This window comes from Pinus tabuliformis, chromosome J (assembly GCF_031772625.1).
Source record: "Pinus tabuliformis cultivar Carrire ecotype Pingquan chromosome J, CPIR1, whole genome shotgun sequence".
NCBI lineage: Eukaryota > Viridiplantae > Streptophyta > Pinopsida > Pinales > Pinaceae > Pinus > Pinus tabuliformis.
Window position 1 is genome coordinate 96,069,782 of NC_142295.1, and position 72,089 is coordinate 96,141,870.

General features: G+C 37.6%; 1 protein-coding gene across 1 annotated transcript; it reads right to left on the reverse strand.

Annotated features, from left to right (window-relative positions):
• Positions 1-11,651: 11,651 nt before the first annotated feature.
• On the reverse strand, positions 11,652-40,809 carry LOC149225686 (myosin-9-like). The gene is given in 40 exon segments (XM_089377277.1): positions 11,652-12,210; positions 12,326-12,408; positions 12,526-12,606; positions 12,699-12,755; positions 13,020-13,076; positions 13,169-13,268; positions 13,638-13,708; positions 13,805-13,945; positions 14,494-14,697; positions 14,869-15,021; positions 17,460-17,630; positions 17,767-17,788; positions 17,790-17,848; positions 17,939-17,986; positions 18,082-18,196; positions 18,349-18,488; positions 18,689-18,910; positions 19,475-19,573; positions 21,771-21,890; positions 22,221-22,426; positions 22,578-22,755; positions 30,553-30,613; positions 30,709-30,818; positions 30,983-31,114; positions 31,969-32,139; positions 32,246-32,372; positions 34,875-34,912; positions 35,298-35,399; positions 35,522-35,579; positions 35,728-35,829; positions 35,981-36,127; positions 36,248-36,384; positions 36,483-36,632; positions 36,791-36,882; positions 36,885-36,940; positions 37,084-37,148; positions 37,304-37,460; positions 37,550-37,695; positions 39,903-40,038; positions 40,670-40,809. Coding segments are annotated over 40 exon segments (4,578 nt in total). The 3' UTR covers positions 11,652-12,086.
• Positions 40,810-72,089: the final 31,280 nt, after the last annotated feature.

The following is a 72,089-nucleotide window of genomic DNA, read 5'->3' on the forward strand; positions in this document are numbered from 1 at the left end:
TCAACACGCATATTAAGATCAACCACCATATTCGACCAAGGGATTGACCATCACTTGAATTTGAATTTAATAAGTCAGGCCAGGACAATAAATTCGCAGGCCACTTTAAAAAATGAGGCCAGCAAAACGGATATGCGAAGCGAGGGCGTCCCTTACGCTTTCTGCAACTTCATTGCGCTAATGAGCCAGAGGAAAATCATTCTCAGTAACCTCCTGCACGCCCACCTTGATTCTTCCCCGCACTCGTCTCTATGCCCGCGTGGAGTCCACTGGCGAGCTCCTCCAAGGGCACGCGGCGGAGCTCCTGAACGGCACTCGGATTCCTCGGATTAATCTTTGCGCTATGATAGTCTTGAGCCTCGAAACCGCTCAACAAAGAATCGATCAATGTTATGCGAAAGTGTTAAATTTCAAAGAAGAAATAAATCATGCAAACGTTCGAAGGTGGCCTGTACTGATGGACAGAAGGGTAGCAATGGTATACAACGTTTCAGTGGAATGAAAAGAGCAACGTTCACGTTTGAGACACAGTGTTTCAGTGGAATGAAAAGAGCAGCGTTCACGTTTGAGACACAGCGTTTACGTTTGTCAAAACAGCGTTCAATAATGGTGTGACTGACGGACAGGCGGGGGCAGCGCGTTATGGACAGAAACGTTTATGCACAGTCATAGTTGTCAGGCCGGCACTCAACGCATTCAAACGGATGGTCAGTGGTCAGAGAATATGAAACGTTTATGGAGTCTGAGCGTATTCAACTGAAGAGGGCGCAGAATCATAAATAGAATATGTCAGGGCAGCGCAGGTGTGGCAGACAGAACGCAGGTATGGCAGACAGAATTATAGGGAGAGCAATGGAGCATATCAGGAGTTACAAAGACATAAAGACTAAACAGGGAGCTGGCTCTGATACCATGTCAGGCCAGGAGTAACTCCAGTTTGGCAAAAAAATGATTCGATTTATTTCATTAGGTAGCTATTGTTATATACAAAGGATATGACTGCTCAATTCATCTCCTGATGACTGTTCACATTCCTAATTTAACTATTTACACAAATTCACCCAATCGCAGAGGATTAGGTGTCAACAATATCCTCAAAAAAAATCATCATCTTCAATGGCTACACCACCAATACCAAGACCCTTTAATGTTCAAATGGAAAAAAAGACTAAGGATCATGATTTCTATGACCAATATGATGATGTTCGAGATCTTATCTCAACCACTTATGACATGAGAAAATCCATACAACTAGTATACAATAACCATAATTCAATATGGGATCACAATAACCTATTTGAATCAAACATGGTCTTATCAATACTCTTGCAATTCTACCATTTCTTGTAGATGGTAACATGGTGTGTCAACATATATCTACCAGATTAGAGAGTCGTCATTTCTTCCCAAGAATCTAAGTCAATTATCAAGGTCACACCAGAGGCTATTGCATATATGTTATCATTTCCAGACAGGGAAAGCATGGAAGTTGGACATAGAAGTACTAAAATATTAGTGGAATGACATCTCCCTAGAGGTCAAGTTACAAATGATCCATGGAAATGTTAAAGGAGTAGTCACCCCTTCCGAGCCTCCTCTCTATCTTGTCATGGTATTTGATTCTATGCCCTAAATATTTTTTTCCATGATTGCTAAAGTCCTTGGTCTTTACATCAATGTCCAAGTAGGTGAGTTGGTCCTAGGTTTCCTAGTTACTTTATGTCATCCAGTCACCAAGGCTTGCATAAAATATGATTTTCCCCAGTTCCTATCTGATGAAATCCATGCCCAATTGATAGAGTTTGAAGAAGATAGGTCTTTATGATATCAAGCATATATGTTCTATCTTTTTATTCACCAAAACTATTCTTAACTTGAGAACCTGGAGACCAAAATGGTCAATGAACAAAATACCATGTTGCTCATCTTTGAGTGGTTTCCCATGGTGAGGAAACTAGAAAACAACAAAGGCTTTTTCAAGTATGTGTCATCATTCATGTCTATTGTATATACTTTGTTGCATGGTGAACCTCTACCTAGAGCCCCTAAGTTTCTTAGGGAAATATTGTAGTTCAGTCCTAACACCAAAGTTGTGGACTAGTTCCTCTTTGATGAGTACAGAATCATAAGAATATATTGGTTTGAAGAAAGACCATACTATTTTCTTGTATTTTTGACTCTGCACATCTTCTTGTTGGAGTAAGCAGTGACAAATACAAGGAGAGTATTGAATATAGTGGGGAATATCATGAAAGGATTATATGAAATAATTAAGGACACAGAAAAAGGACATAAGCTTGACCCCAGCCCCATAGTAGAAGAATGTGAAAATACATCCACATGAGAGGAGGTCAAGGCCATTCTACACCCTATAGAATCAAGCACATCCTGCCTCTTGGGAAAGAAAATAAGCACAACAAATCCAATGGATATAGAGCAAGGAGAGGAGCATAACTCCAAGAGGGCCAAAGAAAAAGAAGCAAAGAGATATGATGAAGATACAGAATCCAAAGATTCGGTATTGTACAATAGCCAATTGGCAAGCTAGGAAAAGCCAACTTTCACTATTGAGCACATGACTTTTGTTATGTCAACATCTGAGACAACAAAGTTAGGTGAGGTCTCCAAGCCTGGACAAATTTCAATCATGAAATAATTTCAAGCAAAGGCCAAGAAATTAGCCAAGGAATGAAATAGGGATATAAGAATAGCTAAGAATCATCCACTCCCAAGAATGCAAGTAAAAAAAAAATGGATCATGAAAAGGGGATTTTCAAACCGACAGTTTTGTAGACTAAGCAGATAAAGTGAGGTCCATGGAGGATTATGAGGTCTACCATATGTCCCTACTAGTCGATCATGTTCCATCCACAAATTTCATGGAACTGGACATGCAGGTGGCACACATGATGTGTAGGATAAATTCCACAACAAGGCAAGTAGTCAATTGAAGTACGAGAGAATGGTGTACAGATCTAGAAAGACCAAGATAAGGACTCTTAAGGATAAGATCACTCATTTGGCTATATGCCCTCATGACTTAAAACAACACAAAAATATGATGGATTATAAGGAGAGGGAGATAGTGGGCCTAAAGAAGCAACTAAAGATCATGGATGCACACCCTGTGAAAAATGATGATCTAGCAAAGGAAGAAAAGGAGAATCAAGAGCTAAAGGAAACAATCTATGAGATGGGAACCAAGGATAAAGAGTACAAAAACCAAATTGTTTTATTGGAGGCACAAGTTCAGGGAATGAAAGAAAAGTCAGGTGAGACATCTTAGTCCCACCAAACTCATGATACTCTAGCAGGACAAGTTGAATCAATGGCGGTGTCAGATAATGCCAAGAAATTGCAGTCTCTACTCTCTAGCCAGGGGAAAGAATTAAAATTAAAGAAGAAGAATTGGAGAGTACAAAAAAAGAACTGTACCAAAGGAAATAAGATTACCATCAGATCGAAGCATAACTAGATGTGTTGAAAAGGAAACACCCGTGTAAATCCTCATTTAAAGCTGCAAAAGCTATAATCTGGGATATAATAATAAAGACAGTTAACAAGATCTGGGACCACATGGAGCTACTTCAAGAGAAGATAGATACCGTCAAAAGGGATAACAGAGAAATGAATACAATAAAAAATATTATTGGAGACTTAACCACCAAAGATGAAATAATAATAGAGTTGGCAATGGCAAGAGAAAACTAGATGAAGAGGAAGCAAAAACCTATGACAATCGTAGACAAGAAGGCATAAGCAATTGCAAAGGAGATACAAAGCTTCAAGGACAAATGTCGGATTTTATACAAAAATAAATTCCCGCCATTTTTTGATGGAAATGGAGACTTGTACCCCAAGGACTCTCTCATGAAGAGCCTATTAGAAATCAAAAGTGATTAGAAAGGCTTTGGAGAAGAAGACTATTCTTTACAAGGAAGAGACATTATCAACCTTTATGTAGATTTTTTTTTAAATTGTTCATTTTAACAAGCATTTTCATGGAACAAGACCAAGTGGATTATGATGTAGTCATTAATTTGGATGGAGCCATTTTGGATGAAAAAATGTGTGACATCCCATTTGGAAAAGAATGGAAATTACTAATGGACTTCTATAAACTAGTCACTCAATGGGCACCTGTACAACCCCAAGTTGGAGGAACATTACCATAGGCATCTCAAATGGAGGCAGGCTCAAACTTTAGGCCACCCCAACAACAACAAACACAACCACAACCACAACTGTCATATTAGCCAAGGCATCCCCCAGCAGCACCCCAATCAAAGTAACGTGCTCTCATACTAGTCAATGTATGTGCATAAGAGAGAGAGGGGCAATCAAGGTTGATCCAAGGGATCAAAAATATGCTCAAAAATCAAAGTGCTCAAAGTTTCTCAAAGTTTCCAGTTTGACTTGATCCTCCAAGTTCAAGGATCATTTGTTGAGGAAAGTTCTATTGCTAAGAAGGTTGTGTTCAGGAAGCCAAGTGCATGTGTGGACATATTAGCAGTTGCCAAAAGGGAAAACTTTCTTTGACTACTATTGACTTTAGGGCAAACTTTCTTTGACTAATATTGACTTTTGCACAAGCTTTGGTGCTAATAAACCAGAGAGGTGGTGCTTCCTTTCAGTTCAGTTGGAACTAATAAATTAAGGAGTTGGTGCTTCCTTTCAATTGTTACTGATAAATTTGAATGTACTCTTTATAGATATTAAAAAAAAATTATAGCTTTCATATAAAAAAATGTGTTATATATATTTATAAGTTTTACTTTATACTCGTGAAAGCATTTATAAATTTTTGAAATTAAAAACTATTAATATTAATTCACCCCTTCTTAATATTATTAAATATTCCAACAAATATAAGTATTAGAAACCACATTTAAAATATACATATCAGTAAATACAATTACAATCCCAAAAAAAAATTATCAATCACATTGTACAAACTAACATAAATCACATTTAATTTTCCCGTAGAATGATTTGCTTCGTATGGTTTACAGTTCATATTGATAACCTAATTCCATGTTATTAAAAAATCAGAGAATTAGAAAATGAGAACAATAAAGGAGGTTTGGTGTACAACTCGTAAGAAATGCACCAAACCGACGTAATGAATGGTTGGGACAGAGACGAAATAAATTGTTTTATAAATAAAGAGCATGGACAAAAATCAAAACTAACCATAGATGCTCAATAAATTTATTAAGAAAATGGACTATCAACTAACAAATATTTACACAAATCACTCTACATGAAGTTATAATAAATTGTTTTATAAATAAAGAGCATGGACAAAAATCAAAACTAACAATAGATGCTCAATAAATTTATTAAGAAAATGGACTATCAACTAACAAATATTTACACTTGTCCATGTCTATTTAACAATGGGCACTTGGAATATCTTGATAAGTCTGATAGAGTTTAATTAAGTTCATTATAGCTACCATGGAGTTCAATATTTTTGGATTTAAAGCATTTCATTGTTAAAAATAATATTGAAATATGGAAGATTATATTTGAAGAGTCATATTATTTTTTGTATATTTTTGCGATCCATAATGAATTACGCAAAGACTTTCAGTAGAAATCACATAAGAGAATTTTTTGGCCGACGCATTTCAAACCAACAAGTGGTTCATCATCAGGACCAGATGAAGAGGCAGACCATGGCAAAGGCTTGAATAGAGAGCAATGTAGAGACATAATTTCACGTAACGGCTATATTTGAACAATAATATTTAAATTACGATATTAATTTATTAATATATTAATTGAGTCATATTATGTTATGGTTATATTTATATCTTCATGTGTATCCTAATTCCAAGTTGTGGTATTTTCCCATTGTAAATTGATTTGGATTATTGGAGTAGGTGCAATAGTTTTCGTGCTAAAGACCACATTCTATATATAGTGAATATGTAACTATAATCACAAAGTGAATTTATTTCATAGTAAATGTTTTCTTAGGCATGTTACATGCATGCAATTCCAGCGTAGGTTGATTATACAATTTGATTTAGAAGATAATTCTAGGTATGGTATTTGAAAACAATTCTTGCATGCTACATATTGTTATTTTTCGTATGTTGATTACACAGTTTGATTTAGAAGATAATTCTAGGTATGGTATTTGAAAACAATTCTTGTGTGAATGGCTCAAGAAAGGTAGGGGATTTTTATTAAAAATTTGGAAATTTGCTAGTCATGGGGCTCTAACGATTAATGGTGGAAATATGGTGGGCTTATCATTATAGGTCTCGGAATTGAAACTTGGAACTATGCTACATTCTCACTAGAATAAGGTCTTTAAAAAGATTTTTAGTGATGCATTTATGGTACAATGGCTCCATTGCTTCATAAAGAAATGGTATCTCAATCAATTAAGGGTCATTATCAACTAGTTCAATGACAAAAATAAATGACAACCTATTAATATTAATGGGATTTTAAAATGGTAACCTAGTACTAATGACGCAATTTGAAAAAGGAATTTAATGATTTTGTAAAAGTACACATAAGATGAGGTCAAAACTATAAACAATGTGTATATACCTTAAGATAGTATGTAACTACCCCTAGGAGAATTGTAAACATATTGTTAGAATGAGATAACAAGTATAAAAAGTCAAGGGCTTTAAGAAATGGAAAGTTTTTAGGGGCTTTAAGAAATGATGGAAAGTTTTTAAGTTTGATCCCCATTGTATATATTTAATAACCCATGCATGAATAGCCACAAGGAAAATGATTGTGCAATCAAAAAATATTTTTATATAAAAACATGATAAGAATCACTCTATCAAGAAGAAAATATTAGCAATTAACCAATGAAGCTAAATTATTGTGATAATGATGAAGGTCTTTAAGGAATTGTATAAAGTATGATGACATTAGATTGAATGGGTAATAAACGCATAAGTGCATGACGTAATAAAGTATTCTCATGGCTAGTCAAAGATTAGTTATAGTTAGGTAAGGTGTTCGGTTTGATTTGCAATAATATGGAATTCTTAGGATTACAGTAGTTAATTAAAACTCAACTAAACCCTAGGGTTTATACCTAATGAATAACATTTAAGTGCTAGGAGGAATTATGAAAATGTTATAAAGTTTGGGACCAATTTATGTGATGTTATCAAAACGGTGTGTCTCTCAAGTGGAGATCTCTCTTAAGGATATTGACATGTGGATTGAGCAACATGAACGATGATTAAAGATGACTACTAAGGGTCATAATGATGACCCCTATAATTCTAAGGTGTTGAGATAGGAAATTGTAAACTAAAAACACTCACAATTGGCTAAGAATAACAAGTGATAGAGCATGAAAAGCTTTAAAAGTTTGAATATTCAAGAATAATAATTGACCACTCTTTTTGCAAAGAAATTAAACCATGTGATATATTTATTTTTAGACACTTATGAGAAAACACCTAGTATGAAGGGAAAAAAATTTGTATGCCAATAATGAATCATGTATTTGGATTAGAAAATCTAATCTAAGTTAAATATTAATAATTACCTTAGAAGTGTAGATCGCTAGAGGATAACTAGTACTTCACACAAGTGGATTAACCACAATGGAAATTTTAAATAATGTTGACCTAGTCTTACATGCTATTTACCATAGTGATCTTTGAATGGATAAGCAAAAGCCATAAAGTAATACAAGAACCTTAGGTAACGATCAAAGATATGAGTCCAAGAAATTAAATTTTTGATATTGATGATTGAAAGCATGCCACTAAAAAGCTAGTAATAGTTTATTGTTGAATTTCACCAAATTCCACTATGCAAGAAATGATGCATGCTTAGAGATTGTGGCATTGATAGTTAGACCTTTCGTGAAAGTTTAATGGTCAAATCAAATTAAGAAAATATATGAAAACTTTAGCGCACTGATAGGGTGATTATACCTATCCAATATATTATCAACTTCCTTGTTGAAAGAAAACGAAATAATTATTGTCAAGCAATTGATATATTGATTAGAACATGGCATTCATAGTATTGATGATCTAGCCCAAAACCTAGATGGATGTTAAATGATATTATTGCATTATATGTGATGGGTGGTATTCATTTTTTATGTAAGCTAATGAATTTGATTTTGTTGATAAATTGTGATAAGAAGGTTTATGATGTTTGGTGTCTATATGTATAACATGTGTTAAAATGATTATCATATTTATGATGTTATGTTAACATGTGGTTTTTATTGTGCTGATAGGTATTCTAGAGCCTAGTATGAGGGAGATGTTGTCAGGACATTTTAAAATAATAAAATAATGTTTACATTAAAAATAAAATTAAAATTTATATATATATATATATATAGTTTTATGACCTCGCTTGAGCAATCTTGAAAGTTTGAAAAAAACTAGAAGCATATATATTTATGAGCACCACAAATGAAACAAAATTTAAATATACCATTATCTAGTTAACAACTGGCACATAAAATACTATGGATTAAGTCTTAAGTAAATCCAATTGGATATATTATAAGCCTTTAAGAGGTCTATTATCTAATCATTTGGTCCCTCTATGTTAGATAAGGGACAAATTAGGGACAACATAGGAACATGCACCTTTGTTGGGGAACAGTCTAGTATACAACATAATTTTTGTTCTCTAGATAGAGAGGACAAATTGCTAGACAGTATATATGCACAGTATCTTTTAATATGTTTGTTTATTTGATCGAATACCCCCTACCATAAATAGAGGCCTATTTTTTACTCTTCAAGGAAAGATTGGCAATTGCCATATTCTCTTAAACTTAGAAGAGTGCTTTGAAAGGTGACTCCATAAAGTGCAACTCCACATGGGAAAGTGTGTCCAAAGGATGTCTCGTTGATTCATTGTCAAAACTAGAACATATCTAGTGAAGATAAAGGCCTTCAAGCCCACCCGTAGGTAAGTAATCAAACTATACTATACTATTATCCAATTTTGTATATGGGTGTATTAATATTCTTGTGTTAAATTCTCATACTTAAAAGAGATATGAGATACAAATCTCTAAGGCTTGTCTTAGTCCACCCCTAATAGATCTATCAGGGGGGACTTGTCTCTTTTGAACAATATAGGAAGTTGCATACCCCTTTATCTCATGAAGTCCCACTTGAGAAGAAGAATATTGCAAATCCTATCTAGTTGTGTACTGACCCTACATCATCCCCACAAGTTTGGGTCATTCCTTCCCTCCAATTCTTTACACCCTTGAGACTCTTCATTGATTGGGACTCCTATTCGTTCTTAGATACACAACCCAACCCATCATATTTTTGGTCAACCCCCCCATCCCTAGCTAGCAACCAAGATTAAATTATTGGTCCAACCCCCTCCAAACTACCTTGGAGATAGACCCTTGGAAAACAACATTACTACTAAAGACCCCCTCAATGATTTCCAAGATTACATTGACAACTTTTATGCGGATGATGATGATGTTTCGAGAATGTTTGTCCACTCTTTAAAAGAAGTTAGGAAGTGGTCTAGGAACCTGTTAAAATAGTTCTATGAAATATTGAGCCTAGTCCCATGATAAATTTCTAAAAAAGAGGGCGGCCAAAAAGCAAACCACTAACTTCCTTTATTTTGTTCTCTCCAAAAATTTCCTCCCCCAATGCTCAAAAGCCTCGTTGTTTACCCTTGAAACTCAAACTACATTTGACAACCAAATATTCATAGAGATGGCAACATGCACATTAAAACAATATACCCAAGTAATTTAATAACTACACATAAAACATGTCTCCAGCAACTAATACTATCTCCTCTACCAAGCATCCTGATATGTCCAAATCTACCAACACCATTGCCATAGTCCTTGAGGTGTTGGTTAAAAACATCTTACACGTCCAAGAAAGAGTTTATTATGTTCCCTATAGCTCTAAACATCTCGACGATGGTCGGCCCAAATGCCACAATGTTTTATGGGATTGTCTACATCTTCTTCGTATCTTAGATAACCAACTAGACATAAAAGTATGGTATCATGGATAATAACCCAATTATGACTTCCAAAAACTTTCCAACCACACCACCAATTTTTTGTCAAAGACACCTACCAAACCCTACTAGTGTCTTGCTAGTCACGTTGAGCTATTGACCCATGGTAAGAACCTTTCCAAGAACCAATTTGACCTTTTTATACATGTTTTCCCATGATATCTTTGAGTCTCCACGCCCCTAATATATATTTTATTCTCAACAAACACTTCTCAACCTTCTAGGACTCTTATGAAGCAAAATACTTCTAAATCTGCTTTTAGCTCCATTATCATAAAATCATATATTGTACGTCTATTTGTCTTCCTTACTAGACACCTCCACAAATTACTTTGTTGGTGAATAAAACCCTAGTCACCTTCACCTATTGTGGTGAATAAAACCCTAGTCACCTTCACCTGTTCCCAAAGCTTGTTCACCCACAATTCCACGCAAAAACTCTCCCTTGGTAAAGTTGGTAACGTCCTCCACTAGTTCTAATAAGCATTGAAACCTAGGTTCTAAAGAACCCTAAACCTCCATTAGAAACCTAGGTTCGAAAGAACCCTAAACCTCCATTAAACTTGCGCTGTCCTCCTAGGATTTCTCCTTCCAACCATGAAATATTTATTTGCATGCTAAATGACAATTGATTGCACATATATATCCAATTTATATTCAAAATGGTTTAAATGCCAAGCTTCAAATAAGAAATTGGAAAGGAAGCATTTGATTTTATTCTTCGAAATTTCCATTCTCAATGTTGTGCACTTTCACAAACAGGGAATCAATCAAATTTGACTCTTTCTTATTAATTTAAAGTGGTTCACAGAATTAAACTCGGTATAATTGTTATTCGTTATTTCGAACATTTATAAAGTATTTAGTTATCAATTTCCTTGCAATGTCATTTGCAAATTAGCTATAATGTGACCATATACAAGATCTATTTGATTCGATTCTACTGGGAGCTTTAGTAATCAGCATTGGGAAGTTGAGTGGCAAGGACTTTGAGTGATTTTAAAACATGCAAACCAGATTCATGCTCATGTTCTGTTACTTTTAAATGATGGCATGGTGGATGTACAGTATTTGTCAAGCCTAAATAGCAGAGTTTTCCAGGAACTGGCTGGAACCAAAAGTTCCTTGAACCAGATTAGTTTACAGCAGCATTCATTGCCAAACTTTAATTGCCGCGAGAGAAATGGATCATAGCTCATTTAGCCTGTCTTCAGAGTAGGTTTTTTGGGACTGGAGAAAAATATTGTGATCCTTCCAACAACAAACTTGCTGGAGACAAAAGGGATAGTATAGAATTTGTAATCTGTAAATCGGATGTTATAGCCATATAGCCTAGAATGCAACCCATAAGAGCACCTTACATGCTGTTTAAATAAATCTGGATGCTTTGGCAGAGTCATGGTGGACCAAATATGAACTCATTTGTTTTTTACTACAATGAACATCTGTACTACTATAGAAACATATTACATTCTGGGGAGTTCAATGGTAACTCCCGGCAGTTTTACATGAAAAGTATACATATCTGCAACTAAAAAGAATGCTAAGATTGAATCTAACTACATGCCCAATCCTTAGATGGCAGCACACCACAACAAAGGATTTTCCTTTGTGATCACTTCATCATCTTGAATGTAGCACAGATTAAGCTGCATCTCAATAGAAGCAACCCTAAGCTTATCAAATGAGTAGAAATCTCCACAGATAAGCAATGTTGACCTCAGAAGAATAATCTTCTGTAATGACAGCTTCTTGGCAATTTGCCCTTAGGGACTACACAATAAATAAGTCCTTCAAGGGAGAAGCTACAATCCGAAACCAAAAAATCACCGAAAAATGGTATTCTCTACAATAATAAAATTACAAAACAAATTGGGTGGGGGGGAAGAGGGGAGGCGGATTAGGTGCAACTATTCTCCTCAGTCATGTACTCTACTGCTCTGAGACAAGATCTGGATAAAAATCCAATTGTATGTTGCAAGGGAATAGCTGCTCATGAGCTGATAACGCCATCGATCGAGAGATGAAAATAATAGAAAATGTAGCCTTCTGTATTACAGAGTACATGGCAACAAGAAATGAAAAGCTGAATTCTCAAGAAGCTGAGACGGTGGATTGATATCTGACAAATCTGTTTCTTGCATAGACTTTGAGATGTCATCCACAGAGAATGGTATACTGCACACAAATCAATATTTGACAACTTGCATTAGATAATTGGAAGCCCTATTATAGTGAACTATTCAAAAATGCTTACAGTTAAAGAGAGCTGGAAACAAAAGAGTATAACTACCTCAAGTCGTCATCCAACAAGAACGAATTTCCATGAGCATCGTTTGAATCTTCTGCCATCAACATTTTCATGCTTGCAATAACCTACAAAGATGATTGTTAGGAAGGACAGCCAAATTAATTCCCAAGGAAATAAGACCTATAATAGTGACAATAATTTCTGGCTTATCCTCTCTGATTTTCTATCTCTACATGACTTACATCTGGAGACACACTGTGTGTGCCATATTTATCGTCCCAGTACATGGTACTGATTCTATACAATTGTTGTATGCTTAAAACCTGAAAAACAATCAGAATAATTGAACAAGTCAGGAGAATAATAAACTTCATAGATTATTAAGTAGCAGATCAAAATATAAATATTCACTGACCGGACAGAGATCGTGGGCAATTTCATCCAAATATTTCTTTGGCTTTTGATGTATAACCTGTAATGCTCAGACAGTGAGTTTGATGTGACAAACAAAAACCTTCTGTAACAATAATTCTCTAACTTTTAAGCATTTACTTTTCCTTATGAAGAATAGGCCATTGCATAATTTCTGTAGTTAACTAAGATTCGTTTGGTTGGAGGAGAATTATTTCATAAATATGGAACTTGGAAGGAATTTTATCAATATCTCCATTGTCTGTTGTCATAAACAAATATCTTCTGAGAAAAGCATACGACAATGATACTCTTGTTTGCTTACCAAAAATCCCACTGCTTGTCTAATATGCTTGAGTGCATCCCAGGATGAGCCTGCATACTGCACCATTTCCAAGTTCCAACTTTAATATTTCGCAAGAAATAGTGGGATAAACAACAACAAAAACATCCATGGCAACATAGTTGACAAACCTCTTCTTTTGCTTCACAGCACCAAAGTTCTAGTTCAGCCAACCCTGCTTTTACATATTCTCCATTGCTAAATGAGCAGCATTCACGCCGTAAAAGGAGGCTGTAAAGAATATAATAAATCAATCTAACTGCTGGACTTATGTAAATTCCACTTATGTTACAAGCTTGTGTTTGGAGTCTGGACACTAGGAATCTGCAGCCTGATGACCATTTCTTTGCATTTATGATGAATTTGTGGACTACATGCTTTCTATTGGTGCCATATCTTCTGACTCTTTTAATGGCAATGACAGCTGGCAGCGTGCCTTAGGTAGCCTTCTTTTTATAGTTAAATACCCTTGTCGTTATTGCTCATATTTTTGCCAATCGAAAAATCTTATCTAAAATGCAATTCTACTAATAGCAATCTTCAAAATGCATAGAATGAAGTTAGAGCACAAAAAATATGTTTGCATCCATAGACACTAACCTGTTGAAAAGCTGTACATTGATGTACGCAAATGTCTGGGTAAATACCTTACGAACAAGAATAGATGGGACCTGCAATAAAACAAATTCTAAGCAGGCAACTCAAAAAAAACTTAAGATCCTACAAACAATTCAATGTTTCACAGAAATGAAGAGAGATAAACTTACATAATTTCCACGCATAGTCTGGAGAAGATTGGTTAGGCTCTTGATAATGCTTTGCCAATGATTGTTAGATGCTTGCTGTGTGTTTGCATTTGCTTGGGATCGAGATATCTTAACTGCGCTTGCTCTTGGTGTTCTTGGGGCCTGCATAAAAATTGCAGAGTGATCTATTAGTGATTTGAATAAAAGCAATACTTAGGGTTTCTAAGCCTTCTAAAGATGATTAAGTAGAAATTTGACTCTGATTTAAAGTCATCATTTAACGATACTTGAATAAGTAAAAAATAGCTATTTGTGGAAGTAAATCGAAGAGTCCATTTATTGTGTAGCATTTAGAAAAATGTCTGACTTTCAACTTAACATGGAGAATAAGAAGAAATCAGGAATCGATAAGTCACAGCTGTCATCTAGCTAATTTAAATAAATGAAATAAAATACCTATGAGAAGAGTCTAAACTATTTGCCAAGCATTCAGACAAATGGCAGCTGGTCAACTCGGCAACAGCAAGTTTTACGGTACAGTAGTTTAATTAGCTTATACACCCAACTTTAGATTTTGGTTCATTAATTATGCATATTTTTATCTAGTCAATGTATAACAGTATAACTGCTCTTACATTTTTCAAAACTAAATTCAACTGATTTAACTTTTATAGATACACCATTTTCTATTATAATGAATATATTTATACCTGGATACATAGGCCAAGCAACACAGATATTTCCTTCTTAAGATTGTCACGGATAATCCCATATATTTTTTCAACATAAGCTGTAAGTTGCTGTTTGAATAACAAAGCTGGATACTTCGCTTCCACTTGGCGTACAGAATCCAACCCAGCAATCATCCCACCAGTTCCAAATGGAAGGCCCACGGAAGATGGTGATCGAAAACCCTGCAAGAGATTGTTCAATAAGTAAAAGAACAAAGAAGTCAAACAGATAATTTAAGCACCCAAAAATCAGTATCATCACAGCTTTCATTGAGACAGTTTACCACAGGAATGAGGAATGTTCATGTCTATCACAAAGTTTATTTGAACATTAACAAAAAGAACCCTCCTTACTTGTGTCATCCTTCCAAATAAAGTTGAAGATGATCTTCGACGTTGGGGAGTTATTCCAGCTGCACCTGTTGCTTTCAACGTACGCTGCAAGAAGAATAATAAGGTAGATGTATTTGACAACCAATAAGCCAGCACATCGTTGTTCTCCTGATTCTGCATTATAATCAGGGAAGTCGTTTGAAAATTAGCATTGAAGCATATGATATTTAACCAACATGAGGTACCAATGACATGAAAAACTGAAATTCTGACATGTCAACTACAACACTTAAGGGAAATATGCTACTATGTATTCATTTTGAAATTTCAATCTATATAATGTATTGAATTACTATAATCTTTCATATGGCATGCAACATACAACTAGAAAAAATAACACCAACATAAGTTTAAACTTGAGATAATATTCATTCAAAATAAGATTCAACGAGATACAAAAGCTTTCATTTGCGATTTTTACCAATAACCTAAGCAAATTATTGACCAAAATACAAAATTAAGAAACAAAACAGAATCTCTCACAACACCATACAATAAATAAGACAAGTCGATAACAATGATACAAGCTAAGTTGCACAAAACATAATCAGGGGACAACATAACCAGGATCTGATGCGCAAGGTAGGAAAGCTACCCATCCCCTCTTTTGATGGATCATCTAAATGCTCAGAAAGGGCTTGGGTACAAAGGTTGGCACTTATTTCTGACTTAATACCATTTAGGAGACAAACACTATCCGATTTAACACATTAAATTTGGAAGGGGAGGCGCATGAATGGTGGTACCCTGGACTGATCACAGTGGGGCACTCCAGCATAACCTTGTACGTGGAATTCACTCAAAGATTGGTAGAGCATTTTGACCAGAAGGATCCTTATATACACTTCAAAGAGCTAGCACAGTTCAAGTTGACTGGGTCTCTGGAGTCCATCTCAGAACTCCAGCAGCTAGCAATTATGGTGACAGATATTTCTGAACAGAGGTTGGTTATGCTCTTCGTAGAAGGTCTAGCTGAACCATTGCACGGGTGGGTCAAGGCTTTCAAACCTGCCACACTGCTGAAGGCCATCACCAAGACTCAAGATATGGGAGGTGCAACACCAAAAGTGAAGACTCCACCCATACCACAAATCCCTCCAAAGGACAAGGACAAGAAGATATCTCAGAAGGACAAAACCAAGAAGGATCAGTTGGATGAAGAAACTCGAAACAAGCTTAGAAAAAAGAACCTATGTTTCACTTGCAAAGAGCCATGGGAACCTGGTCATTGACATTTGGGAAAGGGAAAGATTCACTTCATTGAGGTAGTATTTGATAGCTACAATGAAAATGATATGACACCGGCACAAAGCAAGGAGCCTAGCATTTCCGAAGAAGCACCATCCTTGGAAGAGGCTAATGGAGACAAGAAGTCACGTCCAAAAATTGGAGGTATTATCGCCACCCTCTCAAGATTCCCTAAATATCGTAGAAGGTCTAGCTGAACCATTGCACGGGTGGGTCAAGGCTTTCAAACCTGCCACACTGCTGAAGGCCATCACCAAGACTCAAGATATGGGAGGTGCGACACCAAAAGTGAAGACTCCGCCCATACCACAAATCCCTCCAAAGGACAAGGACAAGAAGATATCTCAGAAGGACAAAACCAAGAAGGATCAGTTGGATGAAGAAACTCGAAACAAGCTTAGAAAAAAGAACCTATGTTTCACTTGCAAAGAGCCATGGGAACCTGGTCATTGACATTTGGGAAAGGGAAAGATTCACTTCATTGAGGTAGTATTTGATAGCTACAATGAAAATGATATGACACCGGCACAAAGCAAGGAGCCTAGCATTTCCGAAGAAGCACCATCCTTGGAAGAGGCTAATGGAGACAAGAAGTCACGTCCAAAAATTGGAGGTATTATCACCACCCTCTCAAGATTCCCTAAATATCACACTTTCAAAATCAAGGGGGACATTCAAAGAGTCTCACATCATTGTGGGGGCTTTATAATAAGGCTGCTCTCACCAACCCGACAAGCAACAATTGACATATCATAATGGATTTGTTTAAAAAAGGAAATACATGTGTTCTATCAAACATATTCATCCATTTATGGCAACCTAGTAAAGAAAAGCAGAGATCAGGGGAACATTCAATTTTCAACAATTAAATTTAATAATCAGAGGAAAACACTTTGAATTTAGATTAACCTTGTGATCATAAAAGTCAATAGAAAAGCATGTTGTTTTCCATTCTGAAACTAGAAGGCTATAGATATGAATATGTTTGCCGACATCCAGCTAAAATTCACGCGATTGCAACCTTATGTGCATTTTATCACAGACACACTCACACAGAGCTACACAAGACTGTATGCTACACAATTGCAAACAAGTAAACAGTGTTTGCAACTTTGCATACATTCAACGAATGCTCCAAAATTTGTGAAAAGTTAAAATATATACATGATACAGCATTTCAAATTTGTCCAACAAATAAATGTTTCCTGCCACTGAAAGCTAAATAAACACACAATGTGTTCCTACACAACATGATCAGAAGATAATCTGATAGCCAAAAATGTAATAAAGACAATAGCATTTACCTCAATTGCTGAGCCAATCATCTGAATAATACGGTCAAACACACTGGTCTTATCAGCTTCAAAAGACCGCCAATGAAAAAGTGATTTGTATATAATGCATGCAACAACAGACCTTCCTTGGTTGAAGCCTATATCTTGTGAGACATACTTGATAAGTGTGTCTATTTTTTCCTGAATTAGAATAATAAGAGATTTAATTAGAGCCATCCTAACTGTAAATCTAATAAATAAACAGCTAAACTGGGTAGTGCAAAGCATTGCAGCAGAGATTTATAACTATGGGCTTTATTAAGATTAAAAAGCATACATGTCTATCATGCAGAGGTTTTTGGTGGCTTATTTTCTATTTGAACATATTCCTTGATCGCAGGCACATCACTTGGTATATCCTGCAAAACAGTACCACTAGTTCTGTAATGTGGATCATACATTTCAACCTTCATATCCATAAAATTGAAAAGGCAACTGGGGAAACTCACTTTTACGGGAGTAACTTCAATAGGTTCATGATGGCCATTCTCCATAGTCTACAAACAAATGAAACTGGTTAGCAAACAAAAGATATAACAAAACCAAAAAAAAACTTCATTATTCCTAGGTTTAAGTAGAACAATAGAACTACCTGAGTAACTATAGTTATGAAGCTTTCTGAGAAAGTATTTATAGGGGACTTGACCAAAGCCTGCTGACGAAGGACTTTATCCTCTGATTCCAAGTTTGAAAGCTTCTCTTCAAGCCTATATTTACAAAAGGAGAGCTTTACAAATAAGCAAAAGGCAAGCCTGAAGGCAACATAAAATGCATGGAAGAGACATGATATTTGAGCAATTAAAAAAAGAGAGAAAAGGCTCCGGCCAAAACTTTGCAAGAGGAAAAGAATATTAAAAACCTCTGCAAAGAGCCCTTTAGTTGCTCAACTTTCGTCTCTGCCTCCTTTGCCTTTTTCAGCCTTTCTTCACTAAGCTTTTCGGATTCAACATATTTTTTTTCAGCCTCATCTACTTTTTTCTCGAGTGAATTTACCAAATCCTGCGAGAAAAAGACTAGTCCGCCTATCATACTTATGAAAAAGGGAAGATAATTTCCTTGACAACACTGAAAAGTAACCCCCCAACATCAACAAATATCTAAAATATTTAAACTGTACAAGTTCTGTGCGAATCAGAAACCAATATATTGGGGTTTGGGAAACCCTTTCTTTTTAAAATAATTCACAGATATGAACTCACCTTCAATTTCTCATTCTCCTTTGCGAGAATCTCGAGCTTTGCAGAATCCACAACAACAACTGGAGTCTCTTTTATAACTGGCTTTATCTCTTCCATTGCCTTTCTAGCTGCTTCTCGCTCCTTTGCCAACAAGTCATTGGCTTCTTTCACTTGGGCATGCATCTCCTGTAAAGCAGATTGTAGTTTTGCAGTCTCCTGTCCTTTGGCTTCTTCCAAGTCAGCCTACAACAAACACATCCAAATCTCAACCTTATTGCAAACATGGTTTAGGAAACGTTGAAAGCTAGGATGAAAAGACATCGAACTCCTAAAAGATATTTTACATTTAGGGGAGGCTCCAAAACCAAATACAAAACGATTGGATAGTACTATCAATTGGACAATGTGAGAAAAATAATAGAGACAGTTGGATGATATAGGACTTGTTCAAGGTGCTATATTGGTAGACTCACACAAATTAGAAGCATTTTTATGCTGAGAATGTTTTGGATCATCGTAGATGGAAAGGAAATGTGACCAAATAATTTGAATGAAGAAGAAACTTATGATTAAAAGAATACCAAAACTCTTGCATTTACTTTTATTGCAATCTCCATTGTCCAATAAAAAGGTAGTAGGCACACATTTTTTCACATAATTTATTAGAATATCAAAAACCTATTGTCGATTTAAGGTTTCTTTCATATTTATTTCCTCTCTTTCAATACCTTGTCTCTCAATACTTCAGACATCCATTTTTAAAAACATCTACATAGAATCAAAACATAATAATGAAAGACAAATTACCCTCATACGCTTCTCCAACTGTAAACGCCATGTAAGCTCCTCAACTTGCTTCTCCAACTTGGTTTTAGCTTCTTGGAGTGCTCCAGTCTCCCGGGCAGCCTATACAATGAAGATAGTCACAAACAATATGAAAACACATTACATTGCAAGCATATGTGCTCAAAGTACTAAGAGCAGATATGGAGACAATCAAGTAAATGGACAGGAGACACAATATTAGATGCATTACATGCAGCCAACTAAATACTCAAATCAAAATTGGTTTGAGATGCATAATGTTCCCTACGATCAATCCAAGTAATATGGCATATTCAAATCATTAGTGTCATTATTCTTCTACTGTCGCCAAGGATCACATATAATGCTTAAACAACTACAATATTTCTATTTATGTTCTTTTAACTTTCTTTGACACCTGCGTCATCTATAGGACCTTTCCACCACGTCAAAAAGACAATTGAATTTAATCCACAGTTAATTAATTAAAGAATTCGTAAAAAAATGCTGGGCTTTTAAGAATTCATTTTTTCTTCTGAAACAGCTCCAATATGAAATTTCCTGGTTTGTTTGGGTTCTCTTGGGATAAAGTAATGAGAAGATGGCATCCCACACAGATAGCAAATAATTACCACAACTGTTATTTTTTTCATTTAGAAGAGACAACAATAAGATTGCCAATATTTTTGACTCTCATCTCAAGACTGAATGCCACAGTCACACTTCAAGATAGGTTATTGCGTGTATCAAAGAGATCCTCCCTGACAATCTTATGCTTAAGTTGGGCCTTCAAGGCCCTACTTTTTGGTGGAAGAATTGGAGATGGAATAGAATAGTGCAATCCTAGGAATGGGTGCTAGTGTCTTTGTCATAGGTCTTTGTCTTTGTGGAAGCCTATGGTTGAGTCAAAGAACCTTTTTAGCCTACTCCTTGATCCTTGGGACCATGGCTCTAGACCAGAGACTGGTTCAGTTGGGTTGTATCAACAAAAAACTTAAAAAGTTCTATCAGTGGGAAAAATTATAAGTTGAGACATTTTATTTGGTATTGTGAATTCGGTGAGACTGTATAGATCTAGGCATCGAAGCTTTGTAGTCAACTACTCCCTATTGTTGTCTCCTAGAAAGTTCACTGGTTTACAGAGATAAGGCGAAACAAGGAGCTAGAAAGCCTGTATGGCAATTTTGTACCATGAGCTTGTGGAGGCTGCCTTTGCTACCCACTTTTTTGTATAAAACACCCTATATGAAGATATTTTTAAATAATATTCTATTTGTTTTTTGTATCCCAGAGGAACCCAGCAGCCTGCCTGACACATAGCTACTAGTAAACCTCTGGGGGTATAAGACCTGTCCTCCTCTCCATAAACCAGGTCACAAACAGGGGGATTTGAAACTTGGATCTCTCAATTTACACAGATTTCACATTAATTTGATCACCAATTGAACTGCCTCCTTGGGACAAATAATACTCTATTATCATTTAATTGCTGTACATTTATTTTGAAGAGACAACCCATGGAAAACTTTAGAAAAAAAAAAGTGATTTTACCTTAACATTACTTGATAATTTTCATAAATGTTTTTTTGTTGACTTCAATATTTGTACTGCTAATAATATTTTGATTTTGATATTATTATGGTATCACTAGTAATAATTTTATTATTCACATGCATGTGCCTTTTCCCATCAAGAGACAGCATTTAGTCCAAACGGATCAAATGCTATTCTAATAAGACTTACCATTAAAGCCATTAATTTGCAAGAACTACCAAGTCTTAATTTCATGAATCCAAACTGAATGAATAGGATGACTTGGAAAAGGACCTTAGACAAGTCTATTGCTATTAGGATCCAAGATGGAGCCATCACATCAAGAAATAGTTACATAATGAGCCTACTTATGAGCATTCAAATTTAATCCATTACTCCCTCATCATAAAGTCGTCACCTTCCCCAATCCATTATCCCATATGCCAAATATTGGTACATCCTATCCAATGCCATCTCTCATCCACAACCCAAATTAAATGCCACCGTCTTCAAAAATTCAGGGGGGTCACTCATTATTACCATCTTATGTTTACACTGCTTATTTTCTGTTATGTCTTTTATGGGTGCATGGTTAGGCAGTCTATCTCTAAAAAGGGTATTTTTGTATATGTGAAATCTAAATCAATATTCAAATGGTTAGGGATGCCTAGTCAAACAACTTTACTTTTATATGCTGCATAAAACTAAAAAATTTGTTTGGCAATTCAAATTTCATAATATAACATAAATACCATAAGAAACTCACCATCTTAAGTTTCTTTAGTTCCTTCCTAGCAACCTTTCCTCTCCAAGCACACTGGAAAATATTAGCTGCCCTATTCAGTTTCTTGTAGTATACAAAAGCACTATATCCACGCCATTGAGCCTGCAGAGCAGCAAAGATAAACCAGCACTAGTCAATTTCACAAACCATGGTGCATTATGTTTAAAAGGTAGTTATCTTGATCAACCAGCGTTCTATAAACTGCAGTTATCTACTTCTAGATTCTCAGCTATGTAGCTAGTAAGCAGCTTATCAGATAGAAGAATTGTACAAGTCTTGGCATTTTCTGTTTCAAATTCATTGAATGACTATATTTGACGATGTCAAGCTCATTGAATAATAAATGCTCTATTTTCCAGTAACAGTAGCTCCTTATATAAGCATCACACTGCAAAGATATTTGTCCTTTTGCCAAAGGAAGAAATAGCATACCTGTATAATGATTGCAGCTTTAGTTTGCCGCCTAAACCGAAATTCATTACGAGCATCCATTGCACGTAAACCCGCTTGAATAACATTAGCTGACAATCGGAGTTGCGTGTAAGATTTCTGAGCTTGATATCTGCGCACATGCTTCTGTATCCGCACTGCAGCAGCCTCCCTCCTCATGCTGCTATAAAGCTTTCGTGAACAGTTTCCTACAAACATGTTAAGCGATAAGAAAATTGTATACCACTTTAGCAAGGTTTAACAAGACAAAATGAAACAACTCCAACAAGCAGCAGCAGTACCCAAAAAAGCAGGAACATTTAGAACCAGCAGACCTACAAATACATGAACATGAAATACCTCTCCATAAGGCCTGAAGATGAATGGCAGCATTGCGCAAAGAAAGAAATTCTTTCCGAGCAATGTATGAACGAACTTTGCGCTGGATAATTTTTGCTGAATTTCCCAATACCTCAGACCTTCTAGCATCTAATTCAGCCATTTGTCCTGCTCTGAGGAAAACCTTTGATTTCCCTATCTGAACAGTAAAAGCAAAATTTTAGGTGCCTTTCATTCACATTTTAACTGAAAAAAACAGAGATGCAAGACTTCAGAACCTTGGAGCACATAAACTTCAATCATATTCTAAAACAAACGTAAAAGAGGCATTCTACTTAGATGTTCCTAAAATGGCTCACCTTTGTTTATGAAATCCATAATCTTTTAACAATATTCACATCCTACAAATTAATCAGTGACACTAATCTATGATTGAGATTATGCTTGCATAGTTATGCATGACTGATTCCACTTGTCTTTTTGAATTGTAGCATTCATTTGGACATAATTGCTAAGTAAATATTTAATAGTGACTATTAATATGCTATAGTCACATTGTGAATTAAATATACTATCATTTTAAGATCTATCATCCTTTAATGAATTTTAACTCATCATAATAAACCCTGTCCTCATCGAGAAGGGTTTCTAGAAACATTCTCAACACCATTCTCAACATTCAGTTTGTAGAATGGTATATAGTTAAGATAAGTCCTATCCTTTGATACACATGGTGCTCGATCTGTGATACCATGCACAACACATTTAACAGCCAACAGACTTGCTTCCACTAGGCCACAGAGCAGTACCAGCTTTCAGCACAAATAGACTGGTCAGCCTTCCTCTAGCACCCAGATTTCCATTACTAGATTCTTCTCAGTGAGTCTAAAATGTACTTCCCGGATGACAATTTCAGGCAATAAATTGACACCCTTCACAGTGCTTGAGGCAGCAATCCATGCTTATACTCCTTCCTCTACTTCCACATCTTGATTCTTAACCTAATGATTGGTAGTGAAATGATCCTTGGTGAAATGTGTGTAATTGGTCCACAAACTCCCTCAAACAAAGCACTCTACATCCACTTGTGTGCCACATGGTCTCGATGTTTGTTGGGCCAAGCGCCCTTCCTCTTCATGCCCAAAGCTCCGCAATAAGTACATCTCCTCCAACACATATCGAAGGAATGGGGACTGTTGTACCCATTTTGTCACAAGTCCAAGGAAGCAATGTACAAAATTTTTCAAAGTTCAAAATCATCAACCAGCGAATTGATGTGTCATTGTAAACCCAAATTCTGCAAGTGATAATGTAAATGACTAATATGACCATTTAATTTTGTAACAACACCTAGGTAAGTCTTTGATTTTGGCGACAAATATCATCCTAGGAGGTTTTTTAACCTCACCGAATTATGTATTTCTAAACATGGATAATCGGCAGAGTTTTTCCTCCAACTTAAACCCCAAAGCTAGGGTGGAATTCATTGACAAGGTCTTAGGTGAGTCTTAGTGTTATATCGAGTCTTTGTAAAAGTGGTTTGGGAATAATTTAAGCTATATTACAGATCACTTGGTCTATACTAGATCATATTGTGTCGCAGAATTGGGTAATTTCATGAGGGTCTATATGTAAAGGTGTATTCCCCCCAACAATTTGTAATATCTAATGTAAAAAATAATTTAGTGCATAGTCCCTCATACTTAGACACCATGGGGTGAAAAAAAATTATTAATCCCCTCTTGTGTAAATTAGTTAGCGAAAAAACAAAATTAAATCCCAAGCCATAAAACTAATTAATTTAGAGTCAAATTTAATTTTAGAGAAATTAAATCTTCTCCAAGTGGAAAATTTGTGGGTCAAAGAAAAGTCAAATTTTGGAGAGATTCCCCCACCAAGGCAAAAAATGGATATTTTAAGAAAAATTAAGAGTCAAGACCTTGGACCTTGGACCTTGGTGGTTGAATCAAAGTGAAATTTCTGAGGAAATTAGTCAAAAATATTAATTTTTGGATTAATTAAAAGTGGTTTTTAAGAAAATTTCAGAATTTCCTCAAAATAAAATATTCGACGATGGAGATTAAAAGATGATCAAGTATTTATTGACGATCGAGATTATTTAGATGGGGATCAAGCCAATTAGCCGTTATTTTCCACTTGGGGGGATTTCTCTATAAATAGATGTCGTTTTTGCCTCTCAAGCATGATCAAAATTCTGGTCTGGACTATCAATGGCTGACGTAAATTTGTAACGCTCGTATCGAGCCATTGCTCTGCTAGGAACGTTTTAATATTTTAATAAAAAGACTTTGGGGTTCAGTTCATGGTGTTCTTGTTCCATTGATCTATGGTACGTGCTAGTTATGTGCTAATCCTATATTGTGCTTCATGGTTATATAAATTGTTATTTCATTTGTCAATGATAAGAGCATTCTATTGGTAAAATTTGGTTTTATCTTAGGTGATCCAATTCATCATATGATCTTACAATTTGGTTTGAGAAAATTTATAGAGATTTGTAGGTACACTAGCCCTTGGGCGCCAAGTTCATACACTGTGGAGAAGGGTCGACCTTGTTTGGGCTCTAGGAATTTTTATATGGTGTTTTAACGTTTGGAAAATATATTAAACCATTGCTATTATTCAAAATTTATTTTCTCAAAAAATATTATATTTTACAAGTATTGTATATTTGTAAATAGTGTAAATATTTTGTAGAATAATGTTGTAAATTATTTATATCCCTTGTTTGCAGCAGTTGGGGTTTTGGGGTTTATTTTGAATTTTGTATATATTGGGGTTTTGGGAAAATTTGTGCGGGTGAAATCTCAATCCATATTAATTTCGTGAGGGTTTTTAGCCTCATTTAAGGAAAGAGTTGGGGTTTTGAGGTGGATCTAGGCCTAGGAAGGCAAGATCCACCTTCCACCTCCCCTCCAAGCTCAATGCTCAAGCCAAAGAGTCAGCCACTAGCCCTTGGAGACAAGTTTGTGGCAATTTAGAAGACCTGAAGCAAATTTTGAATTTTTGCAGGAGTTTGACAATTTTTTGGGCCTTCTAGGCCTAGCGTTAAGCCTCCTAGCCCTGGCCGCAAACCTTTCTTCCCCTCTGGATAAGTTGGTGCCCTTATTTAGCCTGGAAACCATAGTTGTGGCCGCAAGCCTTCCAAGGCCCTGTCCCTCCTCTACTGCCCCTTTTTCCTCCTCCACTGCCCTCCGTAAGCCTCCTTCACCTCTGTCGTGGGCCCCACGACCTCATTTCTCTGGGCCACAGTCTCTAAGTGATTGTTTTCCCTAGGTCGCAGCCCTTGAAAGGCTTGCGGAAAACCCTAAAGGCCTCTTTGCCTTGACCGCAGGCCTCTAAGGCCCTCTTTCCCCTTGATGGCAGGCCTATTAGGCCTTCGTTGCCCTAGCCTCAGGTCTATTAGGTCTTGCTGCCCCTCTCTAGCCCTAATGCTAGCCTCTCTAGGCTTAGTGTTGCCCTCTCCTAGCCTCTTAACCTCATTTCAGTCATCGTTTGGCTATTGTCTAAAGATTTGCCTCTAACACTTGGTGATTGCAGAGATTTTCAGCTAATATTTGTGGTTGCAAGTGGCCAGTCCATTCGAGAAATTCTAGGCAAGAAGACTAGTCATCTTCAAGGCCTAAAGGCCTATTGGTTTGCTTCCTAAGCCCCGCATCCTATCTCTGTTTTGCTAGCAGCCTTCAATCATTTGCACAAAAGTGGTAAAAAATTCATATAAGCGACGTAAAATCACCTAATAAGTCACCTAACATATTGCTAATCAATTGGGTATTCCCTGTTTGGCATATTTTTACAAATTTTGATGATTGTCACGATATTTTAAGAAGCATCTTAAGGTCTGATCTCATATAGCAGTGACATCTAAAAGGGTTATGAACTAATCAAGCATTTGTCTCTTGTTGTCCCTTGCATCATTGGTTATATCTCGGGTTGGCAAAGTTTTTTAATAGAGCTGCCTTCTAGGCTTCCCTCGGCTGCCTCTTTCAACTCATTTACACTCTTGCATGCTTGCACTCATAGGCATCTTCTCACTGTTTGCATTTCATCTTAAGTGCTCTCAATTAAAAGAGAAAGAGATAAGTTGTTGGGACTGTATTGACATATCTGGCATAAGATTAACTAACTGTTGTCATAAAAATTTACTCATGCTCATTTGATGTTATTTGGACATAACTTGCATAAGGGTTCTTGATATTGTTTAAAACTTTAATGCTCCATTGTTGAAAAGTTCATTGGCATTGGTGGTATTGAATTGATTAAGTGGTTATATTGCTTAAGAATACTAACACATTGGTTTCTTGTGAGTATCATAATCCTAAAGGTCATAATTGTGCACTAAGTAACTCACTCATAAAAGCACCTAATATCAAGATCTATAATCTCCTTGAACGGTTAGCATTGTTCAATTGGCATCTCTTGTTCTTTCACATTAGCACCGTGATATCTTATTAACATAGCTTCAAGAATTTTGCTAATTGAAAACATTAATCTAAATTGCCTATCTCTAGAGCAATCTCTTATTGGCATCCTTTTAATTTTTGCATTGTCTCTAAAGAACCTTGGTTAATTATTCTAAGTGATATCCTTGGTTAATTGTTCTAAGTGATATCGTGGATAAGTGCTCTAAGTTTTCATGTTGCCATTACCGTCATTGATTTATTGTTCAAGGTTAAATTGAATATCTATAGTGGATGATAATTTCTCTTTGACATATTGGTGAATTTGGCATAAAGAGCATTAATCATGTTTCTTGTTTAGTACTTTGGGTAATTATCTCTTGGTCTCATTGGATACATCTTTTTAAGCACTTTTGAATGTGAGTGCTATCTTGTGGTTAAGACTATCTCTTGTTCATTCATTAAGTACACTTTATATAAAGATCAATTATAACAAAGCACTTAAGATCATAAGAAATCTTAACTCAAGATCACTCAAATCAATTTTGCATTTGCACTCTAGGCATAGTCTTGCATTAATTAATTAACCTCCAAGCCTAAGTTTGGTTGATAGAAAGATAGGAACACCCTTTATCTTGTAGCTTGCGAAGGATAGACCCTCTCTAGTGGTTAACACGGTGACCTTGCAGTTGTCAAAGCCACAGTCTTTGCAACGTCGGAGGCACTAGGTGGTTAGATTTCAAGGGGAGGTATCGTTAATCAAGCCTTTGCTTGCTTCACCTTGACTTCTCTCTACAACCTACTTTAGAGACTAGCCTCAAAACAACTAAGGATTAAGGGATACACTTAGCTAGGCATTAACTAAAATAAATCAAGATCTTGCATTTCACTTAGATTGTAGGATTTGCATAGCATATAGGATAGCTTAGCATCTCTTAAGCAGCGCTTGTTCATCTAGTCATATGGTTCTTAATCAATATAAAGCAAGTAGTTGACTCCACAAGGCACTAGTACCACATATTAATCTAATCCAATCCTTAAAACTTGCTAAATCAACCGAGTGGCTAGACCATTCAATATAGCTCCCGAACATGTTGGTTGCCAACGAGTCTTACATTCTCATATTCCATAGGGACTACCCCCCATAGCCTGTTGTTGGGAGACAGCTAGAACGGAGTGCGCAGGGATCAGAGTGATAGCCCCTACCCTGAGTCGTCGTTGCACCGTGCCTATACAATTTGAGCAACAACAAGGACAAGCATTTGCCAATAGTGAACTCTCTAAATGTCAATCAACCAAAAATTTAACATAAGGGAATAGGGTTTCACCATGTTCCCCATATCACATGCAAAGCAACCTAGCATGGTGTAACCACTTTCAAAGCAACCCAAAAGCTGTTAATTTTTGGCAGCTCAATGACAAACTCCAACCATAGGAATAGATTCCTCTTTTCGAGAAAACAATGTTGACTTTTGAAGCACTTGATTTGAACAAGGGAAAGTGGATTTTTTGTGAAGTCCACAGTTGCACAAATTTTCAAGTCAGCCTAGAGAGACTAATTAGCCCTCCTCCAATGCCTATAAATACAGGGGACCTCCAACTCATTTGCACACACATCAACTCACAACCTCTCATCTCTCCTCTCCTCATTGGTTCCTACAAATTGCAGTGTCCCTTCACATGTGGGCTGGAAAAGAAGGACAAAATTTCAGGTGGACGAAATCTGAAGCAGACTGCAACTTTGACCAACTTTGAACAGCGTTGACTTTATCATTCTGGGCTAAATTTTGGTTCGATATTTTCAGGGAAATTGAATATTTTGACCACAGTTTGACTGAGTTTGCCTTCATGCTTTGACTGTCTTTGAGTGTGGAAATTTTGTTTTTCAGAGGCCAACCTGACTAGCACTAAGACCAAGAAAATCTGGGCAGTTTGACCAAGTGTTGACCGCAGACTTTGACCACAGGAAATTTCAGACTGTGACAGCAATTTTCTCTCTACTTTCACTGATTTTGGGCTAAACTTGACCAGCATTCAAGGCTGTATTTATTGCTTCTTTGACAAAGTTAATTGGAGGATTGACCATTGACTGTTATGGACTGGTTATGGCAGACTTTGACTGCTGTTGACTTGGACAGAATTGCATATTTGAGACAGTTGAACAGATTTTACTCTTGTTGACAGATATTGCTCATTGTACTCTCTGCTGAACATTTTATGACAATCTAATAGAAGAATTACAAAGGGGCTTCCCCCTTGAGGAGTTTTTTCCCTGGTCGTTGACCAAATCGGTGTCTCTTGTTGATGTGTTGATTGTCTCCTATTTGTCATTGTATTTACTGTTGTGTCTTCAATTACTGTGGATGAAAGGAAGAATTAATTACTGTGGAAAAGATTGCTAATTGAATAATTGAATTGGGCTAAAGTAATTGATACTGAATAGAGCAGTGTAAGAATTAACAAAAGCTAATAGCTTGGGCACACTATTCTAGGCAGACAGTAGAAGAGAAAAGAATATAATCCAAGTTTTGAGAGATTTAGAATGTTTGTCAGATTCGTAGCTCTAAGGTCTTTTCATAGAAAGTATGAATCTACTCATCATGTATTGATGATATAATCTCATTGGTCAACTTTTTTGTTCATTCATAGGCATTAATGTGACTCCATGAATCTGTTAAATGTAAAAGGGAAATGAAAAGCAATAAACAGAAAAGGATTTACATTTGATTTCAATCTTTTTGGGTTACGTACTTGTCATTTGTAGTAGAATAGGCATTTAACAATGGGGCATAAAGACCTCCTTTTCTTAGACTATTTATCATCCACCTTGCGTTCATAGAAATGCATTAAGCAAAAAAGGAGTTATACATTCTTCAGGACAAGATATACAGTAGGCACCTTCATAAGTGGTATTTATAATTCATCCTTTAGAATCACCAGCTGAAAATCAATTGTATGAGCTATTTCTTTACAGCTGTAGTATATCATGGATTCCCACTAAGCTTGGATATTGACATGTAAAATGTCCAAAAGGGTGATTTTTCTTTTCAAATATGGAAAAACAAAATTTTCACAAACCAACATGAAGGATGCATTTCATAATCCTTCTATTTTTATCAATAATGTTTTAGGTCATACAATTCAAAATTGCAACATATAGAAGGTTAAAAAGTAAAACGTGTAGAGTACTGATTGTGCTGTCCTGTTCGTTACATAATTGCATCGTCAAAAAGGGTTGATCAATAGGCTACAATGACCAGTAAAATAATAGCTTTAAAACTTGAGGCTCTTATGGATTTGAAAAAAGTTTCCCGACGGGCTATTCATGTAACAAAAAGCCTTAAATGCCTCAAAAGTTGAATTAAGAAACAAGCGGATTACTACAATTTACTTATGTACTACTGATTAACAAAAACCCTAACAATGGTTGTGTGAAAGCAATTAAAATTTTAATTACTTTAGTTTAGCTTAACCATTTGTGCATAAAAGGTCCTGCAGGACCAGCCACAGAAATTATGATTCTGTTGTAAGATGTGGCACATACCTAACAAGTGCAGCCACACAACATAACATACCTGATAACCTTGAAGACCCATTTTGTCCAGCAACTTTTTGTTTGTAGTCTTCTCATCATAGCTACAACAAGAAAACTGTCAAAACCAGATTTTGGTATTTTAAGCTGATAATCTGAATAAAGCATTAACCCATCATATATTGAATGATTTACTTACCTCCCATCAAGCACACCTGGAGCAAGAATACCAAAACGATCAAGAAATTCATCAAATGTTCGTCTTGTTGGATACCCAGCACAGCTGATTCTAATTGCCTCCATAACACCCTACAAAATAGTTGACTTTTTTAAAAGGAAATTCTATATTTCTCTGAGTCAACCTCAATTAAAACTAAAAATCTTATACATTGTCAATGTAAATATGCCTGCTCTTCCACTATCAGAACATTTAGAGCTTCAAAAAAATTAAACAAATATCAATTGTTCCTCACTCCACAACGTAGTTGTTGCAAGACATTGTGATTCTCAAAAATGCCTGGCTTCAGTAAACTGTTTGGTTTAACGCATCTTATGTAATGAGGCTCTGTTGAGCTCAGTGTTTCCAGAAGAGATTGCAGTTGTTGCTACACAAAAAGTAACCAAAAGCACAAGTCAATAACATGAATATATCAGATATTGAGATGACATTACATGACAATTTAAGAAAATGTACCCTAGTAAGGATGTGTCGTATAATTGAAACAATAGAATCCTTAATGTAAGCCATTATATATCTGATATAATTTGTATCTCCTAGAATTATCTTCACGTTGCAGGTCTGCAGGGGTCATGTCATTAGTGCCCATCTGGTGGACCCACTGGGGTCATACAGAATGGCCCACTATTTTTTTCAAGGGAGTCAAATTGCATATATGTGCACACATACACACACACACACATGGATGAATCTATGTGGACCCACATTTCCTTCTCGCAGGTTCACCATAAGGGCCTAGATGGCTTGATGCATATATATTCACATGACTTGAACATCACAGGACTGCAAGCCAGATAGGTCACAAGGAGAGAAAAACAAACATAAACATATAACATAGAGCATCATCTCATCTATGTGCCTACGAGGCCTACAAGGGTTGTGTTGTGTAAGCCATGGACTCCACAAGGGACATGCCATGCACCATACAATATTTTTAAAAGGAAACCAATAGGACAGGTGCACATTTTACTATTTACTGTATAATATACGTATCAGTGTCCATAATAAATCCAAGATTTGACACATGATAGCAAATCAAACTAAACCATTCTTAGGAACTAAATAACACAATAACCGAGAATACAAGATGAGTATCACACAAAAAATATTCCAGCAGAAACTAAAGATAAGGTGAGAACAAAAGCTTAACAAATGTGACTGCAGTGTCAGTAAAAAAATAATGTTTCATCACGCATTAAATACAACATTATAAAATCATACCTTAAAGCGAGTGCCAATAGAGGAGAATTTAGATGACTTAGAAGACTCCTCAGGGAGAGGAGGAAAGAGACCCGCAACAAAAGAACAGTTTGAAGCATTTAACAGAGCTTGATGTTCTGCAACAACATAATCTTTATTCTTTTCAATGAACAAATCGGTCTGATATGTAACCTGCCAAACACATATCAAAGAAGATGAGCATTTTCAAGATATTGTGGCCACTGTGCATCAAAATACAGGGATTGTAATTAAACATCTAAAGGAATCAGTTTCTCACATCACCAGCATAATGACCAATAGTGAAATCAGTACGAGAAAGTTTTGGTTTGCTGAAGCGTTTGTGATTCTTAAACGTTTGATAAAGCTTTTGCGAAAATGTTTCATGAGTTGATCTTGGAAACATACTGCAAGGCCAATGGAAAGAGAGCGGTTAGTCTTTTTTTGAATAAGAAAGATATCAGTTACATAAAAACATTCAATACTAAATAGTATTCTGCATTTTCCCCTTTTTGCATAAGTTATTAGTGACATCAAAGCTTCCCTGCCTAAGTCTTCATCTGTCCAAATTTGAGTGATCTATTAACAAATCTTGTTTATATTAATTATGCTTTCACAGGTCATCACTGAATACAAAGAGATTTTATGGAAAAACCCTGTGTCAATTTTTGTTTATCTCAATGTTTCAGGTTGTATTAGATTAATCCATATTCAGGAGATATTCATCAAAGGGTGATCTCACATGGAAAGACCAATAGTATTTTCATAAACACTGATTCATCAACAGAACTGAACCAGGATCACCCTTTGATGAATATCTCCTGAATATTAAGTGGTGTGTTATTTGTAAGAATTTTAATCAACGGTTTCCAAACCTCAATCAATTTAAAACAATTTTCATGGTTCAAATTATTGGGAAATTTCTCAATTTCTTTTGTTCCAGTGATCCACTTCTGCAACAATCTTAGCACTGTCTAAGCATATATGAGATTTACATTTCTGAGGGTGCTCAGCTTATGCATATTTTTTGATACATTCATGTAGCATATCTATATTCTACACCATGCTATTTTAACCTGATTTTCACAGAATAACCAGTTTCTCCAATTTAAACTTTACCACAACCATAGGGAATCACCATGAAAGTCAAAGTGGACTTAAAACAGATTCTCACCAAGTTTGTGATGCTTTTAATAACTTCTATGGACTCATCTACCATAATCTGTGTTTAAAGACAAAATCAAAATTGACCAACACATCATTCTTTTCTACTTTCACATTTACAGGAACTCTGTGCAGGCCAATTAGTTAAACCACCAAGGCATGTTCTATGTTGAGCACTTCATAGACTCATTATCCATACACATCTCATCATTGGGAACACTCTATTTGAATCCCCCCTAAACCAGTTTTGTGTGGGTTCACATAAAGTTTGTGTCGAGATGGATTACCAAACTTGGTGACCTCAAAAGTTAGAAGAGATAGTTCTAGTGGACCTCCAATCACTAGATCCTTTCGTTCTGTACATCTCCCTCCTAATGCGGCTGCTTGTACTTGGAGTACTTGGAGAAAACATTCCTCGTGAACAAGAAATAGGTAGTTCAACTCCTTGAGAACCCCAAGGATGGGCTCCAATTCCTTGTCAATTTGTGCACTATTGATAGCAACCCTCTTGGCCCAAACCTTATTCTCCAACCCTTCCAAGTTTTGGATTGTGTTTACTTTGCACCGTGCAGAAATATTCCAAATACCAACAACTGGAGCGAGTCCTTTTGGGGTTATTGTCCTTCTTTACGTCTTTGACTTCATAAATCATGATGAGCCTTGTATTCCATGTCCAACACAGATCCTGAAATGTCCCCATTTACAGTTTCCCTTATGATGCGGCTAGGATGGATTTACAAGGTTGGTGACGACTTAGTTATGGGAGCAAGATTTCATTATCAACGGGCCCAGAGGGTTTTGGGAGAGCTTTATGGGGTCCGTTTGGAAGAGTTTTATGGGGTCCGACGGGGATCGCTCGCAGCATTTCATCATCAGGGCCAGTTTTGCACAGTTTATTCTTCGTTCTATCGCACTCTGACGACTCCTGTAAAACAGAGTTATTTTCTGTATATTTTCATTACAAACACCAAATGTGTTGTGAGTGTGAGTTATTTGGAGAAATACTGAAGGAAAATTTACCATTAAATTGGATTAAAAGTGACTTTAACTAGTCACTTAATTAAATAAAAAGGGGAAAATGATTAATTGAAGAAAAGGCCAAAAGGGAAAAAGTGACTTAGATAAAATAAAATAAAAGTCACTTAAAATAAAGTAAAAGGGAGAGGCTTCTAGAGAAGGAATAAAATAATAAAATAAAATGCTTCTAGAAGGTCGGAGAGAGTTCCATCCAATCTTTAAAAGGAGGGAGAGCTAATCATTTGGGACATCTTGGATTTGTGTATTTGTCTTTGGTGAGGTTTGGAGAACCTAGTTCTCAGCTTCAGTAGCCCCAAGACAGAAACCCTTGGGTGATTTGGTGAGAGTGGATGAAAACCCATCTCATCCCTTGGTGAATTCATTCAGAATTCATAGGAGCGCTTATTGGTTGCAGTACAATTTTGGGAGGCCAGATCCAGTGTTGCAGCAAATATATCCTGAGGCCAGATTCAATTTGGAGGATCTGATCTCAGCTATCCTCCAGTTATTTGTAAAATCCGTTTTTATAAAGATAAATAAAGCTGAGATTTCACGCATCTGTTTCTTGTCTATTTTGAGTTGCGGTGTTTTCTGGATTTATTATGTTGTAAAATTTATTTAATTGTGGCATAAATTCTGCAAATTGAACAATTTCCAATTGAAGAAAATTACAGGAACAGAACTAAAGCATAACACAATTTCTAGAGGAAGAGATTACACAAACATACCAAGCTTCATCCAGAAGAGCAATTATTCCTCCAGGTTTCTGCAGTACAAAAGACAATGTTATTACCTTGAACCCCGTCCTTGAACAAATCTAGGTTTAATGACCTATAGATGCAAGCTTTTATGAGAAGAAACTACATTACTTGCAAAGGCAATCTTGCAGGTTAAAATCAATCAAAATATGCACTATACTTTTCATATATGAAAACAAAGACGTTAAGTGCACTGCAAAACAAATAGCAGCGTTACATCAAAGCACAGATGGTAGTTACTCAGCAGAATTCACATTAACTGTCAGTAAAAGGGACTCATATTGATTAAACCAAAGTGATGATTACCAAGCAAGTTCTCTTTTCCTACAAGGCATCTCTAATCAGCATTCAAGGAATTTGAATAAATGGAGAAAAGAGATAATGGGAAAAGACCTTCTCAATGAGATCCAATATATCTTGATTATCAACAAATTCAATGTAACTCCAATCAATTTCTTCTCTTGTGTATTCTTCTTGTTCCATCTTAAACACATGCTGCACCAACAAACCAATGACGTAAGCCTCACTAGGAAAAGACAACGTTTTACAGAACTGATATAGTAAAAATGACTTAGATAGGTCAAGAATGTAACATGCAATGAAAATCTGTTTCTGACCTGATTGAAGTGCTGCTGCAGCTTCTCATTTGTGAGATTGATACACAACTGTTCAAAGCTGCCATAGAGAAAGAATGTGTATAAATAATTAAGGCAGTTTTAATGAAGGAAAAAGAAATGTGGCTCCTTGGCCTGTTAAGAACTTACAATTCCAATGTATTCTGCAAGAAAATATTTGTATTTTGATGGCCATGATTGAAAGATACCTGTTGGTCTTAAAGCTTTCAAAACCATAGATATCCAAAACCCCAATTAACATCTTTGAATTAGGATCCTGGCCGATTGAAATATTTATTTTGTTCACCAGCCTGTAAGAAATTTAAATGCAAAGATGTCAGTTATGCCACATGGACAATCCTTGACTTACTTTGAGAAAACAAAAATTGTGTCCCAAGTGTATTTCACTCCTTGATATCTGATTCTAAATAAGCAGGATAGATCAAGTACAACAACCCATACCAGTCAAATAATCGTGAATATACTGTTTTTGCCAATGCATCCCGGTTGGTAGCTGCGGCAACTGGATCTAGTGATTTTGTAATGCTTTCATCACGTGTCACAATGACACGTTTACAAAGAGAGTCTTCAAGACCTTTAGCATCACACCTAGGATAGGAAAAAATATTAATTCATTGTAGTTAATCAGTTACAACTTAACATGTTTAAGGTATATCAGAAATCTGAAGCAAATAATACATAATTCATAGTCTTGGAAAAAAAGCATACATGAAAAGTTCAGCTGCCATTTTCAGATGAAACATAGCTTTCTCATCTTTAGGTTTAGATGAGTCTGTATCATTCCCCTTGGAAAAATCCACATTACCTAGATGGAGAATAGCAGCCACAACTCGAAATATCGCCTCCTAAAAAGTGCAATGATTCAGCAAAATAAACAGAGACTATATATTCCACAACACGTGAAAAATATTTCCTAACATGTAGCTGTTCAAACTAGACATACTTGCTCTTCAGAACTGATCCCCACCACATCCATGGCCCTTCTTGTTAGAAGATACTCTTCTGCATCACTCACACCATCCAATTCATAACAATTGGTCTGGTTGAGATAATGAAATGTTCTTGGATCCCCCAACTTGTATTTCTCAATATCCTGGAGGGACCAAGAAAAGAATCATAAGTCTGATTGTTAGCATACTACCCTTTGAAATCAATCATAAATAGAAACAAAACCTGATGTGAAAATCAAGCAATGCATGGTCCATTCAATTAATCCATAGACGTGAAGATTAAATGCATGCATATGCATACCTCTGGTGGTGCAGCACAGAGCATATAGAAACAATGATAATTCCTCTCAGGATCAGAAACCTGACAAACACGGGTCCTTTCCAGTAGGTAGCAGCTCCTGAGATTCTCCCATTCTTGTCAAATTGAAGCTCAACAAATTTACCAAAGTGACTGCAGATGATAAGGACTTTAATCAAACTAGTGTTTTAAAACATTAAAAAATTATATTTGATGGCTAATTTAAATGACAATTCGTACTTCCCATGACTACCTTGGATAAGTCACATAATAGCATATATTAAAATATAAAAAACCCTTCACTCGAATTGTTATTTCTGATAGTTTTTGCATTTCCAAAGGCTTCAAGAACAGGATTTGACTGCAAGCCACAAAAGGGGGAAGTTAGATATATGGCAACAGAATTATCATTTAGAAACATACCACAAAAAATCTAATATCCTAAGAGCTTTTATAAATGATGCACTGTCAATAATTCTGTGGCCTCCATTCAGAAACATAAATTTTGTTTCTTACTTCTAGCACTTGTTGTTCCACTGATCTTCCCTCAGTTACTCCTCGACCCCCCATGTAAGCAAGATAGCGCATAAGCATTTTGGTAGATTCTGTTTTACCTGCTCCACTTTCTCCACTGACTAAAATGGCCTGACTTATTCCATCATTGACCATCACCCTGTTTTCATAAAATTCTCAATTTTCTACCTTAATAAGCTTGACTCTAGGTTAAACATCACTTGATCAAGGAGAATCACAATAGCATACCTATATGCAGCATCTGCAACAGCAAAAACATGAGGGCTTAGCTCTCCAAATGTAGCCCCCTTGTATTGTTCCATCATTTGGCTATCATACAAATGAGGAAGTCTTTTAAAAGGATTGATGGCAATCAGTATGCTCCCAGTATATGTCTGTAAAATACCAGAGAACACCTTAAGTTCATCGTTGCTATAATAACTTAAATAACTCTTCATTTTATTTAAAAAAAAATTCAAACTGAATGCAATTCTTCTCATATCAAATAATAATAAATCAAATCTTAAGCTGGGGTGGCAGGTGTGGGAGGGATCATCATGGATCCTGGAGGAACAAATGAAATCTATAATGCCTGGGGTCCTGATACTGTTCCCAACAATAGGGCAGAAGCATAATCTTTGTGGCAAGGGCTCAAATTGGTTTAGAGGGATTAGATTCCAAAACAATTTTTAAATATATGGTGCACAATTCAAAGCCAAAATATCATCACCTAGCTTCAATTCTGGTTTGTAGTATGCATGAAGTGAGCTCCTCCTCCATCAATTTCTACCATGTCTTGTGTGAACTCAACCAAGCAGCAGATTGGTGGGTAAATTATGGTTCAAGTTTAAAAGGTGGGGAATTAGTAGTTAATGGCACATGACAACAAACCACCCTCTAATTTATTGATCGGTACCATGACATGCCTCTGAGCCTTAAATTGTCACATGACAAGGCAAGCTTAAGCCTCATGGCACACACTCCAGACCTCATCTCACATACAATTTGCAATGTGAAGGGATGGAAGTCTGTCAATGGCATGCTCCAAGCATTAGTCGTGCTCATTTGTCTTCTGATAGCACTGGTTTTTCTGGTTCATTGTGGGATAATGGTATCTATGTTAGGCAGGCTCAGGTGGACCACCAAATCTCTCAGCAATGTAACCAGTGTTTTTGCTGTTTGTTGTTTCAAGTGTTCTGTGGTGCTAGGGATCTCCCAGGGGAACCAGCCTCCTGAAAAAATTGTAGTTTGCAGAACCACCATCATTTCCAGGCCTGTACTGTCAGCAGAATTTGAGAGACAGACCAACCTGTGAATCTCCAACTTTGGCAGCATCTGTGTGCTCGGAGGCAAAGTTTCAAGGGCAAAGTTATAGCAAGCAGGATACAGTATTTCCACTGCTGAAAAATGTGGTCATTCGAGGGATCAAATAGACACTAAAGAGCTCCAAGAAATATGTCATGCTCTCAAAAGCCATGAGGAACATGTGCATTGCAACAGGTCCTCAATTTTCAATATTATAGTTATTTCTAAGGTTTGTGAAATGGGATGTCAAATCACTACACAAGTAGCAGAAATTATGGGGTTTTTTGCTAAAATTGAAGAAGCAGTTAGAAGTTTGGAAGCCAAGTGTAGTCTCCTTCAGAAATTGACTCTAAATCTGCATAAGGGTGATCAGTCCACTAACCAAAGGATGACAACCTAGTACCCTACTCATCCAGGGGAAGGTTCAAGGGATAAGAGTCTGTGAACCAATTTGACAAGGAGATGGAAACTATGAACCAGGAAACTGAACCAGCAAGCACAGGTATGTAAGGTGCTGCTAATCATTATTCTCTTTGTTAGTTTTTCATGTATTTCAAAATTGTTAGAATATATGGGGCCATTGCTGGAATTGAAGAAGCAATTAGCAGATGTAGAAGCCGAGTGTGTTCTCCTTTGGAATTTGACTCTGAATCTGCGTAAAGATGACTAGTCCATTAACCAAAGGATGACAACCTACTCATCCAGGGGAGAGTTCAAGGGAGAAGAGACTATCAACCAATTTGACAAGGAGGTGGCAACTATGAACCAAGAAAGTGAACCAGCAACCAAATGTCTGAAGGATACTGCGAGTTTTTATGCTCTTTGTTAGTTTTTGTATTTCAGAATAGTTAGAAAATTAGGGATATATTTTAGGGTTTACAGTATTAAGGAACACTAGGCAAATTTCTATAAGGATCAAGCCAATTCATGTTTTGGGCTTGTAGTAGGACTGCATATGGCCTGTAGAGAAGTTAGTTTGAGATTTTTTTTGAACAATACAGTGATGTAACATCTGCTGCAGCTATAGCTGTAGTTTTCTTATCAATATAAGTTACACAATTATTGTTAAAAAATCAAGCCTGAGCAAACCACTCAATAAGTTTGAACACGGTGCTCATTAGAGTAGTTATTCAAGAAACTAAAACACTCACATAAATTTCATCAAGTTCATATCTAGTTGACAAATAGCGCAGAACTTTCTTATCAATATAAGTTATCAAATTATTGTGAAAAAAATCTAGGCCTGAGAAAGCACTGCTCAATAGAGTAGTCACTTTCAAGAAACTAAAACACTCACATAAATTTCATCAAGTTCATATCTAGTTGACAAATTGTGCAGAACTCCCGGTTCATGCAAATAAGCTAGTTTTGTCATACCATCCACACCCCCAGGCAGTGCTTCAGTATCTTTAGGGTGTGCATTTAAAGAAGCAAAAAAATATCATTTGCAACCCAAAAAAGTGCAATTAATGAAATAAAACCTTTCTGTTTACAACAATATAATTCTCAAAGTAATGAACTGATAGAAAACTAGTTATAAACTATTATGCAAGTATTATGTCAATTAGGCTTAGCTTGGGTGGTTAAGAGGAAAAGTTGCTATCCTCCCCACCCAAAGTCAAATCCTGCTTGTGACATGTTTTCTATTCATGGACCAATTAGGGCTGGCAAGGTACCAGCAATCTCTATCACAATAAATGCAAATACCTTCAAGGATACTCATAGAATTTCAATGAGACAAATCATATATTCATAAATTCAATTCATTCTGAATTTCTACAGCAAATGTTGACAAGCTATAACATTGTGCACTGCAAAATAGATGACTCATTCCAGTCTTTTGGCCAGGTAATTCATCTAATGAGGACTAGTTACAGGATAATTAGGAAAGTCAGCATCTTTAATTGGTGCAAAAGTGTAGGACATTGGCAATGTGTATTGTTGGAACATGACTTTCATAATTTGCTTCACAAATCCAATCGGTAAAGGAAATACATTGCATCAGTTACAGAAGATCTTTAATACAAAAGACAAAACAAACAAGTCCATAAATAGTAACATTGTCTTACTGTTTTTCCATTAGTGGTTTGAATTTTAGCTTTCCATCCATTGATCTCTAGAACTTCTCCATCGATCCAGGCCTCTTTAGAATCTTCCACCCATACATGAGAACCTACAATAATGTTAATGGGAGCCTCCTGCATTGAGCCAAAAGATACCAATGTCAATTATGAATGAATGACTTAGAATACCTCATTTAAGAGATTTCAAAACAAAATCTTGACCAACATGCTTGTAACTTGTTAACCATGCATCGAAGTCCAGTGACAACATTCTCTAGCTAAGTCCTACACGTTACTGTGCCATTTTTCTCCGCATTTTCATGTTTGATCAAATTGTATATAAAAACATTCAAAGAGGGTCAAAATATGAAAGTTTGAGGGATCTTAACTGAATGGCCTGCTAAAGAAATCTGGCAATTAAAATAAAAATTGCAACACAACGCATGTGCTGTCCATTATCTTTGCTAAACGGATGAAGCTTGACCATTTTTGTACAAATTTTATATAAATTTGACCTGGCTGATTAAATTCGCTGGTTCTTGAGATTAAGTGAACTTCGCATTTTTTTCATATATACAATGACAAGCTGCAGAAACTAATTATTCAATCAAGGTATCAGTTTGTCAACTGCACACCTCGGTGTAAGGAAGTACAATAACTAGAAAAGACATACAGCTGTTAAATAGGAGGACAAAGGCTGGTTCTGACACAATGTGACAATTTCTCACTGCGTATGCTGAAAACCACAAGGTTTGGCAGAGTGATATCGAAGATCTATCTATATCTCCATTCCAGTTCATTATTTCAAGCACAATCGCAATTGTAGCACGGATCGAATGGCGTAGCGAAGAATTACAAACACATAAGGCAGACAAAAGAAAGAAGGCATTTGAAAGAAAACGGAAAACAAGGATTTTGAGCCAAATCAACACTTGTATATCAAATAAGCCACACGAAGAATACATTGAAATGAAATTAGACACTTGCAGATAGTGATGCATTTAAGCTAAATTGCGCATTGCATGAAAACAAGAAACGATGCCTTTATGGCACATGAATAAATTCAACTCAATACAGAACGAAACATTAGACTAAAATAAGCGGTTTCAGAGAAATTAAAGAAAACAAAACATCCTCAAGAGATACATTCCCTTACCATTATAGAAGGCTGCAATCGATTCGATGCCCTAGCTCTGATGTATTCCACCCAAATTTAATCCAAATGCCTCCAAATTTATCCAATGTCTTGCCAAATTTCAACCAAATGCCTCCAATTTATCCAAAGCACCGCCAAATTTATACGAAATGCCTCCTAATTTATCCAGAGTCCGCCCAAACTTAAAGAAAATATCATCAAATTGTCATCAACGGACTCGGATTATAAAACAATTTGATTATATGTTCAACGCAAATCGCCGATCGCACAAACATAATCCGACTGCAAATCACCGGCACAATAATCGACTGGCTTCGACAAATTTCTTATCCATATGGTCATATCAGGGCTCGTTCGGGAGCTCAGCGTTCGCCTTTCTGTGGCACATTTTGGTTGGAGAATCCCACGCTTCAGCCAATGTTCACGCGGCAAAATTCAGAGATTTGGTAACAAACCGGCTGGGGGAACGAAGCTCCAAAATGTGTTTTATCGCAACAGATCCGAAGGTAAAAACTTCATGCTTTCTCCCTCCTGAAATTTTCTAGCAGGCCTGATTAAAATATCTTCTGCTCCTGCTGAACCGGACGGTTGAAGAAAATGAACCTCGTGGATAGTTAATTATAGACAATGACGACAACCGCCCAATTCGGCTATATGAAGAAGCTTTAGCATTCGCCGGCCTGCAGATGGAAGATAGGAAGCACGACGCGAAGAGTGTCTTGATAGCGTGTTTGTGTTTTTCGAGTATCAGGCTTGGTGTTAAGTTTTTGCGATTGCGGTGGATCGGACGGTTGGGAGAACAAAAGGAAGAACGGATGATCCTGGACTGGTAAAAGTTGAGGCCGGTTTAAAGAGGGTTTTTGGCCTTAGTAATCGGCCCTTTTTGGTCGACTGAATATCGGTCGGGAAAACAATCTAGCCGTTCGATGAACAAGATCAGCACACCTTATAACGAGTGCGTCGTTGGGGAGTTCCTTCAAAATAGGGCATGTCTGCTGACTCGAACGGGTAAATGTGGTTTGGAATTTGATGTCAGTGTCAAGACCGTAGGATTCACAGGGTTGAGCGAGTCTACAGAAAACGCGGTGCTGTGGAGAAGGAAACTAGGCTTTCGTAACGGAGAGTGAAAGACAAAAGAAAAGATAAAATTACGGTCATTCCAGCACCCTTATTATCTCACATGGATCCCACTAAGAATATTGACCGTTCGATCTATCGATCCTGCAAGATGTTTACTTAGCGCGTCTCCAGCCCAGAAGAACACAGAAATCGACGGACAAAGCTTTCGATATTTTATTCCAACCGTTCGATTCGGATTAAATACGAGGCATTTATTCATACGCGTTTAGAGATAACCGTAATTTACGCGAATACCCCGTCTATGGTAGGCTCTTGTCCACGTGTCACAAAGAGCGTGGGGTAATCGGACGGTTGTGCATAAAGCTCTCCGATTTCATCCGTAGGATTAGGCTGATCCGCAAGATTTTTAAAGATCCGGGCCCTGAACTTTCATTCTAAAATATTAAAAAATGCTTGTGACAAGACATGTTGCTGTGTGGGGTCTTCCTCGAAAACATGGCCGTCCTTAAACTCTCCCCAAAATATGATTTTTTTCAAGGCTAAATTTAAGTTAAAATTTGGATATTAAGATACCAAATTTGGCAATAAGTTAAATTTAGCCGGAGGATACTAAATAAAGTATCACTTTAAGAAACAAAATACCAAATTATAGCTGATAGTTCTCATTTATCTGGTATATATCAATATCATAGTATTCCAATAAAATGGGGCGGAAAATAGGGATTCAGAGAATCAATTCCAATACCTTTTACATAAAATTAAAATACATAAATTAATTATTGATAATTCATGTTTTTAAAGTTAATAATAAATTTAAAATATTTATACAAAATATAAAAAAATAATAGTTTAATTAAGTATGTTTTTTTGTGTAAGGAATTCATAATACATTCTGATAAGATTGCGATTTTTATGGTTTAAAATGCATTTTGAATATAGAAATTTTAAAAAACCTGGTTAAGCACCATATTTTTTTATAATATAAATTTATGCTTTTGAAAAATCTCTATCAAATTTTCAATTAGAATATCCACAAATGAAAAAAATCATTTAGTAAATTACACCTTCATTAACAATTACAATCTCTTCAAAACATCAAAATATTCACAAATAATTTAAATTTTCAAAACATATAATCTCTTCATTTTAAATATTTAATTTTGAAACATTACAAATTACATACCATTAATCTATCAAAATCTAGTAGAGTGGACTTCTGTGATCGATATCAATTTAAATTTTTTCACATGAAACACCATTTGTCGACGCATTTCGAATCAAAGTGTGGTTCATATTTTTCGAAGATCACATGAAACACCATTTGTCGACACGTTTTGAACCAAATTCATCCTTGAACCACATTGGTTCGAAACGTGTCGATAAATGGTCACACTGATTAGTTCGAAACGCATCGACAAATGATATCATATGATCTTCGCTAAAAAATCTTTGGTAAACTACTAAAATTTGTTAAATTATGAAAATAAAAGTGAAAATATTTTATTTCCATAAATAATTTTGAGAAAATAATATTCGTATTTTTGCGCTTTTTCGATGTCGTTGTAATGGTCCTGTGGAATCTTTGAAAACATGGAAGAAATACCCTGACAAAAACAAGTGAGCATGTGACAAGGGACTTTATTTCATCATCGCATTTCGTTAAAATAACTATCACAAAAGGATTAGACATTGTACAACGGTGTCTATTGTCTAATGATGGAATCTTCTCTCATCATTATAACGACAACCTTTTAAACATTGCCTTTATACTTCCTTGGGTTCTTCATTAGGTATGGTGCCTTTTAGTATTTGCTAGATACCATTTTTTGTTTTTTTTATGGTTGAGGTGAAATTTGTTTTTGTCGGGTTAGGGTTAGTTTGATTGAATCTTTAAAATTTGAAAAGTTATGGTTCGAATTAATTTCTATTAATGATAGATTAGTTTCCGTTCATTTACATAATCACAACGGTCAGTCTTGGAGTATTAGCTCAAACATCACTTGAATTTTGTAAACGGAATAAACCGAGTGTTTGACCTCGCAATGATGCTGAGGGCCCATGTTTAATGATGTGAAGTGCATTACTCTTTGAATATCTTCCTTGGGATTTAAAAAAGAGAGGGAATTTTTTCTTTAAGCTGAGCCATTAACAAAACAATTTATGTGAGCCCAACGCTTTAAGGGTACTCATAGATGCAATTATGGCTGGTATGTTTAGAATGTAAAAATGTTTATAGATTTAAAACTAAAATGCACGATGGTCACATGTATGTTATTAAGAGGGTATTTGATTGATAGATAGATAGATATTGGGATGGGTGAAGTTTCAGAAGTATATATAAATTTTTAAATGATGATGTAATAATTTTGTTTTTTTTTTTATTTGTTATTTGTGGATTTTTAAAATGTTTTAATAATTTTGTTTATGGGTCTTGTATATATGGTGATTGGGTACTCTGTTAAGGTACTCCATGATGTGAAGTCATTGGTTTAATTTTTCGCCTTGATCGGGCTGATATATTGGACATGATGAATTTTGTAGTCATGTCAAGCTTACAAAAAAAATGTTTTAATAATTTTAATACGGAGAAAGAAAGAAATAAAGAAATTATTTTAACGTCCATGAGGCTAAAGATGGTCTATGGGACAGATTGCTTCTTCATCCGCTTGATGTATTCGGCCTTTTTTCTGTGAAGCTTCAAAGGCTCGACTGTTAAGGAGAGGACCTTTAGGGTGCATAAGCACGCTCGACTAATAAGGAGAGGTGCTCGACTGTTAAGGATGCATAAGCAGGCTCGACCAACGCTCCCAGCTTCTCGACAAACCCCTCACTAAATACATTATCCCAAGAGCTAGCTGCTAGCATATCTGTATAATATTCCATGTTGTTATTGATTGTGGAAATATTCATACTAAAATTTAATATTCATCAACTAGATTAATAAATCTTTCTCCTTGATTCTTATCATTTCGCATGATTCCAAACATTTTTTATTCTTTTTACTTTTAAATTGTTTTTATTTTACAAGTCAATTATTCACATTACATTGAACATACCTCCTTTCCAAAACTTTGAATTTATTTTGTTTTCCTTCCTTATACCTTCACAACTATAGTATCATTATTTTAATTTCACATCAATTAATTGATAATTTTATCATTATTTCACGATGAATGTTTAATTATTTTATTGATATTTTATCGGTTATATAATAATTGTATCTTATACAATCTTATCTATCATTTTTCTACGTTATTTGTCTCTAATGATGGATAGACTATTCATTCTTTCAATTTTATTAATTTAAATTTTACTTTATATTCTATAAAAATTATGATATGATGAGTGTTAAGTGAACTATTTAAACTTAGAAAAGAAAAAAAAATATTAGTGAAATATTTTTAGAATGTGAGTTGTAATAAAGAATTTGAACAATAAACACTATATATAGTCAGTTATTTTTCAATATAGGAATATTGTAATGAAGTATAAAGAATGTTGACATAGGGTTTGGCCTTTGTGGTGAGGTTTTGCCCTAGCCTAACAAGGAGCCTCCCTGTGCTCTGATCCAACTTTGTATGGTCTCTCTCTCTTCTCTAGTGTCATTTATCCTTACTTTTTCTTCTGGAGCTTCAGTTCAGTATGGTTTTTCCTCCCTAGTGGTTTTGTTTCAAGCATGGCAATGGTTATCTATGTTTCCTTAGTGCCACCCTTCTTTGGTTCACCCAATTCTCACTCAGAAAATTGTAATGGTGACTTTAGGAAGTCTAAGGGACAAACTTTGCACAGATCTTATTCTCTCGTTGCCAGTATGGTCAATGATTGCAGTTTTAGTTATTTTCATGTTATTAGTAATATGGGTGAATTTTCTTTAATTGATATTGAAAAGAATGTTCTTCATTCTCCCCGTCTCTTCATTCAAGAAGCTCTAATTATTCCCATAGTGGAAGATGTTGCTTTTAGGTTGCCTTCTGCCATTCAAATGGGCTTATTTTCCATTTCAATGGCCTCTGACCTCATTTAGTTGAATTGTGTACATGGGTTTCAATCTCTTGGAGGTCTCGTGTTAAAAGAAGATGCTTTTATTTACCTTCGTGCAAAGGATTACTTCATTATTGAGTTTGATCTTGCCAAAGACAAGGATTTGATTTTAAACTTTGGTCCTTTGTTTTGGGGAAATTCTAGTAACATGGTATAAAAGTTACCAAAGTTATTAGAGTTACCAAAGTTACTAAAGTTATTAGAGTTTCATACCATGTTACTTGGTTTTTGGCAAACTCTGGTAACAATATTTGATTTATTACGTAACATGGTATGAAACATTGGACTCCTTCTTTGAATCCTCTAACTAATTCTCTCTCCTTGGCTCTTATGTGGGTTAGACTTCCAAATTTACCTCTGCATTTATAGGGTTTTGCCTCTCTTCGAGCCGTGGGCAAAACTCTTAGAAGATATTTCTTATAAGTATTGAAACAAAGAGATGGAGCATCATTACATATGCTTGCATACATGTTTATATGGATTTCAACAAAGGGTTTCCATCGTAAATAATTTTGCAAGATGAAAATTAAACTTAAACCCAAAAACTAAATTATGAACATTTTTCCTTTCGTTGTAGATCATGCATTAAAACAAGGCACCTAGCAACAAATTGCCCAAAAGGGCTAAGGACAATTAAGAAACAACAATGAAAGCCAACTTGGTGGGTTAGAGCTAAGGAAGAACATCAGTTGATTTCCAAGGAACATCCACCTAAATTAGGCCCTCCTATAGAAGAAATAAAACTGGATTAAGACGAAATTAGGGATAACTCTGTGGAGATCGAACAGTAAAGGGATATTCCCTTGAATGAAAACCCTTCATCTCATCAAGATTGGCACAACAAGGCCCAATGTACCCTCATAATGTAGAACCTCTTAAAGCAAGTTAGGTAGATCAGGTTGAAGAAGAAGAGACACATAAGTAATTAGAACCAACAGACTCAAACAAATTGGAAAAAGAGGGGAACAACAAGGACCTCATCAAAGACAAAGGAAATTTGGACAATAATGACAAAGAAGAGAAATTATCTTCAATGACATAGCGAATGTTGACAAGAAGTAGGGTCTTTCATCCAACTTAATCATACATTTTATTTTGTTCTTTATTGTGTCAATAATTTATCATAATTTACTCATGCAAAAAATATATGAATAAAATTCTTGTGATACCATAAACATTTTAGATTTTTGGAAAACAAAGAATTGGAAATTTTACTTGAAACAAAATGACAATAATTTTTGTAATACTGCTTATTGTTTGCTCTTGTCATAATTTTTTGCAAAATACAATTATTTCTCAATTACCATTAATATATACATATATTAATTATAATGAAATATATTCACCTTATGACAATTAGGAATATCTTTTTGGTTAAAAAACTATGAGTAAAATTATCATTTCGTTGAAACGGCTTAAAATTTACATTTAACCTCGACCCCAGCAAACAACCAACTAATATAAATGAAACAATCAATCAAAAATAAAACACATGTTTACTTAAAAAAAAATTGAATATTTATAACAAAAATAGGACACTTTCACCATTCCACTCAATTATCAAACCAAGACTTTAATAACCTACACTTATTCTTGTATTATTTAATTATTTTCTATTACATGGGCGGTTGATTTGGAATCATCCCATAAGAATAACCTTAACCAATATAATTTTGTTTCTTCAACATTAAGTTTTCAAATATAATTTTGTTTCGTCATCATTAAGTTTTCTCGATATGTAATTTAATTTAATATTAATATTTAATAATAATTTAATTTTATTAATAACATTTAAAGAAAAAATAACATAATTTAATATTCATATTTACTAGTTTTTTTAATATGTAATTTAATTTAATATTAATATTTAATAATAATTTAATTTTATTAATAAAATTTAAAGAAAAGAATAACAGAATTTAATATTTACATTCACTAGTAATTTAACTGAGTAAATGAAACTTGAAGTAAAAGAAAGAGGAACCGTGAAAAATAAATATACAAGTCTTTATTTTATAAGAGATAGGAAAAATGTAGAAAAAAAATATCAAAATAAAAGATTGAATTTATTAAAAAAAATAAAAAAGATTGAATTTATTAAAAAAATAAAAAGAATGATTTTTTTTAATATTTAAATTTTAATATAAAATTGTAGAAAATATATATAGAAACTAAATTTATTAATTTTTTTATTAAAAAATTGGGGAGGCAGGAGGGGAGGGGTTATTTATCACTCTGATGAAAAATAGAGATTTAATATGCTTGGGAACACTACAAATAATCAAGAGGAATATTTGGCTTTATGACAGGGGTTAGAACTGGTTATTACGAGGAAAATTCAACAATTGATGGTGTTTGGGGACTCCATGATAGTCATCCAACAAGTGATTAAAATCAAAGAGAATTTCACCATTGTTCAACCCCCAATTCTACAAAGGATAAAATTGCAAATTGGGAAAGTTGGGACAAATGAGTTTCATCATATAAAATGGCATCTGAATTCCACGACAAATGCATTAACTAACAAAGAAGTTTCCATGGAACAAGGGATGTTGGCCCATGATCATAGTAATGGTCTTTTTAAATCTTTACCATGAAATTTGAAACTAAATGTCAAGCAAAATGTGCAACGACCGAATTAAGAACAATTTGAGGAAGGATTAGTTAATGAGAGGCTTGATGGCCTCATGTCAAATCTCATCCTTGTTGTAACACCCTCCTCCCACATCTACCCAAGCAACCGACCAGCCGGGGTAACACATGCGACGAGAGGCCACTATGATAAGATTCAAGCTCCTTGGTGACTTTAAGGAAATGGAATCGACAGAACATCACATAAAGTTGTCCAACTTCATCCAAATAACCTTCAAGAGACAAGCCAGCCACTCAAACTGCCTATCCCTGGGTCCCATTGTTGTTTGAGAGACTTAAGGGCAGGGTAACACTCCCTAGACACTGCCTAGGTGAGTTAGTTTTAGGACTAACGCTCCCCAGACACTGCCCAGGTGCTTTATAACACTTCCCAGACACTGCCCAGGCGAGTTAGTCTCAGCATTAATGCTAGCATTCTGGGATTTGAGCCACCTTTTTCAGCCCAAAGCTCGGGACACTACCTAGAATGGAATGATCACTTAGAATTAGTAAGGATGCAAGGAAACAATGATGCAAAAGCAATAATATGAACAAGATCATCACCAGACCCCTACTAGCCATGACAAGCATTTCGTCAAACATATCATCAACATGTAACCTACAGGTGTAAATAATATAATTAAGTGTAGGGATCTCATACTTATCTGAGAATTGCTATGAACCATCGTTCCCTCATGCCATTTGCTGCATTATCCTCCATTAACTCATAAACACATTATCCATTCATATACAAGTAAAAACATGTTGAGAGCCATACATAGCTGTTGTCATGAAATGTGCATATAACCAACATAATAGGAACATAAATACAATAAACATATTAGCCATCAAATCCATAAATACATCAGTACCTTTACACATGAAAATCAAGGGAATGGATTTCTCATTAATGAATGAAATGAACCAACCGGAGATTGGATGATCACGTTCCACCCAACCATAGAATGGTTGAGCCAAATCTCTCTTCAACCATTCACCCCCATGCCATATTCCAAGCATGAATGTGGGATCTCATAGAACACATCAATCAAAACTCATCCAGGGCTTCCAGAGGCCATCCACCTCAACCCATCAAATAGTGATTCCACCTCACGGTCGGACATCACCAAAACCATCATCAGATTGGTCTCCATCCAAGCCTTCTAGGGCTTCTAGAGCATTTGTCCAACCAAGGCTTCCAGAACTAGTAACTCAACCCACATCTTATACAGGGCTTCTAGAGTGTTTGTCCAACCAGGGATTCCAGGACTAGTAACTCAACCCAAGCTGTTACAGGGCTTCCAAAGCGTTTGTTCAACCAGGGCTTCCAGGACTAGTAACTCAACCCAAGCTATGGAAACATGAGAACCAACCAAAACAAAGCAATGAAAGTAAACCCACAATCACCATGGCTATCCAACAAATGGCAAGGCTAGGCAATCCACTGTCAATCATGGCCATCCTCCATGCCAATGACAGATCATAACCAAGAAACCACAGCCATGTGCCATGCATGCCAAAACTGGTGAAGAAATCATACATGCAACTCGGTACCTGCAAGCAAATCTGATGTAGTTGTTGATGTTGATGCCTTCTTGCACTTTCCTGCTCTTCCTTTGCCTTCTTTCTCCAAGAATCCAAGTATGCCACACCCTCCAAGAGTGTTCCAAGAAAACTCTAAGTAACCAAGAGTATGAGAGAGAGAGAGAGAATAATGAGAGAGCCCCAAAACTGAACTGATCAAGTCTTGCCAACTGATCCTCATAAGCCTTTATTAATGAGACCTCTATTTTCTTCATTTTCTATTATTTTCCTTCAATTTCCTCACCTTTCACCTTCCTTTTCTCCTAATTTCCATTACTTTCATAAATAATTGCACCAAAATACCTTTTTGCCTCTTTAATGCCTTAGTCGTTGCCTTTGCCAATTTCCTTAGCCATAACATCCAAATGAACACCCCCTAGGATTTCTTGCCCACCATCTAGCTTGGAATACGTGCCCCATCATTTTGTGGTATTTATATATTTTTACATGGAATTTTCACCAAGGTTGTTACACTTGTTCTATGATCCTCTTGAATCATCCCAATGTTGACGTCATGAACTAGCAACTCTTCATTAAAACCAGGACTCGGGCCCTCTAAAACACATGGGCGACATTTATGCATGATCTTGGGACAGTTGGTGGTTTGGAACTAAACTTAGTAATTACAAATGGAAATTGCAGTATATCATTCCCATTTACAGGCGAGGCGGGCACGCTTGAGCTGTAATGCCTTAATGGCAATGGTAAAGAGTCGTAGCGATGATGAACCAGGCAAGGAATGTCTAGAAAGAGGAATGAATAAGGTAAGACACCTCATCAAAGGCCGCGAGCAAACACATTGATTGATAGGAATGGGCAAGCAAGGTGGAACCCTATATAAGACAAGCATGACCATTATCCTCAATGCAGAGGTCTATCATTAGAAATGCGAGCACACGGGTGATAAAGTAGTTCAAAGTGCAAGCGAGGGCACAGAGGGCAACTTGTAGATCTTAGCCATCAAGGAGCATGAGGAAATTATCCATCAATTCAATTACATTACTATGACTATGGAGCATAGATTATCACTACTCAACCAAAAAGGAAAAATGGTGGCTACGAAGAATCAAGCTCATCTACTACTTCTTAATCAAAAGACTTTTTTGTTATAGAGCAGAATATACAAGTTGCAAGTTGAAATGGAAGTTGAAGTCACATCTTGGACCTTCGTTTGGAAAAACTAGAATCAACAAGCAGCAGGGGAGCAGAGGGAACTAGCATGAAAGGAAACAAGTGAGGAGGTAGAATTGTCTCAAGAACAACTGGAGCAAAATGGAGCAGAGACAACTTCAAAAATTAAATTTGAAGTTGGGTCATCAAGTAGAGGGTCTCATTGTCTTTCTTGAATTATGTATTACAAATATATTTATTTTTAAGAGTTTTTTTGAAAGATCTTCAGACAATATTAGTTTAGTTATATAGTAAGTAAGAAATGTAGTAGAAATAAAGGCATTTTTTAGACATGTCTGAATCCAGTAACAAATGAATCAATTCAACATGTAAAAATTTGAACCGTACACGACTGAAACCAGCCTAGATCAATCTTAACATTGGATCTATCAAGCGCCAAGAGAGATCAAATCTCTCGAAGTGCAAACCTTTCCTCAAATTTTGCACTCAAAAACTAGGTTTGCACCTCGAGAGATTTAATCCCTCTCAACACTTGATAGATCCGGTATTAAGATGGATCTAGACTGATATTAATATAAAATCCTAACCATTTCATTAAAAACATAAAACAAAATTAAAAAAATCATTCTCAATATTTTAAATCTAACCTGTACAATTTTTTATTCATACTTTCTAAAATTTTAAATTATATCATTTTTTATTTTTAAATTATTATTTTTAAATAATTCGATAGTTGCATTTTTTTAACACTAACCATTTTTTTTAAAGAAAAAACACTTTAAATAAATGTATTTAAATAAATATACTATTATGTGAATTTTTTTCATGCCTCATTTTCCAATATCTTAAAATATGTGGATGTTCAATTTATACATGTAATTACTCCTTTTCCATTAGATTACTTAATACATCAAATATGTAACCTACTTTATTGATTTGCATGCATGTTATTGGCCTATCTATATTTCTAAGGTCGTATCGCTCTTTACCTTTACTTCACGACACCATGTGCTACAATGATTATATATATAAGAGATGGGTCCAAGGAGTGGAATGGGTCGAGAGAGATGTGACAGTAAATTTAATCAAGACGCCGAAATCACGCTCTCAAAATCATATGAAACAACCCTTAGATTTCCTTGACCTATAAATGGTGTGGATGCATAAGAGGGTTAGGAAATACCAAGTATTGTCAATGGATAGGACGACTAGAAAATTCCGAGTAATGTGATTCGGTCTAAAAGTGTAATAGAAATACGTGTAAGAGAAGAAAACTTGACAACGGGGAAGTAAAGGTGGAAAAATTCAAGTGCCAAGGGAAGATAATTGGGCAAGGAAACGTTATGGTCTCACATTTATTTATGGCACAGAAGAAGGAAGTGCAGAGCATGTGAGGATGGAGACTCTAAAGGATAATGACAACTATTATCATAGTGATTGGATGAATGGGACAATCAAAAGAAAATAGGTAATGGAAACAGAGGAAAAAAGGTGTACAATGTGAAAAGATCTATATAAAAGTTCGAGATTAATATAAAGAATAAAGATAAATATAAATATATTATTTTTTTGGTAAATATAATGTAATATTTAAAATTGTAATAATGTAAAGTTGTAAATTAACATATATATATATATATATATTTCCCCAATGGGGTGATATAGATCATTGGAAAGTAAGGTTTGGGAGGGTGTTTGTCACCCATTAACTTTAATGATAATTAAAACTAGGTGGTGTGGCATCCCTCACCCAGGCGGGAGTGTGTGAGTGTGTGTTAAGGCAGGTGAACAATGTTTAATATTCGCATCAAGAAGATGGGGGAGGTGGCAGTGACATTGATTCGAGCATGGTGCTAGTGGTATTGACCTTGTAGACTCAATTTGGAAAATTGTTGAGAAAAGGCGAGTTTGGTTGGTTCTAATTTGGAGAAGAATTATTGGGAAAATTGTCTGCTTTAACAGCTTGAGGGGGCTTTTGTGTTGGTCCAGTCGCCCTAGGACGAGGAGAGTTTGGGACCCTGGTTTAAAAAGTGGCATTATGTGTTTAAAGTGCTGGGTGGTGAGGAACTTAGTGCTGTTGGTGGTTTGTTATATGTTAGAGAGACAACTGGAGGCATTATTGGGGATTCGGGACTAGAGGAAGGTATGTAAATTTGGCTTCTTTGCCTGGTACTTCTCTGAATTTATTTTTGTTTCTGGCTTCAAGATGTGCACCTAGGATCCCATGGCTCTTCATGTAAATTAAAATGGTATTTTCATTTTGCGTCTGATGTGGGAAAATAGAGGTTGGAACTTTTGTCTTTGTTTCGAGCGGTTCGGGAAGTGGGGTATGGGAAAGCCCTTTACCCCACCAAGTCGAACTCATGGCATGAACATTGTTGATGTGGACTCGGTGTTAGTCTTTGTGGGGTCTATGAACTTCTTCAATGTCTCAATCTTAGTTATGTGATTAATAGAGTAAATACATCGGCCTTTTCAGTTATTGGATGGGCATTCTGATGGTTTATATGGTTTTGACTTAATCTTGGTTTTATTTACCAGTGCTATGGTTGAGCCTGTTAATGTGTGGACTAGTATTCATAGGTGGGTTTGGGTGCGTCATGTTAATTTTTATAGATTGGGAGGTATTCCCACAACCTTGGGGCTCTGAGTTTGGGAGAAGTTGACCCACATGGGCTTTGTGGGCAAAGTGTACATGTTGACGGTGTTGGACCTGCCAACATTCATGGGATCTCCCCGGTATGACGTCCCAACTAGACCTCACATCGTTTGGTGTAGGAGTCCCATCCGGTATGATGGCCTGGTTGCCATTATCTTAAATGTTTTTCTTAGCTCTTGCTTGTCAACACGAGAGAGTGGTATGCTTTGTCTTTGAACAACGAGATTCGTGTGCCTAGTGAATGCTAGTGTTACTTGTGTCAAGGTTCTTTCACAACAGAGAGAGGGTGGGAGTGAGTCTCAAGTCGGATGGGAGGAAGTCCCAACTTTGTCATAGCCACACAAAACAATAAGACACGCACAACTTCCAAAAGAGCAATCCACACGGATGCGGCAGTCACAACAAACAAAGGGAGATAGCACGTACAACACCCAGCAGGGCAGTTTGCATGAGTGCGACGGTCATTATAACAAGTTTATGTGAAAGGCTTTGTTTGATGTCCAGGGAGGTAACCAACACGGGAAGGACAAAGTTAACAACTTATACAACACATTTTCATTAATATATGTATTAGAACAGTTAAATGAGTACAATTGTTTAGCACAAGTTAAAGCAACATGTATTACAAGTGTTCAAGATTAATTCTTACAAACAGTTACAACATGTGTGAAAACGTGTTGGGCTGTGAATAGGCTTCTGAATTAAGCGAAAGTTCCAACACACATCGATAAACCATACATCACTAACCCCATGGGTGGGCTGTTGGAGCCACTACTCACTCCTCAAAGAAAATATTACATACTCGCAAGGCTATGTGGGAGGAGCCAAGGTGAAAAAGTCCCTTGCATGTACAAATGAGGGGGTATTTATAGCGAAGGGTGAAACTGGCCCTTGTGACTGTTCGACTTCCCTCATGACTGTTTGACTTCCATGACCTTTCAGATTACATGACTCTTCAGATTACAAGTGGGTCTCTTGGACTTCCACGTTACATTACATTGATTGACAACAGTATGGCCCACAGTAGTGATGTGGCCTACACGACTTGACATGACAGTGCTGGTATGTTCATGTTGTTGCTGGTGTGCATGTCAAGCTGTAGTGTTTCTGAGTGATGGATGTCCTCTTGGTGTATCACAACTTCCCCTCCGCATGGAAAAGTGTGCGGAGTCCTCGATGGTCATTGGGTTTGCTTGATGTTGCATGTGCACGTTGCTCCTTTTCTTGTACTTTGGCATGCTTGACATGCTTGTCCGTTCACGAAAATATCTCCTCGCATGTTCACTTGTTTGTCTGTCCGCGCATGTCTTTCGTTCGTCCATTCACGAACACATCTTCGCATGGTTGTCGGTTCATGAACACATCTCTTCGCATGCATCGTTTGTTCGTTCGTTTGCAAACACATCCTTTTGCCTGTACTCTCCTTGTTCAACCCATTTGTCGTCATGTCATGTGTGTTCATGTACCTATATCTGCAGTCACTCATGACAAGACGACATCAAATCCATAAACCTCCTAGTCTACCATGATGCATGGTTGTTCGCTTTCAAATGCAGGTGACCGGGAGAGAGGACGAGGCTGTGAAACTGCGCGAGGCAAGTTTCAAGCTGGGATCCGAGCTCTGGCACTGCTGATGAAAATTGCGCAGAGGTCACTTGATCTGGATTTAAACAGGAACGCAACAAATTACAGAGATAACCATATACACAAAGATGCAACGGAAATAATACTTCATTTCATTAATGGAAAATACTGAAATATGCTTACAACCAGAAGTGGAAATAAACCAGCTAGGGCGATGGTAGCTTATCTCTGAGAAGAGATGTGATGGCTACATGCCTCTGAACTGTTTCAAACTGAGTTACAATGAGGCTCGAAGGCCTATTTATTGTTGAGAAACAATGGAAAACCCTTCACATTCCAAAACCTAACCCTAGAAGATGAAACGCCAAATTGTGGGCCCCGTTTGGGTGAATTGGTACATCAATTTCCCGGGGTCGTAACTTTGGCATACGATCTCCGTTTGACGCGCACGATAGCTCGTTGGAAAGATCTATCCGAGCACTACCACTTTGGGAGGCAACATGGGTCCATCGACCCATGTTGCCCCAGATTCCCAAAAAAACGTCGTTTAGGGCCTCAAAACGGCTCCGGAAGTTCAGGACCCGAAAAACTGCTAAAAATAGTAAACTGTGCTACAATTAAGGAAACTGAAAACGCTGAGAAAGACAATGGTGGGGGTCCAGGTGGACTTGGCAGGTGGCCACCAATATCCACCTGGATCATCACTAGGGGACTGAGATGTACAATCCGGATCAACAGTGACTGCCCGCGAGATCCGGCTTGGATGGAGGGAAGATCTGCGTAATTTCTGGAGGGAAGCAATTCAGGCAGCAGAGGGCCTTGGCAGCAAAAACTATGCAATTCGTAGAGGGAGCTGGCAGGGGGCTGCAGGAAGGTTTGACAGCAACAACTGCGCAATTCCTAGAGGGAGTTGGCAGTGGGCTGCGGGGTTTGCTGGAGACAAAAAAATGCACAAATGCTCGGAGGTTGACCTACTGGGCACCTCTACGCAGTTTCTGAGTTGAACAGGATGCTGGGTTGCTGATGGGCTTGCTCAAAAACCTGCGCAGTTTTCTAGGTGAGCAGTCGATCGACTGTCTGGGTGATTGGCTGGAAAAATTGCGCAATTCTTGAGGGGAGATAGGGACAGACACTTGGTGTCTATCCGACCTGTCTACACAGTTTTCTCAGTTAGAAGAGCGGGCAAGTTCTGCATCTTCTGCGCAATTTTTGAGGGGAGTGAGTCCTGGGGTCACTGCTTGGTCAAACTCTCTGGTTGACCAGCAGGAGGGTTGATTGATCAGCTTGCAGGCAGCGCAGATTGAAATGGACTGTTGAACACTTCTGCGTCGTTCTGGGTGATAGTCGGTCAAGTTGATTTCAGGGTGGAGGTCCGGCTGTTAGAAGGTGATTCGGTCCTCCGAATTTCAGCAAAATGACTAAGTGTGTGAATGAGTGAATTTGTGCATACGCGACTTTCGTAGACACGCACTCAACATAACTTGATGACAAGATGCTTCAAACCATCAAGACAACATATGCTCAACATGACTAATCGACAGTGCGAGCAACAAGTGCGGCACTTGTGATAAATTGATGAACGATCATGATGACGCTAGCATGAGAGTGTATACAACTTCGTATGTAAGTGCAATGGATGTTTACATAGAGAACACAACATGAACACACGAAGCAAAGACCTTGTGCACAACCAGAACATGGTTGCAAGCGTGACATTGTGACCAACATGCAAAAAGTTGTTCGTTGAACGATCAAGCAAAGAGGGTGCAAAGACTCACACGAGCCCAGGGGGTGAGCCCGAGTGATTGCAAACATCAAGTAAAAATTCAAGGGAGGCTCCGAAATTGGTTACAGACCAAAATTTTGGAGGGTGTTGCAACTGCTACAACACTTGGCGACACACTGGTAGAATTCCAACTTCTTTGTTTTGGTTCATTAACAGCATAGGGCCTTGGTCTTTCAGGGAGTGTTGAATCGTTGTGCGGGTTACTTCGGCTTCCCCAATTACCCCATGAATAGACATGGTTCACCTTTTTCCAATTCAGTCAAACACAACAAAAATTTCATCTTGATCACAGTGTTTCGAAATTGGGAAGGGTGGTTTGGCTCATGAGTTAAAAAATTTCAGAGTATAAATTTTCATTTTTGGTGTTGCTCCGCTGCCAACAGGCCTAGAGAGTACCTTGATGGAGTCACGCAATACGCTCCACTGCCATCGAGCCTGGTCAGTACTCCGGTGGAGTTGCTTTCTTCACCTCTCTGCGTAGGAAGCCTTTCTCTTCTTCCGCCTTTGTATTTTTTCAAGAGAACTGTGCATAGGCACGTATTTACTTTTGGGGCGGAAGAGGGATACCAACTTATTGAGAGCAGAAGAGGTTGTTCCTTCAGAGAAGCATGTAGACCTCTGACATAGATTTGTTCGTTTAGATTTTCCCCTTCTCCATTTCTACTAGTTAGATGAGCTTGATCACATAGAGCAGAGGATTGAGTACAGGCATGGGGTTTCCCAGTGTGGACACAGGTTCATGGTTGGACCCAAGCTTCCCTTGCAAACAGTTCGTTAAACAACCAAGCACAGAGAATACAAACACAAGACTGCCCAAGTGTTGCAGTGTCACAAGTCTCTTCAGATCTCAGCCACATACTCATTCAAAAGCCAGAACTCAGTAGAGGGCAACACTTATTTCCAAAAAACAAAAATAGCAAGGTACCAAGAAAACAAAACAAAACGAAACAAAAATAGTAAGCAAAGCAAAAAAAAGGAAATGAGTAGTAAGTAGACTATGTACATGGCGCGGGGTGCAACCCGACCTACTGAAAAAAGTTCTTGAGATCTTGGTTGTTGACAGGAAGGTTGTCAATGCTCCCGTTAAGTGATTACAGATGGTATGTTTGTGGGCCAAACTTCTCATGGACTATGTATGGACCAATCCACAAGGGACTGTAACTTCGTATGCTTTCCTTTGTCTTCATGGGGTTTATCCCACTTCAAGGCTAAGTCACCAACATCGAAGTTAACTTTCCTGGTAGACTTCTTGTCGAACCATCTCTTGATACAGTTTTGGTGGAGTGTAAACTTTTCTTTTTCTTTCATCCTTTATTCCTGCAATTTGTGAAGTGTATCCATCCTATGCTGAACTATCTAGCAAGGCTTGCCTTGGGATTCTTGAGACAGCTGAAGTGCAGGCAAGTAGATGTTGGGCGGTAGTATGGCTTCTTTACCATAGACCAGGAAGTACAGTGAGGTATTCAGAGAGGGTTTGGGTTTTACGTGGTCAGCCCATAAAGCATTCATCAAGGCAGAGTGTTAGTTACGCTGCTAAGAGTAAACAGTCTTTTTTATTATACCGATAAGGTTTTTGTTCGTGGATTCTGTGAGACCATTTCCTTGCAAGTAGTAGTTAGATGAGTGTTTTAGTACAATACCATTTTGTAATGCAAAATCATAAAGTTTGAAAGATGAAAAGTACGTTGCATTATCAAACACAAGTGATACCGGAACGCCAAAGCATGAGATGATGTTTTGTTGGAGGAAGCTGATGAATTCCTGGTCATTCACTTGCTTGAGCGGAATTGCTTATGTCCACCGTGTGAAATAATCAGTTACTGTCAGAATGTAGTGGTGTTGTTTTAGCGAATTTGGGAAAATTTCCCCGATGATGTCCAAACCCCATTGTTGGAACGGTTCAGTAACTGCAACATGGTGCAGTGGGGCTGCTGACCTTTGCGTTCTGTCGGCACATCGCTGATAGACCAGGCACTTGCAGGCGTAAGCATGTGCATCCTTGAATAATGTGGGCCAGTAGAAACCAGCTCGCATAACTTTGTGCGCAGTGGTATTTCCCGCGAAGTGACCCCCAGCTGGTCCATCATGCAGATCTTGCAAAACCTTCTCTGATTCATGTGCCTCCAGGCACCTGAGCAAGATTCTGTTGTTGTGCTTTCTGTAAAGCACTCCGTGCACCAACTAATAAGCTAAAGCTTTGAGACGCAATGCCCTCTTCTATCTGATGGAAAAGTGAGAGGGTATGGTGCCCTGCTCAAGGTACTGGCGCACATTTTCATACCAAGAGTTTCCGTTTATAGTGGGTGGTGCTCGCACTACATCATACATTTCAATTTCCTTCTCCCAACTGGTGAGCTCTTCTTCTTCCTCCTGTGCGTGTACTGCCTCATCTGCGAGTTTGCAGAGACCCAAGATCATATTCTTGCAAGTCGGACAGCCAGTTCGCACATCGTTCACCCAGCTCTTGCTGTACAAGTAGTGAGCGGACTGTTGGGTGAGGCACATAGACTATGCAATGGTTTTTCAGCAAGTAGGGCCTGAGTTGTTTCACAACCTTGTATACTGCATATGCTTGTTTGTCGATGGTGGGGTATTTGAGTTTGGGTCCTTGCATGCTTGCGCTCATGAAGGAGATGGGACGTTCATCGTTCATCTCATCCTTCTGAGTGAGTACTGCAGTGAGTGAATTGTCGGAGGCGAAGGTGTTTAGTAGGAAGTATTTTTTGAAATATGGGTTGTAGAGTGCAGGCGCTTCTGCAATGGCTTGCTTGATATGGGTGAATGTGTACTTTTTCCTATTTTCCTAGCTGTAAACTGCATCCTTCTTGATCATGGCTTGCATTGGTTTGACTATCTACGCATAATCCAAGATGAACTTCCGAAGGAAGTTTATCTTTCCCAAGAAGGACTACATTGCTTTCTTGTTCACTGGGTGAGGGATCTGTGCGATAGTCTGGACCCGGTCCGGATCAACATTGATCCCACTCTTGGAAACAATGTGCCCAAGGAGGTTCCGCTCAGACACTGCAAATATGCTCTTTTTGGGATTCAAGGAAATCCCGTATTTCAGACATCGCTCAAAAAATTTCTTCAAATGGCGTATGTGGTCTTCTCGTTTTCTAGAGAACACAGTAAAATCATTGAAGTACACCACTATGCTCTGTTCGATGAGTCTACGGAAGGCGATGTCCATGCCATGCTGAAAGGTCATGCTTGTATTCACCAGCTTGAATGGCATTCGTTTGTATGCGAACGTACCCCACTTGGTATGGAAGGTAGTTTTGAGTCTATCAGGTTCAGCTACCAGAACCTGATTATATCCTGAGAACTCGTCAAGTAAAGAAAACATTTGTGCCCCAAATGTTGTTGGTAGAATGTGCTCGATAGATGGCACGTGGTAATTGTCATTGTCCGAGGTGTGGTTCAAGTTCCGAAAATCAACACACAAGCGGATTTCCCTGGACTTCTTTCATACAGGAACAAGTTTTAAAACCCAAGTAGAATGATGAACTTTGTATATGATATATGCATCCAAAAGCTTGGTGAGCTCTTTTTGTATGATGGGTTCAAGTGACGAATGTACTTTCCTCAGCTTCTGTTGATATGGCTTGACCCCTTCTTTGATTGGAATGATGTGTTGCATTATTTGCATGTCATATGTTTTTCAGATTGTCATATGTCCACGCGAACACATCCTGGTACTGTTTGAACAAGCAGACAAAGGCTTGCCGCTTCTGCTGCATGTAACACATACTGAGATTAATGAACTTCAGATCTTGTTCTGTTCCCAAGTTGACCAGTTCGTGCATCATGGTAGAGATGAGGGTTTTGTTGTTCCTCGTCCCTTGAAAGTGTTCTTGCAAGTCATAGATCTTTTCCAAAGATGCCACACCTTTGGGAATGAGGTGGCCTTTATTGATATTTGTCCCAGCTTGTAAAGATCGCTCATGCTCGTATTCATCTATCATTGCATCCTTGAAGGTATCAACGTTGGCCATGAAATGCAGTATTTGTTGATCATCATCAAACACACGTAAATTAGTTATGTTATCCGTGATAGATGGTCTATACAAAATTTCAATAGTAAATATATCCCTAAGCGATGACATTGTAGAAGTTGTGTTTACCAAATCATTGGCAGTTGCATTACACGTTCTTGGTACAATAGTGATATTGAATTCTTGGAAGTTAGAGATCAGTCACCATACCTCTTGCTGGTAACTTTTGAGATGCGGTGATAAACAATGAATGGTGTTACGTACCTATCGTACCACTATTTCCGAATCACCTACCACTTTGAGCGTGACCACATTGAGGCTAATGGCTTTCTACAAGCCCAACACGAGTGCTTCATATTCAGCAACGTTGTTCGTGCACTCAAACTCCAAGCGACTCGAGATCAAATGCTTCTTGTTGTTTGGGTCGATCAAGACACACCTAGCTCCTGAGCCATCTTGTGTCTTTGATCCGTCGAAATACATGGTCCACAACTCATTTGTACACAAACCGTTCGACACGCTTGCACTACTACTACTGTTGTTGTTGCTGCTACTGCTACTAATGTTACATTGTATTGTACATGTTTCATTTCCATCAGTTGGGCAAGGAAGGAGACCCAATTGCGTGTTTGGTGGGGTTGGGGCTGGTCGTGCCGGATAACACCCCAGTGTTGTTTCCAAGAGGCAGTTGTCAAGCATGAGTTCTGCGAAGGCCGACAGTTTGTTTTCACCATTGATGGGAGTGACATTGTGCCTCATATATCTCTCATATAACACCAAGATTTGATTGTTTTTTCCCTTATACGGAAGCCACATGTGCGACCAGTCTGTAGCAAAGTATTTGTTCACCTTGTTGGACCAGTCTCTATTGAGTAGTAAGACATAAGCTTCCAGTATGTCCACAACAATGATGTTTATGCACTGGTGAACTTGGTCGTCATGAGATAGTCTGTTGATCATGTCGCGAAGTTCACCAATGGCTGGCACGCATGTGCGATCGATTTGGATGATCTGCACTGATGTCTTGCTCCATTGCGCATTGATCTTCTTGGCGATGGAGAGTGGCATGATGTTGGCTGATGCGCCAGAAACAACCAAACAGTTGTGAACATTACAGTTGAATACTTCGAATGATAACAAGAATAGAGGGCAAACAAAGTTTGATTCTTTAATCCGGAGTGTGTTTAGCACAATTGTGAGCGATCCGGGAGATGTGCTTGCTCCCTCGCTGGTAGAGGCTGTGTTGTCTGTAGACGACTGACCCAGTGCGTGCAACAAGATGTCCTGCTGACTTTGGATCTTAGCCAACTCAAACAAACTGATGTTTACACGAGTTTTCTTCATGTCTTCCACAATGTTGTAATCCAAAAGGGGTAGACTCACCGAGATGTCCGGGGTAAGATTGATGTTCATGTTATCCGACAGAGTGCTCTGCAACTTGCTACTCATGGACATACCTTTGTCCATCGCTGTCTTCCCAGGCTTGCTTTGCGTTTTATTCTTCTGGACGGTTGGTGGATCAACCTTCCTCATCAACTTGAGCTTTTGTTTCATTTCCCCAATTGTAGGGGGAGCCCCTTTACTTCTGAGATTGTAACGCTCATTTTTCTTTTGGGGTTGTTTCTTGGTGTTCGTCTTCTGTGCTGCTTGCGCACATTGGTACATGTTAATCACTCACCCAGTGCTTGAGGTTTCGTTAGGTGCAACATCTTCATCGTCATCCATGTCTCCCTGTTGTCCTTGCGAATTGCTCGACATGTTTGTCATTTGTTTGCATACAGAGCTTGCAACTCGTTTCCAGTCTAAACAAGACCCTTTCAGGTGCTTGTCTTCATGAAATGAGCAAAATTTGATGTTCACACAATTATCAACCTGGAACACTAAGTTGGAGATCTGCGTTGTTTTGTTCGTGAAGTGATTGTTACCTAATGACATGCTTCCTTGTCTTTGTCTGGGCGGTCGGTTGCTCACAGATGTGTCTGTTGTTCGTTGTTTAAGCTCAGACACTTCTGTTGTCAAGTTCTTGACAAGGCGAGTAAGGGTTTCAATATCACTTGTTTCCCTATCCTTACCCTTGCTTTCCACAGCCTGTGGCTTCCTGCTCGCCTCTCTGGAGTCCTTCGTTGGTTCATCATCCTTGATAACTCCAATCGCGCATAGGTCCTTTTCAACAGTGATTGCCTCTTCATAGATTTCCAAGAGTGTTGGTTTCGTAGCTCACTTGATGAACTACACAACGCTGGTTGGAAGTGCGGACGCGTAGTAATTGATGGTGATGGAGTCATCGGTTTCGTGTCTGTTGCAAACTTATTCAATATGCGCAGGAACCTCTAATTGAAATCTCTTACCTTTTATTTTCCCACCATCTTCAGGCTTCCCAATTCTTTGAGTAACATGGTTGGGGTCTTGTCATCAACAAAATTTTCCATAAACATACGTTTGAACATACCCCAGTTCTGTATGGATTTCACAGGAAGGCTATGGTACCATGTAGTTACGCGACCATCCAAGGTACATGGGAACAGTCTACATGAGACGCCATCGTAGCGTAGCTCAAGAGTCTGCAATTGTAGGTAGAAGTTGTCTAAGTGATCTTCTGCCTTCACTGTGATGTCAGGGTCGAACTTTGTGATCATCTTCTCTGACCACCTTGGCATCTTGTGCAAAGCACCTGGGAGAGCCAATGGTCCCTAAGTCATCAATTCCAGATTTTGGTCATCCATGTCTTCTTGTTCTTCGTCCTCTTCCTCTTCTTCAGAATCATTAGGGGAATTTTGAGGTCTAAAATGGGCCTCTTAAGGAAATTATAAAATAATGGTGGAAATAATAAAATAAGATTAGATTACATCATCAATTTTTATAGGGGAAAAAAAAAAATAAATAAATATATATATATATATATATTTTTTTCAACTCGTATTGTAAACTTATCTCCCTATTGATTTACTCAAATTTTGAGTGGCAACACTCGTTGGATGAAAAATTTGATTCCTCATCCAAGGAGTACCCATGTTTCATGCTTTCGATGGACCCTACTACACAAAAATGAGAAATACATGAAAAATGTGATTACATTAACGTTTTTTAATGTATTTCTTATTTTTCGTGTAGTAGGGTCCATCGAAAGTATACAACATGGGCACTCCTCGGATGAGGAATTATATATTTCATCCAACGAGTACTCCAGCTTAAAAATTGAGTAAACCCTTAGGGAGATAAGTTGAAAATACGAGTTGAAAAATTAGTTTTATTATTTTTTAATATTTTTACTTCTTTACTCCAAAAATGGTGAATCATCCCCCATGATTGACATCATCATCTTAAATCCTATTGGTTCTTATAAAGTTTATTTTGGTTGTACATTTTTCTTAGGAGGCCCATTTTAGACCTCAAAATTCCCCTACTGTTGAAAGTTCCGACTTTGAGTCTGTTTGTTCGTCTATGCCTCCGCCTCCTTTGTTGCCTTTCACTTCGCCTCCTGTACCAGAGTCTGAGCCCAAGATCACAAGGGTGTCTCGTTCTCCCTATTGGAAGACGGAGGTTCCTCTCCATCTTCAACAACTTCTGTCGTACCTTCAAGTGTGGCAAGAATTGTTTCTTCCACTAATGATACAACAACCCTTGTGGGATTGGTTTTTGGCTTTCTTGATGCATATGGTAGATGTTGGATTCTTGGGATCAGTTCGACTACTTTCGCGAACTAGTGGGTGATGGGACGGATGGAGCGAAGGTGTTGATATGAGATTTCTTATTTAGTCTTGGGAGGTGAGGAGTGACCAACTACAGAGTTTCGCATAGATGAGAGGGAGTGCAAGTTATTGCCTTTACCAGATGATTGATGAGTGGGTGTGAGAGGACATTCAGCCATAAACAACTGGCGGCCCTCCTTCTAGCGCCAGAAATGTTGACGGCTCTAGACTTGCCAACATTTAGGGGATCTCCCCGGTATGAAGTCCCAACTAGACTTCACACCGTTTGGTGTAGGAGTCACATCCGGTATGATGGTCTGGTTGCCATTATCTTAAATGTTTGCCTTAACTCTTGCTTATCAACATGAGATAGTGGTTTGCTTTGTCTTTGAACAGTGAGAGTCACGTGCCTAGTGAATGCTAGTGTTACTTGTGTCAATGTTCTTTCACAACAGAGAGAGAGAGTGGGAATGAGTCTCAGGTCAGATGGGAGGAAGTCCCAACTCTGTCAGAGCCACACAACACAATAAGACATGCACAACTTTTAGAAGAGCAATCCACACGGATGCGATAGTCACAACAAATAAAGGGAGATAGCACGTACAACACCCAGTGGCGCAGTCCGCGCGAGTGCGACGGTCGTTATAACAAGTTTACGTGAAAGGTTCTATCTGATGTCTAGGGAGGTAACCAACATGGGCAGGACAATGTTAGCAACTTATACAACGCATTTTCATTAATATATGTATTAGAACAATTGAATGATTTCAATCGTTTAGCACATGTTAAAGCAACGTGTATTACAAGTGTTCAAGATTAATTCTTACAAACAGTTACAACACGTGTGAAAACGTGCTAGCCTGTGAATAGGCTTCTGAATTAAGCGAAAGTTCCAAGACACATCGATACACCATACATCACTAACCCCGTGGGCGGGGTGTTGGAGCCACTACTCGCTCCTCAAAGAAAATATTACAAACTCTCAAGGCTATGTGGGAGGAGCCAAGGTGAAAAATTCCCTTGCATGTACAAATGAGGGGGCATTTATAGCCAAGGGTGAAACTGGCCCTTGTGACTGTTCGACTTCCCTCATGATTGTTTGACTTCCATGACTTTTCAGATTACATGACTCTTCAGATTACAAGTGGGTCTCTTGGACTTCCACGTTACATTACATTGATTGACAACAGTATGGCCCACAGAAATGATGTGGCCGACACGATTCAACATGACAGTGCTGGTATGTTCATGCTGTTACTGGTGTGCATCTCAAGCTGCAATGTTGCTGAGTGATGGATGTCCTCTTGGTGTATCACAACTTTCCCTCCACATAGAAAAGTGTGTGAAGTCCTCGATGGTCATTGGATTCGCTTGATGTTTCATGTACACGTTGCTCCTTTTCTTGTACTTTGGCATGCTTGACATGCTCGTCTGTTCGCGAAAATATCTCCTCACATTTTCACTCGTCTGTCTGTCCGCGCATGTCATTCGTTCGCGAACACATATTCACATGGTTGTCTGTTCACGAACACATCTCTTCGCATGCATCGTTCGTTCGTCCTTTTGCGAGCACGTCATTTTGCATGTGCTCTCCTTGTTCATCCCATTTTTCGTCGCATCATGTGTGTTCATGTACCTGTATCTACAGTCACTCATGATGAGATGACATCAAATCCATAAACCTCCTAGTCTACCATGATGCATGGTTGTTCGCTTTCGGATGTAGGTGACCGGGAGAGAGGACAAGGCTGTGAAACTGTGCGAGGCAAGTTTCAAGATGGGATGCGAGCTCTAGGCACTGCTGGTGAAAATTGCGCAGAGGTCACTGGGGGACTAAGATGGACAATCCAGATCAACAGTGACTGTCTGCGGGATCTAGCTCTGCTGGAGGGTAGATCTGCTTAATTTCTAGAGTGAAGTAGTTCGGGTAGTAGAGGGCCTTGGTAGCAAAAAATGCGTAATTCGTAGAGGGAGCTGGCAATGGGAAGGCTTGGTAGCAAAAACTGCGCAATTCCTGGAGGGAGCTGGCAGCAGGCTATGGGGTTTGTTGGAGAAAAAAACTGCACAAATTCTGGGAGGCTAACCCGTTGGGCGCCTTTCCATAGTTTCTGAGCTGAGCGAGATGTTGATGGGATTGCTAAAAAATCTGCGCAGTTTTCTGGGTGAGCAGTCGGTCGGTTGTCTAGGTGATTGGCTAGAAAAAATGTGCAATTCTTGAGGGGAGGCAGGGATGGACACTTGGTGTCTGTCCGGCCTGTCTGCACAGTTTTCTTAGTCAGCAGAGCAGCAAGGTTTGCAACTTCTGCATAATTTTTGAGGGGAGTGAGTCCCGGGGTCACTGCCCGGTCAAACTCTCTGGTTGACCAACAGGAGGGTTGATTGATCAGCTTGCGGGTAGCACAGATTGAAATGTTTTGTTGGACACTTTTGCACCGTTATGGGTGACAGTCGGTCGAGTCGATTGTAGGGTGGAAGTCCAGCTGTTAGAAGGTGATCCAGTCGTCAGAATTTTAGAAAAATGACTAAGTGTGTGAACAAGTGAATTTGTGCATACGCGACTTTCGCAAACACACACTCAACGTAACTTGATGACAAGACGCTTCAAACCATCAAGACAACATATGATCAACATGAATAATCGACGATGTAAGCGACAAGTGTGGTGCTTGTGATATATCATTGAATGACCGTGACGACGCTTGCGCGACAATGCATACAACTTCGTATCTAAGTCCGACAAATGTTTACATAGCTAACAGAACATGTAAAAACAAAATGAAGACCTTGTGTGTGACCAGAACATGGTTGCAAGAGTGACATTGTGACCATCATGAAAAATCTATCCTTTGAACGGTCAAGCAAAGACGGTGCAAAGACTCACACGAGCCCAGGGGGTGAGCCTGAGTGATTGCAAACATCAAGTAAAAATTCAAGGGAGGCTCCGAAATTGGATACGAACCAAAATTATGGAGGGTGTTGCAGCCGCTACAATAGTACCCAAGTAATGGGGTTTTGGACGCAAGAAAAGGGTTTAAGACCTAAAGTAAAATTGTTATTATTTCCTAAGGTCAAGAGAACTAAAACCCTTGATCTAAAGGGTTCCTGAGAGACTAAAGGGAAAAAATTGTATTTAAAGAGGCCTAAGGATCAAGCCTAAGACATTAATGAGAGGATCCTCATTGAGAGTGGAGGCTAGAGAGATGTAGCCCTAGAAGGAGTCGAGCTACATGGTTGAGTAGGGTTGCAAGTAGAGGTTGTGATTTGATCCATAAATGTAACGATATCTCAAGGGGATGCTCAGCTAAGGTGAATCGATCTCTCTCAAGGAGTCACAACAAGGATGGATTTGAAGTTTGCACTTGTCTGAGTTTGTCTAGCTCAAGGAAGGGTTTCGGTTTTGATATGGGAAGTTGAGGTTCAATGTTTACACATGCCCGAGTTTATGCTCTAGGAGGATGGAAGGGTCGCAAATAAATTGTAGTAAGGTCGAGCCCCTTTTCTGCCATGAAAGGAGGCCTAGTTGCAAGTGTATAAGAGGCCCTAGAAACCTTAGGCTACGACGTAGGTGAAAAGGTGACTGAAGGACTGCGAAAGAGGGTTGTCACAGGGTGAGCTAGGGTTGCCACAAACCCGTGTCTAAGTATATGTGAAAAGTAAAGGAATGCCTATGAGAGGGTTGTGAATGGGCTAATGCCTAAGGAGATCATTACAAGTTGGAGGATCTCTCCTAGGTATATAGGACAATGTTTTATGTGCCCTAGTGAGGTTTGTTCTGTGCATCCATAACCACATGAATTTTTCTCATGAAATCTATGTGATTCGCTTGGTTTTGCGCATGGAGGAAAGGGTGTCGAATCATCTAAAGGAGCCTAAAAATCCATTGTTTTAGGACTTTGTAAAGGTCACATTGTCTAAGGTAATTTGACAAGTGTTTGTTGGTTGTTAGGCTGAAGTATAACCTCAAGGAGATGAACCTAAGTGCAAGCAGAAGTGTGGACTAGTATGGTGTGAACTAATAGTGATTTGGAGCAACCTATGAACAAATATCCTTGAGGAGTTAAGGATTGTTAGTGGTTGTCCTGAAGTGAAGAAGTTTGGAGAGTTTTTTGGTAAGAGCAATAGTTTGTATGCCTTAAGTATTGCTAACAAAGAGAAGATTTGTGGTAGTTAAGAGGGTTGTTAGTTGTGCCCTAAGAATTGTCTATTTGGAGTGGTAAAAGATCAGTTAGTGGGCAAATTTAGCCCTAAGGACAATCAACTTGTGGAGAAAGAGGACTATCATGAGTGCTAGTATAAATAGCCTTAGTACAATGAACAAGAGGGAAAACTTGTTACTGTTAGTAGGTAGCTTGATTGTTATGCCCTAGATCAATAAATGCAGGTAGCATTTTACTGATAAGAGGGTTCATTGTGCAAGCCCTAGGTTTTTCATTCTTGGAGCAGCCCAAAGACAATAAGAGGGAAGATTGTGTGCCCTAGTTTAGTGGGTTGCAGATGGAAAACTTTAGTGATATGAGGTCATATTGTTGAGCCCTAAGTTTTGTCACCTTTAGAGTAGCAAGGAGACAGATGGTGGGCAGATCTAGAAGACCTCATGTACAATGATCCTTGGAGAAGCAAAGGGAATGTTAGGAGGTATATTTAATGGAGCCCTAGTTCAAGGATTTGGTGTTGCAAAACACTGATAAGAGGGCAGATCCAAAAGGCCCTATTAACAGACATCTTGGTGGAGAAAGATGGCTGCTAGTGGGCAGTTTGATGAGCCTATGTCTAGTCATTTTAGAGCAGCCAAGAGGATTGATAGTGGCAGATTGGACAACCGAAGATGTAAGCTTTCTAAAGTTACAAAAGTTGCAGTAATCAATAGAAGAGGAGGCAAAGTACCTGCCAAATTTGTTCAAGGTACATGTGTTTAAGGTACGTGGAATGAAAGGGTTGGTGTGCACACCTTCAAAAAATATGTCAAGTGTACTTTGTTCAAGGAAAGATTGGTGGTCATAGTTGTTGACACAAAGCCCCAGTTGTGTCCTTGTAATAGGGATGTATCTAAGGGCCATGATCCCTGGTACGAAAGCCCTAATATTTTTGTATTAAAGTTTGTAATATAACAAGTTGCGGGTTAAAAGTTAAAAATTGTCATGTGCAAGAGATTGATTCACTGCAATGTGTTTTTTGTCATGCAAAGTAGTAGCATTGAGGTATTTTAGTGTGTCTATGATTGTGATCTTAAGAATTTACCTATAGTTGAAGTATTGTGGAAAAATCAACATGGGATCATAGCTATCTTGAAAGGCCAATGGATTAGAGTGTGCGTAGGAAGCAATGTGAGCCACTGAAGGTTGTGTAGACTTAGAGGGAATTTAGCTTCAGAGGGAGATTCCCTATGGAAGTTTGAATCTTCAGGTTTTGACAAGATGAGGTAGAGACACTATTGAGATAGTGTGGTTCATTCTACAGGGTATGCTATAGTATTGGTTGCTAGATATTTGGCTAGTGTTGCTGACGATAATGGCTACTTTTGTGCAGTGGAAGTAGTTCCCTCACTGAGAGGGAGTGTGTTATGTAACCAAATCACAAAATAGAAGAAGAAATAGATCAACAACTTCAAAATAAGCCTCTTTGAGGGGGAAGCCTCCTTTTACATCACATAAATGAATAATTATTTGATGATTCAAATGACAAGACCTCCTTGGTATACATAGGAGTCTAAGGGGTCACAATATATTCAGAGCCTACATAAAAATAATAATGTAAGGTCACAACACTAACAATAGTGGGCTTCCATGGGGCACAATAATAACAACATGGAGGGCTACACGGGCACAACAATACAATAAGGGGGCTACACTACTATTATAGGAACCTAACATGTCCCTCTCCTTCAAAAAAAGTGTTGCCCTTAATGGTTGAGTAGTTATGGATGTTTCTATATAAAATTATCATCATCCCACATGTAATCTTCAGCGAGTAAGTTCTTCCACTTAATGAGATACTCTGAAATTGATCGATTTCGTAGTTGTCGAGTTCTTGTTTCCATGAGTGCTTTAGGCTCCAATATGATTTTTTCCTTCCTCATTAAGTT